At 40.4% G+C, this 72,089-nt stretch overlaps 1 protein-coding gene across 1 annotated transcript; it reads left to right on the top strand.

Moving 5' to 3' along the window:
* The first annotated feature begins 585 nt into the window (after positions 1–585).
* DIRAS2 (DIRAS family GTPase 2) lies at positions 586–35,202 on the top strand. Its single transcript, NM_001192064.3, has 2 exons — positions 586–644; positions 33,019–35,202. The coding sequence occupies exon 2, from the start codon at positions 33,055–33,057 to the stop codon at positions 33,652–33,654; it is 600 nt and encodes a 199-aa protein (NP_001178993.1). The 5' UTR covers positions 586–644; positions 33,019–33,054; the 3' UTR covers positions 33,655–35,202.
* Positions 35,203–72,089: the final 36,887 nt, after the last annotated feature.

Consider the following 72,089-nt stretch of genomic DNA (forward strand, 5'->3'; position numbering starts at 1 on the left):
GTATTAATCTGCAATGTGTGGTTGCCTGTCCATCATGGCCCGATTTTATCTGCTTTATAAATGAGGTTTTTAATTTAGAATCTGGACACTGCAAGAAAGCCTTAGGCACCCAGTAGTAACTACAGTCGGTTATGTGAACAATCTGAAACAAAAGAATCTGGTGCACTTTCAATGAAATTATTTTAATTCATTGAATTCGCTGAGAATTCCAGTATTGACCATCTATTCCAGGAGCATGCAGTAGGTGGCACCTAAACGCTCTTTGGAGGCGAGCAGGCGCCATTTAAGCAGGAGCATCCACCGCTGCAGCAGTTGGCACAGCTGAGAAGTCCGAGATTGAAGAGGGGAGGAGGCGGGGGAGGCTGCAGGATGGTGGAGTGGCAGTGACAGCTCCGGGCCCGCCCGGGCTGGGCGGCGCAGGTGCGCTGGGGGCGCGGGGCACACGAGCCCGGCCGCAGGTGCGCGGGGGCGCGGGGCGCCGGGCGCACGGGCGGGCACACAGCTGACAGCCCGTCACGGCAGCGCAAGGGAGCTCGCGCCCCGCCTACCTGCGGGAGGAGCCCGTATCCGCACAGCCTGCGCTGCCCGGTCCTATTCGAGGCGAGCTCAGAAGCAGCTCTGCGAAGAGTTGTGTTCATCCTCAGGTAACCGAGATTTTTCTTCCTTTGCTGTGGCCTCGCTGCTTCTGCACTGGAGCATTGACGGCTTTGGCATTCTTGTCTGCTAGTCCCTTAAAAGAGCTTAACGCTATCTGGGAGGGCGAGTCAGCAATATAAAGATTGGAGTAGATGAGAGAGTAAAAAAACTGCATTTCTGTATCCTTGTCAGAGAGAGTGAGCATCCTGATACTTTTATAAAAATATCCTTTTAAAAACATTTGAATCTTACACATTATTTGGAATTCCGAAGCAGGAGTTTGTGTTTTAGAAAATTATACGGTGCAGGTGTTTCTATTATGTAGAAGTTGATTTAATGGTTTTACGGGAGTCCTGAAAAGATCTGGTCCAAAGTGAGAGCACGTTAGAGGCTGCTGTTGTGTTTCAGCGTGTTTTCGTACTAGACCGGAGCTCTTCGCGGGCTTAGCTGAGACTTGGCTAAATGTTTTAATTCTCCTTTTAAATAATGCATTTCATGATGTCTACATGTGTTTCTTCCTGTTTTGTTGCTGTAAGAAAAGAAGATGGGAAAGGCGCCGCACCCCATCTTTAGTTGTAAGATTGTGGTTCCCATAAGATGACAATGACTGCTGACGGCTCCCAGGCTCGCCTGCAAAGCATTGTCGGCTTTCCGCCTGGTGGGAACCTGCCTGAGTCTTCTGTCCTGAAAAATGCTGGTTTTCCCCTTTAAAACTCCAGTTCACCTTCGTATGGGGGTTTGGGAGACTTTTGAACTAGAAGCTCTGTGAATCATATTATATCCATTGAATGGTTATCTACATGGCTGTGGTGGAATTCAGTTTCTTCCCACTGTGCAGTGACACAACTTGCCTTCCTTAGGAATTTATTCTACATATTTGCCCACATTATTTTTTGAATGACCCTCTTCCATGTGAGAAGCTAGTCCTAGCATAGGGGACCTTTTCTGTTTTGAACTAAAAACTTGAGGAAAAATTTCTTTTTAAGGAAGATTTTCTAGGTAACAGTAAAAGGTTGGAGCATTTTACATTCCAAATCAGTCCAAATGTGCTTCTTTCCCAGTGACATTTGGATTTGAGGAGGTGGAGTGGGAGGGAGAGAAAAGGGGAGGATAAAATTAGAATAAATTTAACAAATTTGTAAGGGGATAATATTTTTGGGGGGGTCATTGCCTGAAATTGCAAATTATCAACAATTCTATCTTTGGAAATGCAGGAGGAGATCCTATGGGCTGAGATGAAGGAAAATCCATAGTTCATTTTATAGAAACAGAAGACACAAAGCAGGGAAGCATTTTCATCCTATTTAACACATGGCATTTAATTTGGTAATAGGGACTCCAGTGCCCAGTGAACTCAGGAAGGGGGGTGGGGAGAGGTGATTGTCTCCACCATTGCACAGAACTGCTGCTCAGTTATCTCTGCAGATGGCAAATATATATGCACAGCTATTGCAGAAATCTCCAGAATCCTTTTCTTGTTACAGCTTTAGTAGAGTTTTTCCAAAGAAGAGACTCAGAAAACACTCGAATTGAATTCCAAGTTGTGGAAGTCCCTTTTCAGCTTGTGGCTAGCAAGTAACACTCTCAGCAATCAACAGTGCCATCTCACCACGGGAAGAACAGAGAAGACTTTATTCATTTCACGCTGTACATCTCCAAGGAACCACACCTGACTTTATTAGAAATATATTATTTCAGAAGTAAATACTGTCTCTACACTGAAATCTACGTATCTTAGTGAAAAATTAAAACCTTTGAAAACTAACAAGGTTCTCTTATCAAAAAGAGAGTATAGCTGTGAAAACAAAATCATATGTTCACTTTTCTAATTTTGTGGCCATACTTGATATATATTAGTATATTGGAAATTAACCTATTAATTTAGACAAAATCATTATTTTTCCCCAAGATAAAGGCGATCAGTTTTTGCACAGGAGAATTTCTTTGTTACAAAGAGGAATGTTTGGCTATCTGGGTGAGGAGGTTGCCTGCCAGCTGTTTTAAGTTAAAATGGACTCAGTGCTGACCTGTAACTTTCAATTCAGAAGACCATGATGCCCCATTAGTACTTCTATGTTGAATTGAGTTTGTCTGTTTTGTTGGTCTGCCCATTATCTATTTATCATCCAGCTATCAACCATCTATTTATCTACTTGGTATGGATGTTTATAATGGATAGATGTCTCTTTAAAGGCAGACTGATTTCTAGGACACTAATTGGTGTTAGGTATGATTTTTCTAGGAAAATAGCCACTCTTAAAAGGGGAGCTGATGATTTTCATGTCATGATTGCTAATATTCTTTTACACATTAAATTGATGCATGCATGCACATTTAACATTTAACATAAAATTATGTTTTATTTCAATCATTTTGAAATTAGTTTAATTTCAAATTATGTTTTAGTTTTTATTTTTATTATGTGGCTTGCAAGTCTGTGTTTGTTGACCAGGTAAGTATTTTTTAAAATATTTGGAACAAATGCCATCTCATCCTCTCTTCCTTTGCTTTTGTTATGGGCAAATTCAGGAAAGGAAGATTGCTTGTAGCTCTCTCCTTAGTGCAGTTAAGTGTCTTCCCATAAATCAGTACCGTCCAATAGAACTCAAGTGTGTAAGCCACATGCATAGTTTAATATGCCCTAGTAGTCATGTTAGAAAAGTAAAAATAAACAGGTAAAATTAATTTTAATAATATATATTCTTTAACCCAGTATATTAAAAAATGACCATTTAAAGATGTAGTCAATACAAAATACTACTGAGACATTTTGCTGTTTTTTTTTGGCTAAGTCTTATACTTACAGAGTACCTTGATTCAGATTAGCTATGCTTCCAGATGTCGATAGCCTGCATGGCTAGTGGCTGTTGAGTTAACCAGCACAAATATAGAATGTTAACCTTTTGGCAAAGCAATTTAAAAACTGAAATATTAGGAGCTATTAAATTAAACTGGTTAAACACTATCAAAAATAAATATACAAATGATCTTAAATTGCTATAAGACCTGTGTCCTACCCTTCCTTGCCATTAACTAGTTGTGCGGTCTTGAACTTATTTTTACTACTTTATCAGTAAAACAAGAGGATTGGGTCAAACACTTCCCTTGATTTTATGAAAAATAACCAGTAGATATGAATTCAGCCCACATGCAGCTTAGCGAGCTACTGTAGCAGAAACAAAGGGAGCAGACCTTATGCTGGACATTGCTGTTTTGCACGAGTTTGCTTTGGTCCAGTTCCTGATGACAGATGTCAGCATGTGAGGTCCCATGCCTCATATTTAAATTTAAATTACTGGACGAGTCGCAGCAAGCCTATTGGAAAATCAAGAAATAGTAAGCTAGCATTTAGGTCTTTTTATATTATCCTTCACTGGTATACATACCTTCAATGTTGTTATCTATTTGTGTCAACAGCATTAAATAAAGTTTGGTTAATTGTAATACTTTATAATTGACTGATCCATGAGTAGTGACTTCTGGTTTGGGGTAGGGGTGTTGAAAATTTTTAATTAATTTTTATTGGAGTAGAGTTGCTTTAAAATGTTGTATTAGTTCCTGCATATAGCAAAACAAATCAGCTATATGTATACATGTACCTCCTTTTTTTTTGGATTTCCTCCCCATTTAGGTCACCACAGAGCACTGAATAGTTTCCTGAACTATTATATATAGTAGGTTCTCATTAGGTATCTATTTTGTACATAGTATCAACAGTGTATACATGACAATCCCAATCTCCCAATTTATCCCCTCTCCATTTCTCTCCTTGTGTTGTACGTTTGTTCTCTATGTCTATGTCTCTATTTCTGTTTTGCAAATAAAATCATCTTTCATTTTTCTAGACTTCACATATATGCATTAATATATAATATTTGCTTTAGTAGTGACTTCCTGGTAGTTCAGCTGGTAGAGAATCCTCCTGCAATGTAGGAGACCCCAGTTTGATTCCTGGTCAGGAAGTTCCCCTGGAGAAGTGATCGGCTACCCACTCTTTGGCTTCCTTGGTGGCTCAGATGGTAAAGAATCTGCCTGCAGTGTGGGAGACTGGGGTTCGATCCCTGGGTGGGGAAGATCCCCTGGAGGAGGGCATGGCAACCCACTCCAGTATTCCTGCTTATAGAATCCTATGGACAGAGGAGCCTGGTGGGCTACAGTCCATGGGGTCGGATTCCTGCTTATAGAATCCTATGGACAGAGGAGCCTGGTGGGCTACAGTCCATGGGGTCGCAAAGAGTCGGACACGACTGAGTGACTAAGCACAGCATAGCACAGAGACTTCTTGACACATCGATATGAATGTCCTTATGAAAAGATGTCAGTTTCTTCCCCCAGTCTCTGGATAGCTTCTGTGATCAATGAGTGCTGGTGGGGGCCTGGGTACAATTTCTATCATATGACTCTCTGCCTTGGAAAGGATTGTAGGACATTTAAAGAGAACTATGTTTTGTGTGAAAGGAGTTTATATGCTATTTTTCTAAAGCTAATGAATGTCTGGAAAGTAAATGTTTTCTGAAGAAATAAGAGAACAGAGGAACTTTGTATTAGGCCTTTCTATAGTAATGAATTTCTCTGTCTCTTTCTTTCCCCTTGCTCCTACCCCTCTCAGTTTCTGAAGCTGGGCTCCAGAAAGGTCTAGCTACTTACCAGTATTTAGACAGAGAAGCCTTTGCAGGGGTAAACTTTCCTTCCTATGTCCTCTTTACACTCAGATTGTTTTATTGGAGCACCTCTATGATTTTTGAATTTGGACTTTATCTTTGAATGATACTGAGCAAAGAGGAAAAATGATCAGTACCCGGTCTTTGCATCCAGAGCAAAGCCAGTTCTCTCAGGTCTCTGTCACTTTAAAAATCCAGCACAAAGGCATTTTCCTTTTGGTATGAACTTGAATGTACCTCCCCAAACCCCATGCCCAGCTGCCACCCCGTAATTACACGCACACCTATAAGAGCAGTGGATTATCTCATTGCATTATTGAAATAGTCCCCTGAGATTTTAAGAAAGGCCTTTGTGGAATAGTCTCTGACACTTAAAGATTGTGCTTCTCTTTGGAGGCCCCTTTAGACTTTGTGGGTTCCTGACCACAGAATGGTGGTCAAGAGGGCACCACAAAATGTACATCTGACCTTACTTTTTTTTTTAAGTTTTATGTAAGTGTACATCTGTGTAAAGTCTGGGCAAGCTACATGCAAGCAAAATGGGGCTGGGAATGTTGAGTGACAGAAATGACTAGGTGACCTACATTTTTAGAAGAATCTAAATTTTCCAGGATATCATGATAACCATGTGTTTATATATTTTCTATCATTTCAGGTGGACTTACAAATGGCACTCTATGTACCTCCTCTTTGTTCTTTCCTTTTTTAAAAATGATAGTTTAAATTCCTCTAAATATACCATCCGTTTCAAAGTGCTCCATGTTGTTGGAGCCAATATTTAAACATAAAGAATGAAAATGTGGATAGAGAGAATGTTTAGTGATCTCAGAGCAGGGAAGAATTTTCTAAGGATGGTGCCAAACTGGGATCCTAAAGAGGAAAAGTTTCTTAAATTGGGCTTCACAGAAATTTTAAATTTCTCTCTAGGAAGAAGAAACAATAGCAAAGGATGAATGGCAGCTGGGAATAAACATTTGAAAAATATTTCAGATGAGGTCTAATTATCTTAGTATGGTAGGTCTCAAATGTTAAGCACCCAAATCACCTGATGAGATAGTTATACCTGCAGATCCCCAGAGACTGTGATTCAGCGGGGCCAGAGCAGGTGGAACGTGGTCCCAGATGAGCAGGATAGCTCTGGTCTGCTGAGACGAGTTTGAGAATGACCACCTTGAAGTAGGGTAAATACCATCCTTGCAAACGAATAGAAATCTGAGCAGAGGGCAGGAACATGCAGGCCTCAGATACAAATTACTTGGAACATATGAAGAAATCCTCTGCTGCTGCTGCTAAGTCACTTCAGTTGAGTCCGACTCTGTGCGACCCCGTAGATGGCAGCCCACCAGGCTCCCCCGTCCCTGGATTCTCCAGGCAAGAACACTGGAGTGGGTTGCCATTTCCTTCTCCAGTGCATAAAAGTGAAAGTGAAGTCACTCAGTCGTGTCCGACTCCTAGCAACCCCATGGACTGCAGACTACCAGGCTCCTCCGTCCATGGGATTTGCCAGGCAAGAGTACTGGCGTGGGTTGCCATTGCCTTCTCCAAAGAAGTCCGATCCTCAGTCTCACACAAATCAAATACAATTAAATCAATCATGAGAAATAGACTTCTTGTTACATGGGGAGTAGCTACAACTTTGATAATACACCCACACTGGGCTATGCCAGGCCAAGGAACTAGCACCGTCACACATTACTAGGACAATTTGGTAGTAATTTTGGAGAGCAACTGGCAGTCTCTACCAAATTTAAAATGCACATACAGTTTGATACAGTATTTTTATTTATAGGAGGTTAGTCAACTCAAAAATGTGATGAGAGTTTGTTGAAAAAAAAAAAGCAATCAGTGAGAAATATAGTGATAAATGATAGGCCATTTAGTGAGTTCTATGTAGCTGGTATGTAGTTCTAAGTAGCCAGAGTCTAAACTGTTCCTAAGAGGCAGTGGGGGGAAAGGACAGTATATATGTAATTTTGCTAAAGGGGGAATACATGCAATCAAGCACATGTTTTTTAAGAAAGTTTCTATTGGTCTTGTGAAACTTCTGCTAATCATGAGAAACAGTCATCACCATGAAGGATGTTACTGCTTTTCTAGATATGAGGAGATATAGGAATTGGGCTCATAAAATCAGCTCCTGAGAATATCTAACTATCTGAAGACTTGACTTGTCAGTTTTCCCAGAGCAGAGAGTGCCTCATTTCTGCTTTCTGCCCTGAACTCCTTCAGGAGTGTTGGAGGTCAGCAGCTGCAGCAGCACATGGCTTAATCCTTGTAGAGGTAGATGGCAAGCACCCATGGCAAGTACCAATTTGTGGATGACAATGCAATTACTCAATTCTATCTTTTAGGACAATTCCAGGTTCCACTGAAGCTGTTCTACTTCTATTACAGAAATACGAGCCATATTTTGGGCACAGGGATCTTGCTCTACAACCCTGAGACAGCCAAGGTGACGCGAACCTTAATTTTAGGACTGGTACTAATTAGGAACTGTAAATCTTTATTTTAATGCAGCATTGAAAGGTATGTGAGTCCTAAACATTTTGTATCATCCCACTGCTTTCCCTTAAGACCCGTGAAGACCAGGAAGATCAGAGTTCTTACTCTGACTCCAGTCTCCTGTGTCCTGGCCCTTCACTGGTCAGCTGTATCAGGATACTTTTGTCCCTGGCATTAGGGCTTAGTTAAAATATTGATTCAAATATGCATGGTGTAAGTATAACTGATGTTATACAAGCAGGTGCGATATTAACCACTGGTATCATTGCTCAGAGGAGGGCATGGCAACCTATTCCAGTATTCTTGCCTGGAGAATCCCTGTGGACAGAGGAGCCCGATGGGCAACAGTCCATGGGGTCACAAAGAGTAGGATATGACTGAGCAACTAAGCACAGCACAGCACGTGGTTGCTCAGTGCTCAGCTTCTGATAATGCATCTCTAACTTTTTTGATGAATCAGAAAACATACACAGTATCCATTATTCATTGCCTAACATGGTTATTGGGCTTCCCAGGTGGTTCAGTGGTAAAGAATCTGTCTGCTAAGACGTGAGTTTGATCCCTTCCTGGGTCAGGAAGATCCCCTGGAGAAGGAAATGGCAACCAACTCCAGTATTCATGCCTGGGAAGTCCCATGGACAGAGGAACCTGATGGGCTACAGTCCATGGGGTTGCCAAAGAGTCAGACTTAGTGACTAAACGACACCATTATTATTATTTTTAAGTAAATATGAGATGTTCTGAAAGTTGCTTGACAATAACTACATGTTAGTGTAGAAAAACGTCCTCCAGCATTTCATAATGCAGAGCTCCTTGTTCACTTGGTTCTAATTTGAATTGGCCAGAATTCTTTAAGGGTTTGCTAAACTTGAGTTGAAATGCAGGTTCTGCTATTTACTAGCTTCGCATCAGTGCACTGTTACCGTAACCACCTAAGGTCTCAGCTCCTTTCTCTGTAAATGGGGCTGCTGATAACTAAATCAGAGACATTTCAAAGATCAGACTTTCCTGGGACCTCTCAACACTGGCTAGATCGTCAGGACTCCTGGGTTGTGCTGGTGGTCGCTATCTTATCAGCGTCTTAATGATTCTTCTCTCTCATTATCTCACATTTATTCTCTTACACGGCCTGGCCTGAAGCCCATTGTCTCATAGTTGCACTTTGGTTCTGGATGGAATTCTGGCCTTCAGTTTTAGCTTCTCGTAATTTACCTAGTATGTGCACTCTCCAGTTCATCCTAAAATATTGATTTTGTTTCCTTTACAGCTTTGTCTTTAAGCTGGACCTACAGGACTCCCTATTTTGTATCTGGTTAAATCCATGTTTTCTCTTTCTGGAGCACTCTTCTGGTCTTCAACTGAGCTCATTTCCCCACAGACAGTCCTGTAACTGAAGTCACAGTTTTGCAAGAATAGACCTTGCTTGATATTTTGTTATTCTGGTTTTGAGATATTTATCTCGGTAATGATTCCAGTGGTCCTGGCCTTGATTGGAAGCCTGCTGAGGGCAGGTAGTACTACATGTTGTCTGATGTTGATTGTCACTGGATTCTAGACACATCAGTAGCTGTAGCCTTTTACAGCAAATTTTGCCGCCCTGCCTAGTGACCAGAGAACAGACACAAGTATGTATTCATTGATTAATGGTTCTCAGCTCCTGACTGTATGCCCTTGCCTTTTGTCAGTCCATCAACTTCAGACTTCCTGGATATTCCACTCTCACCAAGGGTGTTCCCTCTGGTTTAGTCTTCTCCCTCACCTTATGCTCAAATGTCATCCAAGTGACTTCATGTTTTCCCTCCACCTCGCTTAAATTCAACACCTGCAGCCACAGGGGATCTCATCAATGCAAGAGGCTTTCCCACTTCCAGAGGAACAGTGGAGCATGCACTTCCTGACCACAGCATCCTGATTCTACAGCATCCTTGCTCAATTTCTCCTTGAGCCTCTCCCAGAACTACAATTTATCTTGCTAGTATATTCTGTTTCCTTCCCATTAACATTTAAACATATTCATGTCTCTTTAATCAAAACTGAGTAGCATTCAGCCTTCAATTCACAAGCTTTCCTCCAATTTACGATCAATCTCAGGAAATACTTCAGAGCTGCCTGTATCAATGTCTGTATTTCATGTATTAACGTGTGTGTCTCGTGCTCACTCTGAGTTTCCCTGGTGGCTCAGATGGTAAAGAATCTGCCCGCAATGCAGGAGACCTGGATTCAATCCCTGAATCTGGAAGATCCCCTGGAGAAGGGAATGGTAATCCACTCTAGTATTATTGCCTGAAGAATTTCATGGACGGAGAAGCCTAGTGGGCTAAAGCCCATGGGATCACAAATAGACACAACCGAGCGACTAACGCTTCACTTTTCCATGCTCACTCCTCAACCTACAGCAATCCAGCTTCCACCCAGGGTGCTTTAAGAACATCTCTCACTAAGGTCACTGATGATGTTCATTGCTTCTCAACCAGTGGGTGTTTTCAATTTCTCACTGTACTTCACAGCTCACCGCCAGTTCACGTAGTCAAGCCCTCTCTTTATTTTTGAAGTCCTCCCTTTCCTCGGCTTCCACAACATGCCCTTCAGTGCAGTTGTTTTTATTTCCACAATCTGGTCTCTCCTTCTCATAATTCTTTGCATACCCACTGCCTTTTCAAACAGTACATTTTGCAGTCTCCTGAGGTTCTATCTAGGTCCTATACTATTTTCTCTTTGTTCTTACAAGTCATCTCATCCACAGACTTGGCTTCAGTCCCTACCACAGCACAGATGACTTCCATGTCTGCAATCTGATCCCTGATGCTGCAGCTGCTCTGGATACATCCTCCACCTGTGCTCTATCTGCTGAAAATCAAACACATGACTTCCCCCCTAAAACCTGGCCTTTGATCTCATCCCATCTCTCCAGTTTCACCACTTGGAAACCTTAGGAGTTTTTCTTGACACTTTATTATCTCTTTGTGTCTTAACCCTTTCATCCACTAGCCATCACTCTTTGCTGTTGATGTCACTAACTGATGGGCATGCCACCCTCCTTCCAGTGTTTGGAGGGCTCCAGATATGGAGCATCAAATGTGGAGGGCTCTCTCTCTCCAAGGGGCCTGCAAACAGTCTTGGCCTGACTTTGTCAATACACTCCTGTAGTAGATGGCCATGGATGAGTCCTCTCCAGAGATAGAAATGCCCTGCCATTGACATAATGGTATGGTCCACACTAGTCCTCTGTCACCGTAGCCTCAAAGCCATGTCTGAGATCCCACTTAGCCCACCACCAAAGCAAGGGTAATTGACACAGATAGTGATGGCCAGGTAGAGACGAAGCCAAGGTCTCTGCTCACGTTGCTCTTGCCTGAGGTGCATTTCTTGGCCTGTCCTTTCCAGTCTGTTCATTAGAACTCAATTGCAGATTCATTCACACACTGAACAGATTCTTTTTTTTTTTTTTTTTAATTTTATTTATTTTTTTAAAGTGCTGGCCAACCTACTGGCAAATCTCATTCTTCATTTTATTTTTTTTGTTTCCTTGTTTTTTTTTAATTGTGCACTCTTTATGGGCCAGGCAGTGTTCAAACACTGCAGAGACAGCAGTGTAAGAGACAGAAAAGACCTCTCTTGGAGCTTATAATATAGTGGAAATAAACACAGTTGTAAAAAGGCAAATTGTATTCAGAAAGGGATACATGCTATGGAAGAAAATTAAGCAAGAAGAGGCCTAAGACTGCTGAAATTGAGGCTGTTACTGTAAATCCAGTTGAAGGGTCAAGGAACTTCTCACTGAGAAGGTGACGTGTGAACACAGGCCTGCAGGAGGTGGTGGGTGAAAGAGTGGTCCAGGTAGGGGGACAGCCAGTTCAGAGGCCCTGAGGCAGGACCGTGACAGGTGTGTCCAGGTTGCAATGGGGAGACAAAGATGGCTGGAATGAAGCGAGCAGGGGGCAGAATGGCAGCAACTGAGAGCACAGGTTGGGGCAGAACCCTTTACCTTTCACTCTCAGGGAGACAGGGGGACCAGTGGGCTTCAAGCACAGGAATGATGTAATCTAGTGCCTGGGGGAGGCACTGGTTGGAGTGGCTCAAGGCTTGAAGCAAATGACCGCTTAGGAGGCTGTGGTAGTGATCCAGTTAAGAGGTGATGATTGCCGGGAGATCGTGAGGGCACTGGGGAAGTCTGGATGTGAAGATATCACTGGCACACTTTGCTGATGGAATGGGCAAGAGGTCCAAGAGAACCCGAGGGGTTTGGGAGGATTCCAAGGGGTTTGTCCTGGACACCCAGAAGGAGACTGTAGGCATCGCTTAAGATGATGCAGATTATAAAGGGAGCAGTTTAGGGTGGATTTAGAGGGTTTTTGTGTTTTGCACATACTATATTTGAGACGTCTCCAACACGTCAGAGCAGAGGTGTTCAGGTGAGAGAGGGAGACATATGATTCTGCAGTGTGAGTCTGCAGTTTAAGAAAGAAGCCTAGCCTGTACAGGTTGTTGCTGCTGGCACATGGATGACATCTAAAGACGTGAAACCCAGTGACACTGTTGAGGGGGTGAGCATAGTGGGGGTGAGGGCGGAGGGGAACAAGGGTGGAGGTGTGAGCTTGTCTTGCACGCATGTGTGCTCAGTTGTGTCTGACTCTTTGTAACCCCGTGGACTGTAGCCTGCCAGGCCTCTCTGTCCATGGGAGTTTTCAGGCAAGAATACTGGAGTGAGTTGCTGTTTCTTCTTCCAGGGGATCTTCCTGATCTAGGGATTGAACCACATCTCCTGCGGCTCCTGAATTACAGGTGGATTTTTTACACACTAAGCCATTGGGAGCTTGTCTAACCGGCAAGTTAATTAGGAGTGATGGCACTGACCCACCTCCCCTGCCACCATCCTGGCCCCAGCTGGACCTCACCACAGTAACAGCTGCCTCTACCCACCCACACATTCCCTGCCTATTACCTTGCTGGCTCCATCTACTTCTCTCCACCCCTTCTTCCATTCTAGAATCCTCCCTTTTCCTAGAACATATCATGCTAGCATCTGTGTTTGTCCCTTCCCTCAACCAGGGAAGTTCTTCTCCCAGATATTCAGAATTCACACCATCATTGTTCTCAAATCTTTGTTCCAATAAGAACTTTCCAGGGAGCCTTTCTCTGGCTTCTGGCCACCTCTGATGTCCACTGTACATCCTCAAAGTGTAACTGAAAGATCCTGCATTGACATGCTCTTATCAAATGTACCCATACCCATGGAAACCCTTCATTTGGAAGACTTAAAATGATAAAAACATCTCTCTTCAAGTTTGTAATTGTACAAGTAAGAGAGCTTTTAAGGGACACATTTGCATTGCATTTGGCAAAATCATGTATAAAAATGTTTCCTCTGTTATATCTCTTTTCAAAATGCCCTCTCCATAGGACAGTTGTTTTTCCAAAGTAGGTGCTGATCCCTCTCTTATGTTTTAAAATGTCACCTTTCTATTACAGGGATGGAGAAAATGTGCTTATTTTTCCAAAATACCTGCTGTATGTCATATTGCTAAAAGCTGCCTGCCACCCAGAAAATGGTTATGAATATAGAACAGTAGCTTTTTGTGTAATAGAAAAACACGCAATTTGCCTTTTAGTTCTGCAACACATATATTTGCCTTGCTACAAGATGACTAGTGAACCATGCTGTGGTTAAAAAAAAAATTTCATCGTGGCTCACCATCTTCATATGGAATATTGTAAAGGTCTTATTCTTATATATTAAGAAATAAAGTACCCAGAAGCTCCTTTTTGGCTTCAGCTTCTTTGCTGCAAGAACTGACTGATGAACAGTGCAGTAAATTCGTTCACCTCTGCTTCTGTCTCTATAATGTCATCATACATCCTCATGTAATTTATTTAATTTCTCTTGACATTGCCAGCCTATGAGCAGTTACTCTTACTTAGATTTTTTTCAAAACTTTATTTTGCTTCTTTAAAGAGTTCATTGATCTTCTCTCATACAATTTTCCTTGGTCAGCTCACAAAAATGTATTTCAACAGCAGGTAATCAACATGCGCTAAGTGTTTCTGATGTGTCCAGCATTAGGTTAAATAAAATTACGTGCTGCTGGGTGAATCCCACAGGGATCCTGCCTTTATGATACTGGTATTGGAGGGAGAGGAAGAGAGAGAACACAAAATAATAAATACTGAAAGAAGGATGGTACTGCTGCATGTGAGCTCATACATCCAAGCTTTGCGACCCCCTGGACTGTAGCCCACCGACTCCTCTGTCCATAGGATTCTCCAGGAAAGAATCCTGGAGTGGGTTGCCATTTCCTCTTCCACAGGAGTCTTTCTGACTCAGGGTTCGGACTCGTGTCCCCTGAGTCTCCTGCACTGGCAGGCAGATTCTTTACCATGGCATCACCTGGGTAGCCCTGTGAAAGAACAAGATATGGACTAAAGCATCTTATTATTGAAAGAGAATCATTCTAGTAAATAATAGATGTGCTGAAGTATGTTTGAAATGTTTCTACTTTGCTCTGTTTAGTAAGCATGTCCCCTGTGAAACTTCTAATACTGGTTCTTGATACCTTCGTAATTGTTTTCTAATTATCTTCCTATAGGACTCTGAGAAAGGACTGCATTTTAGTTTGTTATTAAGAGTTTTGGTGTATTATTTTATATATTATAGATGGAAAATAAGTATTTTTCCAATGATTTGTGACATTTTGCCTTTCAATATTAAAAAGATTCTAAGCATTTAAAAAATCAAGTGTAAATTTTGTAACATACTGGTTTAAGTATACTGTGCTAAACTTTGCTTAAAAAGTATAATTTGTTTGAGTGGTGCAGCCCAATAGATAAACACTGTGAGCCAATCTATAATTGTGGATTTTCTAGTAGAGCTTCCCAGGTGGTACTAGTGGTTAAAAAAAAAAAAGAAGAAGAAGAAAAAACAACCCACCTGCCAATGCAAGAGACTTAAGAGACTAAGGTTCAATCCCCGGAGTGGGAAGATCCCCTGGAGATGGGCACGGCAAACTACTCCAATATTCTTGCCTGGAGAATTCCATGGACAAACGAGCTTGGTAGGCTACAGTCCACTGGGTTGAAAAGAGTCAGACACAAGTGAAGTAACTTAGCACACATGCATTTTCTTGTAATCACATCTAAAAAAGTAAAGACCCAATTGAAGTTAATTCAAATAATATATTTTATTTTACCCAATGTATATGAAATATCATTTCAACTTGGAATCAGTGTCAAAATTATGAATGAGATATTTAACACTCTTTTTTATATGTGTTCAAAATCCAGGGCAGGACATCTCAGTTTGGTCTAGCTGAATTTCAAGTGGCAAGTGACTACTATATTGGACAATGCAGTTCTGTGGGCTTAGTTTTAAAAGCAGTGGCTAATAGTGATGTGTAACAGGAGCACTGATACAGTATAAAATCAGGGCCTAGAAGTAGGTGTAGATTTCATCTGGTCTCAAGAAATTAGCTGGAGAAGGAAATGGCAACCCACTCCAGTATTCTTGCCTGGAGAATCCCAGGGACAGAGGAGCCTGGTGGGCTGCCATCTATGGGGTCGCACAGAGTCGGCCACAACTGATGCGACTTAGCAGCAGCAGCAGCAAGAAATTAGGTATTTTTTTGGCCTGGTGAGATCAGAGTAGATTCTTATTGCTCTTAATTTGTAATGTGGATGACAAAGGAGAAGGGCTATCTGCTGTGCCAATGCCAACTGTACTATGGGTGCAATTTTTAATTCATAGTTTTATTTTTGCTGAAAATATTTTTTTTTATAATCATGTATTTTTATCATGGTAAAATATATGTAACATATAATTTACCATTGCAATTGCATTTAGTGGCATTTAATACATGTACATTGTTGTATCACCATCCATCTCCAAAACTATTCATCTTGCAAAACTGAAACTCTATTCCCATTAACGATTACTCCCCATTCTTCCCTCCCCCCAAGCCCTGCTAGACCACCATTCTATTTTCTGTCTCAATAAACTTGACTGTTCTAGGGATGTTTTATGAAAGTGGAGTCATATGATATTTGTTCTTCCATGACTGGCTTATTTCACTTCACATGGTTCATCCATGTTGTGGCATGTACCAGAATTTTTTTCCTTTTAGGCTATATAATGTTCCGTTTAGTATATGTGCTATTTTGTTTATCCATTCATCTGGTGATGGACATTTAGGTTGCTATGGTTGTTGTGAATAATGCTGCTAAAAACTAGAAACATGGGTACACAAATATCTTTTCAACTGTTTGAATAATATATTATAATATATGTTTAAATTATTTTGAGTATATACCCAGAAGCAAATTGCTGGATTACATGGTAACTGTTGAATTTTGCATTATTTTACATTCCTACTAGAAGGATTCTGGAGAAGGCAATAGCACCCCACTCCAGTGCTCTTGCCTGGAAAATCCCATGGATGGAGGAGCCTGGTGGGCTATAGCCCATGGGGTCGCTAAGAGTCGGACATGACTGAGCGAGTTCACTTTCGCTTTTCACTTTCATGCATTAGAGAAGGAAATGGCAACTCACTCCAGTGTTCTTGCCTTGAGAATCCCAGGGACAGAGGAGCCTAGTGGGCTGCTGTCTATGGGGTCGCACAGAGTCGGACACGATAGCAGCGATAGCAGCAGCAGCAGCAGCAACAGCAGCAGCAGCAGCAGGAGGGTTCTAACTTCTCCACATCTTCCTTAACACTTGTTATTTTGTTTTGTTTGTTTTTTTTTGCTTTGATTTTTGATAGTAGACATTCTGGTGGGTGTGAGGTAATTTCTCATTGTGGTTTTGATCTTCATTTCCCTGATACTTTGTGATGTTAAGCATCTTTTCATGTGCTTATTGGCCATTTGTATATTATTTAGAGAATGTTTATTCAAGTTCTTTATCTATTTTAAGTTGTTTTTTCTTTTTGTTATTCCGTTGTGTTTCCTCTGTATTCTGGATATTAGATTCTTACCAGATATATAATATCTGGTGTGATATATGGTATCTGGTACACCAGATACATGATATATGTACATGATATATATATGATATCTGGTACACCAGATACATGATATCTTCCATGGTGTAGGTACTCTTTTAACTTTCCTGACACTGTTATTAGTTGCACAAAAGTTTCTAATTTTGATCAAGTCCAATTTATTTATTCATGTGAAGCCACAATGGGCCCCAAAGAGCCAAAACAATCTTGAGAAAGAACAAAGTTCAAGGCTTCATACTTACAGATTTCAAAATGAGTTGCCAGTCCAGGTTCAATGCACGATACTGGATGCTTGGGGCTAGTGCACTGTGATGACCCAGAGGGATGGTATGGGGAGGGAGGAGGGAGGAGGGTTCAGGATGGGGAACACATGTATACCTGTGGCAGATTCATTTTGATATTTGGCAAAACTAATACAATTTGTAAAGTTTAAAAATAAAAAAAATTAAAAAAAAAAAAGATGCAGTAGACCAATTGTGTGGTACTGGCATGAGAATAGACACATAGACCATGGATTAAAATTGAGAGTCCAGAAATAAACCTAATTTACATTTGTAATTAACTGAATTTTGATAAGGGGTCAAGATCATAACAAATAGTTTCAGGATACTGGATATACATAGATAAAGGAATGAAGTTGGATTCTATCACACTATGTTCAAAAATTAACTCAAAATGGAGCAATGGCCTTAATATAAAAACTAAAGCTACAAAACTCTTAGAAGAAAATGTAGAGGTATGTCTTCATGATGGCAATGGATTCTTAGCTAAAATACCTAAAGCATGAGTAATAAACTAGTTCATGATTGTGTGATGGAATTTTTTTTTATCCACTTGCCAATTTTGTAAACTTTCATTTGACTAAAAATAGAAATCTACCTAAGCAAGTACATATACAAAGAGCCATGTTCCAGTAAGTGGACAGTGAAGGAAGGATGCCAGGCTATACGTAGTAGCACCTTAAGCCATCACTCCTGATATTGAGCACTTTCTTCTCCTTGCTGGCAGAGTTTTTGCCCTCCAGTTGTCTTCATCTTTTGGTGTTAATTTCCCTGCAAGGTTATCATACTGCATTGGTCATTCAGGATCAAATTTGGTAACTGATCCTTTGACCAGGACAATTGTACTATCTCTTATTCACATGGTGTGCTTTTTTATTTCTCTTACCCACATGGAAAAGCTATTAAAGCTGAAAATTCCCCAAACATAGTCAGGCTGAAAAGTGTAACTAAGCGCATTTTATTTGGTTGTTTGGATTCCTAGCCATCATATTTTTCCTGAATGAAATAGTTTTAGACAGACATCATTGAATCTTATTTCTGTGCCTAAGCTGTGGGCTTATTTGGCTCTCAGTAACAAAACTCTTAAAGAATAATTTATTCTATCCTTTCCATTCCAAGAAATGTCCCAACTTTTCTCCACTTATTTCATTGTTGCTGTTATCACAAGTCTTGTGATGAGTGCCTACAGAACCCCCCTCCCCCACAGACCCTGACCCCATATTATGGGATGGGAGCTCCATTACCTGAGTGCAGATGAGTCACCTGCTTTAGCACCTGCAGAAATATTGCCATGGTGGGTGTCTCCACAACACTAGGAAACAAGATTACTCAAAAAGGATTCTACATCTTTGGATAAAGGTGAGCCAGGGATGTTTAACTCTTCTTTATGATCAGGCAGCTATTTCTCACTAACAAATCTTTCATTTTTTATGTTCAGCTAAGAAGGTACATGAAATGAATTCTTAATTAAATTGAAATTCTAAAAATTGTTAAAAGTACACTCTCTTACCTAGAGAATATATGCTCTATTGAGAATAGTTAATTTCTTAAAGATATCCTTATTTATGTTGTAATATCAATAACAATCCTTCAATTCATTCGCTGAGTCGTTTCCGACTCTTTGCAGCCCTATGAACTGCAGCACGCCAGGCCTCCCTGTCCATCACCAACTCCCAGAGTCCACCCAAACTCATGTTCATTGAGTCGGTGATGCCATCCTACCATCTTATACTCTGTCTTTCCCTTCTCCTCCTGCCCTCAATCTTTCCCAGTATCATGGTCTTTTCAAATGAGTTGGCTCTCTGCATCAGGTGGCCAAAGTATTGGAGTTTCAGCTTCAACATCAGTCATTCCAATGAACAACCAGGACTGATCTCCTTTAGGATGGACTGGTTGGATCTCCTTGCAGTCCAAGGGATTCTCAAGAGTCTTCTCCAACACCACAGTTCAAAAGCATCAATTCTTCGGCACTCAGCTTCCTTTAAAGTCTAACTCTCACATCCGTACATGACTACTGGAAAAACCATAGCCTTGACTAGACGGACCTTTGTTGGCAAAGTAATGTCTCTGCTTTTTAATATGCTGTCTAGGTTGGTCATAGCTTTTATTCCATGGAGTAAGTGTCTTTTAATTTCATGGCTGCAATCACCATCTGCAGTGATTTTGGAGCCCCCCAAAATAAAGTCAGCCACTGTTTCCACTGTTTCTCCATCTATTTGCCATAAATTGATGGGACCAGATGCCATGATCTTAGTTTTCTGAATGTTGAGCTCTAAGCCAACTTTTCACTCTCCTCTTTCACTTTCATCAAGAGGCTCTTTAGTTCTCACTTTTTGCCATAAGAGTGGTGTCATCTGCATATCTGAGGTTATTGATATTTCTTCCAGCAATCTTGATTCCAGTCTGTACTTCTTTCAGCCCAGCGCTTCTCATGATGTACTCTGCATAGAAGTTAAATAAGCAGAGTGACAATATATAGCCTTGATGTACTCCTTTTCTTATTTGGAACCAGTTACTTTTACTTAAATGACCCATTTACTTTTTATTACTAGTAGTTTTAAATATAAGCTCTTAAGTACCCACTTTAAATATGAAATTTGCCTAAAGTTAATAAAGTTTAAATATTGTAATAAAGACATATCTACTCAAGGAGAAAGCATTTTGGAAAACCAAGGCAAAAATTGATCTGAGACAGCCTGTATAAACTTTAAGAAATGCCGGTGCCCTTGATCTCAGACTGTTAATGGGACATTTTTGGCAGGATAGTACACTAAATTGTCTGGCTTTTCCAAATACTGACAGCTGAATTCTTGTAATCTATGATTTTTCTCTGGATTCAATTATATGTTTTTTTTGAAGCAGGCTTAATTCAGGGTATAATGTAGATAAAGATTGTGGTTTTACATGAGATATTTCTTCTTTTTTTAACATTTTATTCACGTGAATCTAACATGTCTTCCAAAGGATCCATGAATGGGCACCTCTTGTGACTCAGGGAATCAGTATTTTCCCTACAGTCCTGGACCCTGTAGGCTGTGGATAAGCCTCTGATAATTCTTCACCCAGTTACAGTGTGGAGGAGGTTTCCCCACATGTCCAGTGATTCTCCAGATACCAGGTGGATGTCCTACCATTTGACTCAGTTCTGACACATCCATAGAGAGCATCAGACTCTACAGGATAACCTACAAGACTGACCTCTGTTTCAGATGCCAACTGCAAGTCTAGGTTATTACCTGTGCTTCTGACTAACTTGTTATAAATTAGAGGTTCCCAGTAGTCCCTCCTTAGGTTTGTTTAGTCTGCTAGAGTGGCTCTCAGAACTCAAAAAATGTTTTACGGACTAGGTTACTGGTTTATGATAAAAGGAACAGCCAGATAAAAAAGCTGTCTAGGGAAATATGGGGAAAGGGCACGAAGGTTTCATTTCCTCTCTGGGTTCACAGTTCTCCCCATGGCTCCATGTGTTAACCAACCTGGAAGCTCTCCTAATCCCGTCCTTTTGAGTTTTTGCAGAGCCTTCATTACAGAGGTGTGATTGATTAAATAGTTGGCTATTTGCAATTGATTCAACCTACAGGCTTCCCCTACTCTTTCCTTTCTCCTTCCTAGAGATGTGAGGTGGGGCTGAAATTTCCATCCCTCTGTTCCTGGTTGTTTAATTGTCCTGGCAACCAAACTCTAGTCTTAGGTCTTTTCCAAAAGTCACCTTATTAGCATCAACCCAGTTGATGGAAAGGGGCTTTTTATGAATAATAAAACACTCATTACATCTTTATGGTTCTGAAATGTTTTTAGGAACTAAGGACAATAGGCCAAATACTGTAAAAAAAGATGCCCTCACTGCTCTTACCTCTCAGGAAATTTCAAGAGTTTGGGAAGCTGTGAGCTAAGAACTATAGATAAAGACCAAATATGTATTTCTTATAAACCAAAATTTTGCACCTCTAACTTGACTGTCAGTATTTAAAATGTCCCATTAAAAATTTTTTATTATAAAACACACATGTTTATATTTTATGACACTTTGCAATGGAAAGGATACCCTGTTTTCTTGATTCTTTCCTTCATTTTCTGTTTATGTATAAGCTTTTTAGAAGTATAAGAGACGGTAGAGATAGTTTAGTCTAAAAAAGTTCAAGAAAAGCTGAAGGTTGTCTGTAAAGTCATGCCAGATAGCCTTCCTATTCAGGGACTAGGCTGCTGGTGAACAAATCTGTGCATCAAGAGAACCCAGTCTAGCTGCCTCTCCAGCCAGTATGATTCTTCTGTATATCAATGGCCAACAAGAGACCAATAGACATTTGGTGAAACCAACCATGTGAAAGAGAAGGACCACAGTGAAGAAATGGAACCAGAAGTATCTCAGTTCAGTTCAGTTGCTCAGTCGTGTCTGACTCTTTGTGACCCCATGAACTGCAGCACACCAGGCCTCCCTGTCCATCACAAACTCCCAGAGTCCACCCAAACCCATGTCCATTAAGTCGGAGATGCCATCCAACCATCTCATCCTCTGTCATCCCCTTCTCCTCCTGCCCTCAATCCTTCTCAGCATCAGGGTCTTTTCAAATGAGTCAGCTCTCTGCATCAGGTGGCCAAAATATTGGAATTTTCAGCTTCAACATCAGTCCTTTCAAGGAACACCCAGGACTGATCTCCTTTAGGATGGACTGGTTGGATCTCCTTGCAGTCCAAGGGACTCTCAAGAGTCGTCTCCAATACCACAGTTCAAAAGCATCAATTCTGTGCTCAGCTTTCTTTATAGTCCACCTCTCACATCCATACATGACCACTGGAAAAACCATAGCCTTGACTAGATGGACCTTTGTTGCCACAGTAATGTCTCTGCTTTTTAATATGCTATCTAGGTTGGTCATAACTTTCCTTCCAAGGAGTAAGCATCTTTTAATTTCATGGCTGCAATCTCAGATAAGAACAATAGCAACAAATCTCAATTAATAGTCTTACTGAAATTCTGCCTGGTATCACCTTTCCTGATAACAAAATGCTTCTTTGAGAAAGAAAAAAATCAGAGTACAAGAAAGTTTATTTACAACATAAATGAAAAGATTTTAGAGAAATCAAGAACAGGTATACTTGGTTCATCATCTAACAGAAGTTTCAGAAAGACAAAAAAGATAGAAGGATTAAGATGATGTAATTTTAAAAAGCAAATGAAAAATTTCCCAAGTTGCATAAAGGGTTAAGTTTTTAACCAGCAACATGCTGCACACCAGCCCCCTCCCACCCCCACCACCCCCCGCCCCTGGAAAAAGGCACCACAATTAAGAAGCAGTTCTAGATATATCCTGAAATGTCATAACTCCAAGAATAAAGAGAATACCCTAACCCTGCCAAGAGAAGGGGAAAACACAACTTTCCTACAAAGGAAAGAATATCATACTGGCTTTGAATTTTGTGTCAGTAACCCTGGATGATAAAGTTAAATGATTTTTAAAGTCTGAAAAGAAAAAAGAATTTGAACTTAATTTGGCTGCAGAATTCTATCAATCAAGTGAAAGACTGTGAGCTCAGAAATTTTAATGTCATCTAAAAGAAATTATCAGTAATGTTTATACTGAAGTATAAAATAAATCCTAAGATGATCAATTGAAATACAAAAATTATATTATTAATATTTAGGCAAAAACCAGACAAAAAGCTGGAAAAGTAAGACCCCAGTGTTTCTGACACAGAAAATTATGCAATCAGCAGTTTGGTGAAAATGACCTTTCTCTCTTAGTGGGTCCAATTTTGTCTACTTCCTCAGTAAAAAATCTTTACAAAGTCCTTTTAATGCTGTTTATTAATAGCATTTAGAAACAACCTGCAGAAGAACCACAGAAGACAATATAAGTTTTGGAACAAATTATAAATATTATAACTGGAAAATTTAAATACTGATATTTGCTTTAAAAATAGAGCGTAAGTGATACAATTAGGCAATGGAGGAAGATAATAGTGCTAATTTTACAGAGAGAGAGAGAGAGATGGTCCAAAAATCAGTAACTCAGGACATTAAGATGTATTATTCAAGCAATGAATGCATTATTTAAAATTTAAAGGTGAACACCAGGAAATAATTGAGCTTCCATTCTTAGAGACTAGAGCTGCTGAAGGAAGGGGTCTAGGAGTAGATAAGAGTATTTTATAATATTTTAATTTTTCTTTAACCAATTACATGCATTATATTATTTTTCATTTGTTTGTTTTTAAAGTTTTTAAGCTGAGATAACAGGAGCAGTTGGGAATGGCCTGGTCAGGTTTAATTGGGGCTTCCTCTGCCGTCACCTGCCCTTCTTTCTCTCCTTGAAGAATAACTTGCTGTGTGTGCATTCTGAATCCCATTGGCTCCTGTTTTCTTTCAGATTTGTTCCATCGGACACCCAGAAGCAGACCTATGTAGATATTCTTCCGCACTTGTCTAACCCTTACCTTAGCCTTTGCCAATTATCCCTCTCCTTTCCTTAATTCCTGAATTTCCTTAAATAGAATCTGTACTTCTTTTCTTTCCAACCAGCTCATCAATTCCCATCACTCTCCTGCCCACTGCAGAGTGACTTTCGCTCCCCTACACCACTTACCTGAAACTTTGCTGGTCTTCATCTCTTTCTGTGTGGCTGAACCACACTGAGTCCTTGTTGGCAGCTCCATCATAGTTCTCAGTCCTACCCCTTTCCTTCTCTGTATAACTGAAAGTGAAAGTGCGAGCTGCTCAGTCGTGTCCGACTCTGTGACCCCGTGGACTGTAGCCTACCAGGCTCCTCTGTTCATGGGATTCTCCAGGCAAGAATCTTGCAGTGGGTAGCCATGCCCTTCTCCAGGTAATCTTCCTGACCCTTCTGCCTAACTCACAAGGAATACTCACAAGTTGAATATGTTTTCTATCAACTTTTACACTAGCCTTCACCTGACATGAAAAGTGGAATGAATGCCTTTGCTGGCACAGATGGTCATGAGACACCCCCACCCCCAACCCCCTACAGACACACCAACCAACCTCCAGGAGGAAAAACCATTGGTTCCCAATGGGTGCATACATGCTTCTCACTTGGTCATCAGAATCTATATTTCACATTGGCCCCTTTAAACTCCCCTGTAGCCCTTTCAACAGGGTGGAGTGCTGCTATGAATGCTTCTGGATTGCCATCTGCCTCATCCAACCCATATGTAAGTTACCTTCAATAAACTTCGTAATTGTACTTCATGGAGTTGCCTGCTTCATTTCTTAATCTCAAAGTTTCTTCTCAGTTTGAGGAATATTATTCAATATCCACATCTTTTGGCTTTCTGGCCATGAGGCATGTAGGATCTTAACTTCCTGACCAAGGATCAAACCTGCACCCCCTCCATTAGAAGGCAAAGTCATAACCACTGAACCACCAAGGAACTCCCGCTGTGATAAATTTAAAAGAATGAAATCATTCAGAATAATCATATAACCATCTTATAAATGGTGTTAACACCTTTGTAACCACTGCCCAATGAAAATATGCAACATCTCTAGTGCTCAGCAGGCTGCTTAGCAGAGCTCAACTGTCAGATTCGACTGTGTTGTTGCATGTATTATTCTTTGTTCTTTTCATAGCTTTTTCTTATTGTATGGATAAAGTAATTCAGTATATTGCTTTTTATGGTATGAATATTCCATTCTTTGATTGTCATTTCTACTGTGAAGATGTGTGTTGTTTCCATCATCTGGCTGTTACAAATAAAGCTGAGCCTATTAACTTTAGAATGTTCACTGAATCAGTAGACAATATCATCATATACAGTGGAGTGTTATCCTATGCAGTCTTTTTTAAAATGATAGCATTGTTGAGATATAATTCATCCAACTGAAGTATGCAACTTAGTAGTTTTTAGTATATTCACAGGGTTGTCCAATCATTGCTACAGTAAGTTTTAGAACACTTCATCACTGAAAAGGAAACTCTGTCCAGTCACTTCCCAGTTTTCCCCAATATCCACTTTACTCCATCCCTAGGCAATTACAAATATCCTTTCTGTGTCTATAGATCTGCAATTCTGCATATTTCATATAAATAGACAATATGTGTGGTCTTTTGTCATTGGCTTCTTTCATTTAGCATCATGTTTTCAAGGTTCATCCTTGCTAGATCACCTTTCAATACTTCATATCATTTTATTGCTAAATAATACTTCATTGTATGGATATACCATATTTTTACTTATGCTTTAATTAGATGGTGACCATTTGGATATTCTCCTGCTTTTTGACTACTATGAGTAGTGTTGCTAAGAACATTCACATACAATTATTTGTGTGGCTGTGTTTTCATTTCTCATGGGTGTAGGATTAGGGAAATCACTGGGTCTTATGGTAATTCTGTTTACTTTTTTAAGGAAGTGATGGATTGCTTTCCAAAGCAGCTATACTACTTTACATTCAGATCAGCAAAGCACAGTGGTTCCAGTTTCCCTACAGCATTGTCAACATTTGCTATTTTCTGTTTTGTTTTGTTTTTAATTTTGAATTTTGTTAAAGTCTTCCAAGTGTCTGTGAACTGCTTTACCTTGTGGTTTTGATTTGCATTTCCCATCACTTCATGGCAAACAGAAGGGGCAAATGTGGAAGCAGTGACAGATTTTATTTTCTTGGGCTCCAAAATCACTGTGGATTTGACTGAAGACATGAAATTAAAAGACACTTGGTCCTTGGAAGGTAAGCTGTGACAAACCTAGATAGTGTATTAAAAAGCAGAGACAATCACTTTACCATCAAAGGTCCAGATAGTCAAAGCTATAGTTTTTCCAGTAGTCATGTACAGATGTGAGAGTTGGACCATAAAGAAGGCTGAGTGCTGAAGAATTGATGCTTTCAAACTGGTTCTGGAGAAGACTCTTGAGAGGCCTCTTGGACAGCAAGGAGATCAAAGCAGTCAATCCTAAAGGAAATCAACCCTGAATATTCATGGGAAGGACTGATGCTGAAGCTGAAGCCATCTGAATACTTCAGCCATCTGATGCAAAGAGTCAGAGCCAACTCAATGGTAAAGACCCTGATGCTGGGAAAAATTGAAGAGAAGAGGATGAGAGAGGGTGAGGTGTTTAGGTATATCACTGACTCAGTGGACAGGCATTTGAGCAAACTCAGGGAGATAGTGAAGGACAAGGAATCCTAGCATGCTGCAGTCCATGGGGTCACAAAGAGTCGGACACTACTGAGCGACTGATCTGATCTGTTGTTATTGAATGCCAGGAATCTATTATATATTCTGGAATTAATCACTTGTCAGGTATATGATTTGTAGAAATTTTCTCCCTTTCTGTGTGTTGCCTTACACTTTCTTAATAGTGTTATTTAATAAACAGACTTTTTGATTTTGATGAAATAAAATTGACCTATTTTTTAATCTTGTTCATGTTTTTGGGATCACTACTAAGAAATCAATGCCAAATCAAAGATCATAAACTTATGCCTGTATTTTCTTTTAGGATATTTTTTAGTTTTGGGGCTTACATTTAGGTCTTCAATCCATTTTGAGTTAATTTTTGTATATGGTATAAGGGAGGCTTCTTTCTTTTTCATATGAATATCAGTTGTACCAGCACCATTTGTTGAAAAGATATTCTTTCTTGAATTATCTTGATATCCTTGTCAAAAATAATTTGACTGTAAAAGTCAGAATTTATTTCTTGACTCTGAAGTTTTTCATTCATCTATTTGCTGCCCTGTGCAATATCACACTGTCTTGATTATTGTAGCTTTGTAATAAGTTTGAAATCAAACAGTGTGTGTCCTCCAACTTCTTTTTTTCTTCAGTTACCATTGGTTCAGTATTCTGGGTCTCTTCAATTTTCCTGTGGATACTGGGATCAGCTTGTCAATTTATGTCGTCAGTTGGGATTTTCTAAAGGATTGCACTGAATTTGTAGATGATTCAAGGGACTATTGCTGTTTTAACAACATTGTCCTCTGATACATAAACGTGTGTATCTTTCCAAAAATGTAGGTCTTCAGTTCCTTTCAACAGTATTTTATAATTTTCAGAGGTGTACTTTTACTTCTCTGTTAAAGGTATTCCCAAGTATCTTATACTTGTTGATGATATTGTAAATGGAATTGGTTTCTTCATTTTAGATTGTTCAAGTATGTGGAAATAGTTTATTTTTAAATGGTGTTGTATTCTGAAAACGTTGATCTAATTTATTAGTTCTAACAGTTTTTAGTGGATTCCCTAGGATTTCCTATCTATTGATACAAAGTTACGGAGAAGGCAATGGCACCCCACTCCAGTACTCTTGCCTGGAAAATCCCATGGATGGAGGAGCCTAATAGGCTGCAGTCCATGGGGTTGCTAGGAGTCGGACACAACTGAGCGACTTCCCTTTCACTTTTCACTTTCATGCATTGGAGAAGGAAATGGCAACCCACTCCAGTGTTCTTGCCTGGAGAATCCGAGGGACAGGGGAGCCTGGTGGGCTGCTGTCTCTGGGGTCACACAGAGTCGAACACGACTGAATCGACTTAGCAGCAATACCAAGTTATGCCACCCGCAATAGAGATAGTTTTGCTTCATTCCTTCCCAGTCTGAATGCCTTTTATTTCATTTTCTTGCCTAATTATCATGGTTAAAACCTCTAGTAACATGTTGAGTAGAAACTATAAAAGTGAATACTCTTTTTCTGGATCTTAGTGAGAAGTCATTCAGTCTTTTACCATGAAGTATTGTGTTAGTTTGGTATTGTTCATTATATGCCCATTATCTGGTTGAGGAAGTTCACTTTTATTGCTGGCTTAAGGTAAAGAATCTGCTTGCAATGGGCGAGACCCAGATTCCACCCCTGAGTCAGGAAGATCCCCTGGAGAAGGAAATGGCAATCCACTCCAGTATTCTTGCCTAAAGAATTCCATGGACAGAGACTATAGTCCATGGGGTCACAGAGTCAGACACGATTCAGTGACTATACTTTTTCTTTCAACTGTTTTTATTTTAACATAATTGAGTGCTGAATGTTGTCAGTTTTTTGTATCTACTGAGGTATTGTGGATTTTGTCTTTCATTGATATATTGTGTTATGTTATATATACATATATATTACACACATATGTACACATATATATGTTTACGTATATATGTGTATGTACTCAGATGCTCAGTCATGTTGGACTCTTTGCAACGCTATGGACTGTAGCCCACCAGGCTCCTTTGTCCGTAAGATTCTCTCAGCAGGAATACTGAAGTGGGGTGCCATTTCCTCCTCCAGGGGATCTTCCCTGGAATTCACCAGTGAAGCTATCTGGACCTGGGCATTTTCTTTGTAAATAATATTTTGATTATTATCCCATTACAGTTCTATTCAGATTTGGTATTTCTTCTTGAGTCAGCTTGAGTAGTTTGCATCTGTTTCATCGTAGTTATCTAACATGTCATCTTGGAGTTGGTCATGCCCTTATAACCTTTATTTCTATAAGATCTGTAGTGTTTTTTCTTTCATTCATGATTTCAATAATTTGAGTCTTTTTTTCTTCAATCTAATGCAAATATTATTATTGTTGATATTTTCAAAAAACCAAATTTTGGTTCCATTAATTATTTTCTATTAGTTTTCTATTCTTTATTAATTTCTACTCTAATCTTTCTTTTTTCTTTCTCTGGGTTCACTTTCTTCTTTTCTTAAAAAGTTGTAACAATGTAACTAACCATGTAACATGTAACCATGTAACTCGAAGTACAGTTAATTTACAATGCTGTGTTAGTTTCAGGTGTACAGCAAAGAGATTCAGTTGTTTGTGTGCACATATATGTATATAAATGCTTCTTCAAGTTTCTCGATAGGTTGCTGCTGCTGCTGCTAAGTCGCTTCAGTCGTGTCCGACTCTGTGCGACCCCATAGACCACAGCCCACCAGGCTCCCCCGTCCCTGGGATTCTCCAGGCAAGAACACTGGAGTGGGTTGCCATTTCCTCCTCCAATGCATGAAACTGAAAAGTGAAAGTGAAGTTTCTCAGTCGTCTCCGACTCTTCACGACCCCATGGACTGCAGCCCACCAGGCTCCTCCATCCATGGGATTCTCCAGGCAAGAGTACTGGAGTGGGGTGCCATTGCCTTCTCGATAGGTTAGGGGTTCCAAAGCGCATACGAGAACAGCTGAGTATTTAATTGAGCATATTTGCAGGCCAGTGTACATAGTGAACTCAGAAAGAAATCATGAGATGAGATATCACTGTCCTGGGCTTTGACCTGATTTGTCTGCCAGTAGACATTCGCTGCACATACCCATTTTCTTCCATGGCTAATTATATCTAATTTTTACTGGTCTCTGAAAATGATTTTGAGGAGTGCCTTTTATTATTGTCCCTCAGTTACTCCAAAAAAAGTGAAAGTGAAAAGTGAAAGCAAATGTTGCCTAGAGAAAATGGGTTCCATATTCCACATTACCATATTACTTGTCTACTTCATTTTAAAAATGTTGGATATTGCTTGATTCTCTATTTTTTGGATGTTTTTGTATCCTTTCTTACCAAAAAAGGGGCAGTATGAAAGATATTTAATAATCTATATGTCAGGAAAGAGGTGGTATTTGTATTGAAGGGAAACCCCATTCTACTCCATTTTATGACCATTAATAGTGGTTTATACTATTATCTTAGTAACACTTCTTATCATTCTTAAAAATAAAGCATCTATAATCATTTTAATTGTGATGAATGAAAGGACCGCTCCAAGCTTCTTAGTTAATTGTCAATCAGATCAGATCAGATCAGTCGATCAGTCGTGTCCGACTCTTTGCAACGCCATGAATCACAGCACGACAGGCCTCCCTGTCCATCAACAACTCCCGGAGTTCACCCAAACTCATGTCCATCGAGTCAGTGAGGCCATCCAGCCATCTCATCCTCTGTCGTCCTCTTCTCCTCCTGCCCCAATCCCTCCCAGCATCAGAGTCTTTTCCAATGAGTCAACTCTTTGCATGAGGTGGCCAAAGTACTGGAGTTTCAGCTTTAGCATCATTCCTTCCAAAGAAATCCCAGGGCTGATCTCCTTCAGAATGGACTGGTTGGATCTCCTTGCAGTCCAAGGGACTCTCAAGAGTCTTCTCCAACACCCCAGTTCAAAAGCATCAATTCTTCCGAGCTCAGCCTTCTTCACAGTCCAACTCTCACATCCATACATGACCACTGGAAAAACCATAGCCTTGACTAGATGAACCTTTGTTGGCAAAGTAATGTCTCTGCTTTTCAATATGCTATCTAGGTTGGTCATAACTTTCCTTCCAAGGAGGAAGCGTCTTTTAATTTCATGGCTGCACTCAACATCTGCAGTGATTTTGGAGCCCAGAAAAATAAAGTCTGACCCTGTTTCCACTGTTTCCCCATCTATTTCCCATGAAGTGGTGGGACTGGATGCCATGATCTTCGTTTTCTGAATGTTGAGCTTTAAGCCAACTTTTTCACTCTCCACTTTCACTTTCATCAAGAGGCTTTTTAGTTCCTCTTCACTTTCTGCCATAAGGGTGGTGTCATCTGCATATCTGAGGTTATTGATATTTCTCCCGGCAAACTTGATTCCAGTTTGTGTTTCTTCCAGTCCAGAGTTTCTCATGATGTACTCTGCATATAAGTTAAATAAACAGGGTGACAATATACAGCCTTGACAATCTCCTTTTCCTATTTGGAACCAGTCTGTTGTTCCATGTCCAGTTCTAACTGTTGCTTCCTGACCTGCATACAGGTGTCTCAAGAGGCAGATCAGGTGTTCTGGTATTCCCCTCTCTTTCAGAATTTTCCACAGTTTATTGTGATCCACACAGTAAAAGGCTTTGGCATAGTCAGTAAAGCAGAAATAGATGTTTTTCTGGAACTCTCTTGCTTTTTCTATGATCCAGTGGATGTTGGCAATTTGATCTCTGGTTCCTCTGCCTTTTCTAAAACCACCTTGAACATCAGGAAGTTCACGGTTCACATATTGCTGAAGCCTGGCTTGGAGAATTTTGAGCATTACCTTACTAGAGTGTGCGATGAGTGCAATTGTGCAGTAGTTTGAGCATTCTTTGGCATTGCCTTTCTTTGGGATTGGAATTGTCAATACTTGGTGCTTAATGAGAGTTCACACTCAGGCCCTCTGTGACTCCAGCAGCCTGTGGGACAGAGACACATCAGTTTGCATCCCGGTCTCACTTCACTTAGAAAAGACCCTGATGCTGGGAAAGATTGAGGGCAGGAAGAGAAGGGGGTGGTAGAGGATGAGATGGATAGATGACATCACTGACTCAATGGATATGAGTGTGAGCAAGCTCTGGGAGGTGAAGGACAAGGAAGCCTGGCGTGCTGCAGTCCATGGTGTCACAAAGAGTTGGACACAACTGAGCAATTGAGCAACAGCTCATCTCACTGGCTGTGTGAAGTCAGGGACATTCAGTTCAGTTCAGTCACTCGGTTGTGTCCGACTCTCTGCAACCCCATGAATCACAGCACGCTAGGCTTCCCTATCCATCACCAACTCCCGGAGTTCACCCAAACTCATGTCCATCAAGTTGGTGATGCCATCCAGCCATCTCATCCTCTGTCATCCCCTTCTTCTCCTGCCCCCAATCCCTCCCAGTATCAGAGTCTTTTCCAATGAGTCAACGCTTCGTATGAGGTAGCCAAAGTATTGGAGTTTCAGCTTTAGCATCAGTCCTTCCAATGAACACCCAAGACTGATCTCCTTTAGAATGGACTGGTTGGATCTCCTTGCAGTTCAAGGGACTCTCAAGAGTCTTCTCCAACACCCCAGTTCAAAAACATCCATTCTTTGGTGCTCAGCTTTCTTCACAGTCCAACTCTTACATCCATACATGACCACTGGAAAAACCATAACCTTTACTAGATGGACCTTTGTTGGCAAAGTAATGTCTCTGCTTTTGAATATGCGATCTAGATTGGTCATAACTTTCCTTGCAAGGAATGAGCATCTTTTAATTTCATGGCTGCAGTCACCATCTGCAGTGATTTTGGAGCCCCCCAAAATAAAGTCTGACACTGTTTCCACTGTTTCCCCATCTATTTGCCATGAAGTGATGGGACCAGATGCCATGATCCTATTCTTTTTGTGTTTTCAGGTTCTTCATTTTGCAGGGGATAATGACACCAGTTCTGCAGGGTGGTGAGGATTTCATGAGTTAATATAAACATTGTGTAAATATTAATTGCATTCTGCTCCCCTTTAACTCCCTCTCTGTACTTGTAAAAATTATGTATTATGACCGGTATATTGAATGTTCATAGCACTTTAGGTTGGAGAAGGCAATGGCACCCCACTCCAATACTCTTGCCTGGAAAATCCCATGGATGGAGGAGCCTGGAAGGCTGCAGTCCATGGGGTCGCTGAGGGTCAGACACGACTGAGCGACTTCACTTTCACTTTTCACTTTCCTGCATTGGAGAAGGAAATGGCAACCCACTCCAGTGTTCTTGCCTGGAGAATCCCAGGGACAGGGGAGCCTGGTGGGCTGCCGTCTATGGGGTCGCACAGAGTTGGACACAACTGAATCGACTTAGCAGCAGCAGCATTTTAGGTTAAACAGTAAAGATCTGCTGTGATTGTGTGTGTGTGTGTGTGTGTTGAGGACTGACTAGTTTCCAACTCCCCATTACCTTTCCTGGATTCTTTCTCCCTTGGACTGACTTTGCATCTTTTCCCTGGGTGCTGGGTGATTTGAGAGCAAAGCTGCTCCGAACCATGGTCCAATAAGGAGGAACAGACTGACTTCAGGTAGCCACTCAGTAGATCAACAGCCCTGTTGAAAACTGAGGGTTATCTATAATTGGATTTAGAATTAGAGAATTTTAAAATGAAATTTGAATTGTTATGTAGGAAAAGTGAAAGCAAATAATACCACTTAATTTTTTTTTTCTTTAAGCTATCAAGAAACGGTAAAGCAGTCTTTTCCTAGGTTTTCTTTTACTAATTCTCTCAAACATCTGGTTCCTTTGGTAGGTGCTTCCTAGTTAATCGTTGGAGCCTGCAAACAACATGCCGGAGCAAAGCAATGATTACCGGGTGGCCGTGTTCGGCGCAGGTGGTGTTGGCAAGAGCTCTCTTGTCTTGCGGTTTGTGAAAGGCACGTTTCGGGAGAGCTACATCCCCACTGTGGAAGACACGTACCGGCAGGTCATCAGCTGTGACAAGAGCATCTGCACCCTGCAGATCACGGACACCACGGGCAGTCACCAGTTCCCGGCCATGCAGCGGCTTTCCATCTCCAAAGGGCATGCTTTCATCCTGGTTTACTCCATCACCAGCCGGCAGTCTCTGGAGGAGCTCAAGCCCATCTATGAGCAAATCTGCGAGATCAAAGGGGACGTGGAGAGCATCCCCATCATGCTGGTGGGGAACAAGTGTGACGAGAGCCCAAACCGCGAAGTGGAGAGCAGTGAGGCCGAGGTGCTGGCTCGCAAGTGGAAGTGCGCCTTCATGGAGACCTCGGCCAAGCTCAACCTCAACGTGAAGGAGCTCTTCCAGGAGCTGCTCAACCTGGAGAAGCGCAGGACCGTGAGCCTCCAGATCGACGGGAAAAAGAGCAAGCAGCAGAAAAGGAAAGAGAAGCTCAAGGGCAAGTGCGTGGTCATGTGAACCGCCCTCCCGTGGGAGCAACGGTTGTGTGTCCCCCCTCTTTGCCCCTCCCCCTCCCACGTGACACCTGCAGTCGTCAGGGTAGCATGTCAGATGCCCACATGTTAAATATTGCATTTTGACTGAGATGTGCCCAACTGTCCTCAGAGGGCATTTCACACCACCACCGATAAGCACCCCCTCTCCAGAATCAGGGAATCTGACAGATGCTTAAAATGAAAACCAACACGCTTGGCATCGCAGGAAACCCAAGGGACATCAGCCATTTTTGGAGGCATCCTTGGCCCTCAGGAGGCAGGAAGGCTCGTGCTGGCAGAAGGAGAATGTGCTTTGCTGATAGCAGGAGGTACCATCTGGATACATATGAGAGCATTTATACACATTAACCCAGAGCTGCAGGCACCAACCCCCAAGACCAGGCGTCCCCTCTGCTCCGAAGCCAGTGACATCCCTGGGGGATGGGAGGGGCAGGAGGAGGTGAGAAGACCAGGCCAAAGCTGTTCCCTTCTATGGTTCTTTAACTGAATTAAATGTAATAGAGCTGACCTGTGAGCCTTGCCAATCTGAGGGGATGTCCTCACTAGCCTAGTTATTAGCAGGTATCATTTTAACCTTTTAGAGTATTTCTTTTCACATACAGTGGTGAATTCACTAAGAGTATGCCACTCTGTCAAAAATTCAATTTCCATTTGAAACGTTTGTGTGAGGATATTGTGACAATACTGAAACATCACAATAATATTTTTGTGTGTTATATTTTGAGAGTTTTAGAAACGTGAAGTTTCCTTCCTTTGACCCATGAGGGGTATAACTCTTACAGCCCTTAGATTTTAAATAAAAGCAATCAAAGTAGCTATTTTTTAGACATTTTTTGTCCTCCAACATGATCTTTTTTTTCAATAACTCGCTCTATCTCCAACTGAGTAACAGCCAATAAAGGCCCTCTGAAGACCAGAAGCACATCCATTTTCTAACAGACGTAGACACATCTGTGCCATATTTTGCACCTTAATGAAATACTTTGAGACAGAAGTTGTTTGCTGTGTTTTTGATTATTATCTCTAACAAGTATATTCCTGGAAAATCAGTTCAAGTAATCAATTATGGTGCACGTTCCTTTAGAAATGTCTTCTAAGAGCTGGCCTATGCTGGGTTCACTCTGGAATAAATCTCATGTGCATCCTCCAACCACTGCTGGTTGCTGCATGCTGGCTGGAGACAGGTCGGGCAGGCCTCTGTCATGGGCAGAGCACAGACTACTCAGCTAATTCTTCTGCTAGCATCAAGGCTGCTTTGGAGCTGCTTCCTGAAAGTTCCCACTGACAGAGCCTATAAGTTTTCCTCTTGGTTCCAGTCTGCATCCCACTCTGGCTTCCTCTGGAATGTTCCCTTGCAGAACACCTTCCTGTTGCCTGCCTGGCAGGCAGAGTACAGGGATGCTTCCAGGCTGCTGGGCAGCAGTGCTAGCTGGTACTGAGTGGTCAAGTTCAGGACCTTTATGGACACCACTCTCTCCTGTACTTTCTGTGTTTTCCCTGCCCCTCCTGATGTGGCCACTTCTGGGCAGCTCTATGCTCTCAACAGATCCTAAATTCCCCCTTTTGGTTTGATTTTCTTGCCTTCCCCTCATCCCTTCTGCTCTGCTAATAACTCATCTCTGTGATGTATTTTGTGTGTGGGAGGCACTTTGCAAGCCATTGGCTTGATAGTCTGCCCACCACTCTGGCCTCCTAGAATAGAACTTGGGCAGGGAGGGTAGAGATGGCTGGCCTGGCCACCAGTGGGGATCAGGGAAACCCAGAACTCCTGGTCCAGAACCAAGTCCCTCTCCAAGTCCTAACAGCCACACCCTCTGCTGGGCTCCTTCTGTTCCAAGTGAGTGTTGCACAGCCTTCACAGTGAGATCTCATTGCTGAATTTTCTAGAACATTTGCTTTTCAACTTATCCCTATATATATATTTTTTGTTCTATTTCCATTCTCAGAGAGATGCCATCCATTTGTAATTTAGATTTGGGTTAAGTGGAAGAAGAAATGGGACTTCATGGCCAAAATGAACTGTAGAGATCTTAGGTGGGTTAAGCTAATGGTCAAATGTGATGTCTGCCATGAGCTGTCCACAAGGCTCCCAGTTTGCAGGCTCCCCATGACTGCCACATTACTCCTGATCCAAGTTAGAAATTCATTTAGTCCCTCTCAAGGCAATGTCTACATTTTTCAGTGTTTACAATTTTATCAATGTGAGAAGCTTGTAATTATTGAAAATCTGATGTCATTCAGGACACATTTTGTTCCTTTGTATTTTGCCTGTGAGTTTACTGGAAGGCTATTGATGCCTCAATCATGGGTCTTTGTTCTGAGATCATTTTTTATGAACTGCACTGAGGGTATAGATGATTATCTCAAAATAATCTTTTCAAAGCTCTCCAACTGACACTCAGGGCTCGAGGAGTTAGTTCCACTGAATCAGATGTTTTTAGCATTTATGTGGCCCCATCCTCGAATAAGTAGTTGTGATTCTTGAGGACACATCCTACCTTGTGTATGGACACAACAGATTTTGACCTCGCCTCAGTAAGTTACAAAACTCAAAGTATTGCTTAAAAGATGGCTCTCTGGGAATAAGCTTGGGGCTCCATGGGTCCCATTCTGTCCCTGCCAATCCCTCTTCCATCTGGTGACAAGCCATGGGCGTGCCCTAGGCATGCATGCAATACAGCAAGACCAACTCAAGAGCAATATTGAATTGTTCATTCGATCTAAAATTATATATATATATAAATATATATATATAATTTCTCTTCCTGCATTTTTGAAGTATAAATTAGTACATTGTATATATCTGTAAGCTAGTATATTTGTTTCACCATTTGTAATATTTAAGAAATACTCTTTATAGAACAAAAGTATTAAATATTCAAAAAATGCTCTGTGATACTTAATTTTTTTTTCAAAATTTGTAATGTGTTGCTCCTACATAAGATCTCTGGAAGTATCTATAACTAATGGGACACATGTAAACCCTCGAAGATCCATCCTGAAATTCAGTGTCCCACAAAGATAGTGTGTGGACAGAGCATTTACAAAGCATGACTTTTATACGTGTGGGATGGCAATGTGTATATTTATATTTAAGGTGTATTTACTGTTACAATTCCATTATCTATTTTATCTACAGTTATAAAAATCACTCTTGCATATGAGTTTCTAGTTGCCAGTGATGTTCTGAAAACAATAAGCATATTAAAATAAAGCTTTGGTTCTGACACACAGCTGGAAGGTGGTGATATTTCTTACTCTTCATGACATTGCGCGTCTGTGATGATCTTGACCTAGTTCTTCAACAGTTGCTTTCTTGCACCTGATGACCACATGGGAGACTGTCAGGCCCTGCAGGTCTGGGCTTGGCAGCAGCAGCTGCCCCGCGGTGTGCTGAGGAAGTTTCCCCACTGGTTCCTGTCACTGGGCTGATGTGATGCTCTGGGCTGAGTGAGGTGAGAGGAAAGAAGTTGAGGCAGGACCCTCCTTGGCTTTGAATAGGCCTAGTGAAGTGAAGAAAAGCTCCTCTTTAATTTTGTTTCCCCCAAACTCTTGCCTCCTCTCAAAGGCCAGGCTATTAAGTGGAGTTGATATAAAAAGCCCAGTGCTGTTCCTGGGCACAATTTCTGTCTGACATCCTTGGTCCTTACTACTTCTTCGCAATATTGACTATGAAATAAACCTTACTTTTGATTTTGAAAGACAATAGCTGTCAACACAACAGAACCATCATTTAGCCAGTGAATAGCTAGATGACTGGGGGCAGGCTCTTAACCACTCTGTGCTTCTGCAAACTGGGAATCATTAACATCCGCAGCCTGAGTGGCCCTGAGAATTATATTAACAATAAGCACAAAGCACTTGGAGCTGTCTTGTCACACACCGAGCTTTCAAGCGAAATGAAATCCCTGGACGATGTATGACTGTTTGGAAGGTCTGTAAGCATTGTGAAAATTAATCCATGCAGATACAACAATCAACCAGAACCTTTCAGTTTCTTTAAGCGTCTATAACAGCATTCTCCAGTCTGACTCTCAGAGTACTGCCGTCTGCTTCCCTCTCAAAGTCATTAATGCTACATTATTCAGGGATTTTTCCATTTACAGAAATAATTACAACTGGCAGGCCCCATTACGCCCCATTAAAGGGCATCCCATTGAGTGCTTATCAAGCTTTCATGTGCAAATAAAGCACTTGAGACGTGCTTCTGCAGAGTCTGAGTCAGCAGGCTGGGGTGGGGGCCTAAGAATCTGCATTTCTAACAGGCTCTCAGGTGATATGGATGCTTCTGGTCACTGAGTAGCAAGGCTGTAACCTACTTATACTCCAATTTTGCTGCACACTGGAATTGTGTGGAGGAGTCTTGAAACTTACTGTTGGAGAAGAAAATTTTCTTCTACACTTCTAGGTTCTTCTGGCTGGCCTAATAATTAAATGGACATGAGAACAACAGAAAAACAAAATTTAATTATGGGATTGCCTAGTGGTTCAGACGGTAAAGAGTCTACCTGCAATGCAGGAGACCCGGGGTTTGATCAAAAAGATAAAAAAGTAAGTGGTCCAATTCCTGGAAATCCTCACCTCTTCTTCCAAATTGCTAGATTATTCCTCCCATTTGTTAGCATATATCATTATCCAGCCCATAAAATGGAGAAGGCAATGGCACCCCACTCCAGTACTCTTGCCTGGAAAATCCCATGGATGGAGGAGCCTGGTAGGCTGCAGACCATGGGGTCGCACAGAGTCGGACACGACTGAAGTGACTTAGCAGCCCATAAAAACTAACCACCCCCATACCCCAGGGCCACTCTCACTTGAGATGGCCCACATCCACATCTGTCTGTGGAATGTGTTTATATGTCTAAATTCGCTTCCACTTTACTATAGCTTGCTCTGGAGTTCTTTCTTCATTTGGCAGCCCACACCAGAAACTCACTCAACTCTTACAAGAGCTGCGACATGACTATTCTCATGTGCTCCTTTTTTCCTGCAACAGAATCTAATACCCACAAAAGAGTATTACTGAAACATAATTTTTCTCTCTAAACATCACCCTCATTTTTCCAAACATAGACACATTAGTTTATTTGAAAAATTTAGCTTCATTACACTTGGCTTGGTTATTTACATGAGTGCAGCAAGAATAGTGATTGACCATATAGAATCTTTTAAAATCTGCTTTGCTGGATTTTTTTCATAAGGAATCTCAGATTGAACTTCTAAATGCTTCTCAAGGCTAGGAGGCTAGCCAAGGACTTGTTTGTCTTCAGATTTCCCCTGTAAGATCTAAAGATTTGGATTAATTCCTTTGATTTTGAAGTTTCCTTCATATTCTGAGGTCCCTATACTTGCCAGAAAGTGACTTTTTTTTACCTGATTAGTTTGCCAGGAAAGGTGTAAGCAACCTATATAAAGCTCTATGCCAATGTCACAGGAGTGGGAGTCTTATACCAAGATCACAGGACTTTTATCTCTGGAATTAACCAAGCCCCATAGCAACTGCTGCCATAAGCCTCCTGATCTAAACAGGCCAGCTCCCTGACCTCATATTAAGTACAATACCCACCCTGTTACCCATCCTATAGCTTTCTAATCAATTACCTAATGCCACCCTTCCCATAGGAATTTTCTCTGTCTTGAGGCTATAAAATTTGGCCTCCAGCCTCAGAAAGGCTGGAGAAAGGCAATGGCAACCCACTCCAGTACTCTTGCCTGGAAAATCCCAGGGACAGAGGAGCCTGGTAGGCTGCAGTCTATGGGGTCGCACAGAATTGGACACAACTGAAGCGACTTAGCAGCAGCAGCAGCAGCAGCAGCAGCTGTGAAAGGCATCAGCTCTCCCTGGTCTGCCAGGAAGTCAACCTGCTGCATTTTTGGCACCTTCATTATTGTCCCTTCAGTTGTCTCTTCCTTCAGCCAGCCCACTGTTCCAGCAGCGTCTCCTGCTCTAATAAACTTTATTCTTCCCTAATCCTGCTCATGTCTGAAACTTCTTTTCTAACCTGTGAAAATCCCATGGACCGAGGAGCCTGGTGGGCTACAATCCATGGGGTCGCAAAGAGTCGGACACGACTGAGTGACTTGTGTGTGTGTGTGTGTGCACAGACCATGACACAAAGTATCAGATTTTTTTCAAGGGGTTTTATTAGCTGTATTCAGTCAACTTTAATTTCTTAAGGGCTTCCCTCATAGCTCAGTTGGTAAAAAAATCCACCGCAATTCAAGAGACCCAGTTTGATTCCTAGGTCAGGAAGATCCCCTGGAGAAGGGATAGGCTACCAACTCCATTCTTGGGCTTCCCCTGTGGTTCAGCTGGTAAAGAATCTGCCTGCAATGCAGGAGACCTGGGTTCAATCCCTGGGTTGGGAAGATCCCCTGGAGAAGGGAAAGGCTACCCACTCCAGTATTCTGGCCTGGAGAATTCCACGGACTGTATAGTCCAAGGGGTCGGAAAGAGTTGGACATGACTGAGCGACTTTCACTTAGTTTCTTAAATCTGTTTAATCATATCTGAGTTTATGCATGCCTCTCTGAAACATGACATTCTAGTCAAAGCCTTGGTCATATAGCCATTGCTTCCAATTGTGTCCTGGCATAAGAACAGATTCTTAGTGAACTTATGCGAATAACTATATTGCCATAAAGAGTACTCAATGAGTTTTCAGTTCTAGGGGAATCAGGTAGGGAGAAAAAGATAAGCGTTTCAATTTCCTTACAAAGGGAATAATTTACCGAATCTCTGTAAGTCATAGTTTAAGAGGAAAGGTTTCCTTATATCTGGAAAACAAAACATTAACAAAAATTAGCAATGTTTCAAACAAAAAAGTCATAAAAGTTAAAATCATCCTGTTCATTCAATCCCATGTGATTAATTCTTGTTGATCTTTAGCTAGCAGTTTTACAATGCCATCGGCTTCTCTATTATAACTTCATACCTAGTTTAGTGGTATGATCTGAAAGTTATCAGACCGTATTTTAGAAAACTTTAGAGTCATTTCCATGAATTTTTCTGAAGATGAAACATAGTTGCAAGAGCAAAAAGACTTAAAAATGACCATGATTAAGGATCAAATGAAAATTCATTGATGTAATTGACATCACATTATTTCTGTGACATACACTTTAAAAATAGCAATTAGAATCACAAACAATAACACTATACTTGGAAACATCAGATTTTTAGGAATTTTATATAATTTCTAGAGCACTTACATTAATAACATTTACCCATGCAATATAACCTAAGAAGGTTTATTATCACTTATTTGATAATGTTTCCCATGTAATTTAACATATCAAATATACCTAATTAGTTTAATCTCTCTCTTTTTGTAAGGACAAACAGTAAATCCTTTCAGGGGAGCCAGAAGCCCTCTAGAAATTCTCAAAGTTAGTTTTTGATCTAAAATGCTTCATTTAGAATTTGAATTTGGGGGAAGTTTATCAAAAATATCAAAGAGATTATAGAACATTTGATTAAATAGGATCATAGCTTGCAGGCAAGCATGCTAAGCTGCTTCAGTCCTGTCTGATTTTTTGCAACCCTGTGGATTGTAGCCCGCCAGGCTCTGTCCATAGGATTCTCCAGGCAAGAATACTGGAGAGGGTTGCCATGCCCTCTTCCAGAGGATCATCTCAACCCAGAGATCAAGCCCATGTCTCTTATGTCTCTTGCATTGGCGGGCGGGTTCTTTACCACTAGTGCCACCTGGGAAGCCCTAGGATCTTAGGTTATTGTGAAACAATACTTCTTCATTTAACAATGGCAACAATTAAAAATTTCATAGGCAAATACAGAAAGGTAAACAGTTGTAAAAAGTCATTTTAATATAGGAAAGATTTAACTTTTAAAAGTAATCAAAACCTGATAAAGGCAAAACAGAGAACCTTTGTTTTTCCAGGCAAATTACATTAAAGATACAGGGAAATCTTTCATGAGAACAGATGAAGGAAAATTAAGTTTTAGTTTTATCTAAGTACACTATTGATAGAAAAACTTGTTTTTTAAGATTTTTATAACAAACTCATTTAAAAATTTTTATAACAAACTCACTGATCTTTCCTAAGATTCCTTTTTTATAAACCTTCTTCAATTTTCTACATCCATTTTAATTTATTCCTTTTTTTTTCCCATTCAGCTTTATTTTAGGACAAAACTATTTTATTTTTCCTCAACAGAAATACATCTTCACATCCTATCCATTTTCTAACTGAAACTACATCCCACTTTCCTTGCAAATAAAATTGTTTCCCTTATAATTTCCAGTAGTTTTAATTATATGTATTAATTAGAATTTTCAACCCCTAGAAACTTTAATTTCTAGTGAAAATTAAGAAGTAAACAATTGTGAACTATTACACAGTGGTTTTTAGATTGGCGAATTTATGGAATGTGTTTCATAATTTCTAGATATATGCGTTTTTGCACAGCACAAGTTTTCAAAGTGGCATATGCCATATTTATTAATAGACTCAAATATCTTTAGATTCTATAATAAGAAATCAAAAGTAGATAACTTGTCTAACAATTAATGTCTCAGTGTTTTATCTTATCTGGAAATTATCAAACATTTAAGAAATGTACCTTATTTCAATCAGCAAAATTCTAAGGGTGGAAGCCAAAGAGATTTGGGTAAGTGAATATATCATAAAACAATCAACTTAAAAAGTTCATCTAAAAACTCTTATCTTATTTACATCTCTTTAATTCATTTTTAAAACAATCGTATATAGATCACTCCTGAAGAGTGAAGATTTAATGAGACATTAAAGCAACTAACCATCATCTTAAGTTATTTTTATTGTTAACAATTTTGTAACAGAGATAAGCTTATTTGAGTTTTAGTAAATCTAAGTAGAAAAAAAAATATTACGCTTAATGATAACTCTAAAGATATGTCTGTATTAATTAAACCAACAAACTGGCTTTTATTTACCAAAAATTATCCTAGATCACATAGAAAAACATATGGGTTATTTTCTATTCATGAGATTTAGAAATACTTTAATGATAACTTCCAGATGTTCAAGTTAGAGTTACAATAGGCAGAGGAACCATAGATCAAATTGACAACATCCATTGAATCATAGACAAAGCAAGAGAATTCCAGAAAAACATCTACTTCTGCTTCACTGAACTACTTTAAAGTCCTTGATTGTGTGGATCACAAGAAATCGTGGAAAATTCTTCAAGAGATGGGAATACCTGACCACCTTACCTGCCTCCTGAGAAACCTGTATTTGAAAAAAGTCAAGAAGCAACAGTTAGAACTGGACATGGAATAATGGACTGGTTCAAAACTGGTGAAGGAGTGCATCAAGGCTGTATATTGTCACCCTGCTTATTTAACTTATATGCAGGGCACATCAAGTGAAATGCCAGACTGGATGAAGCACAGCTGGAATCAAGATTGCTGGGAGAAATATCAATAAACTCAGATATGCAGATGATACCACCCTTATGGCAGAAATCAAAGAGGAATTAAAGAGCCCCTTGATGAAAGTGAAAGAGGAGAGTGAGTGAAAAAGTTGGTTTAAAGTTCAACATTCAGAAAACTAAGATCATGGCATCTGGTCCCATCATTTCATGGCTAATAGATGGGAAAATAATGGAAATAGTGACAGATTTTAGTTTCTTGGGTTCCATAATCACTGCAGGTAGTGACTTCAGCCATGAAATTAAAAGACACTTGCTCCTTGGAAGACAAACTATGAAAAACCTAGACAGCATATTAAAAAGCAGAGACATTACTTTGTTGACAAAAAGTCTGTTTAGTCAAAACTATGGTTTTTCCAGTAATCATGCATGAATGTGAGAGTTGAACCGTAAAGAAGGCTAAGCACCTAAGAACTGGTACTTTTGAACTGAGGTGTTGGAGAAGACTCTTTTTTTTTTTTTTTTTTAGAGAATACTTTATTAGTTTCTGTAATCAAACCCATGTAGATAAGACCTTACATATTTAATACAGTGTGTTACCCCTGTACAAACGGAAAAAATTGTTTAAAGTTTCTAGACCAATACGGCTGTTAATTTCTGTACAATGCCAACCCAACACGGTACAAGTGGGATACTTTTTCCAAAGTTGACAGCACAGCTAAAGTTTCCAAAAATTCAAATTATATATATATATGTATATATATAGATTTATTTGTTTATATAAAAAGACCAATAGCAGTATGTTATGCATCAATAGCAGCAACAGCTTTTCCAAGTTCTGCAGTCATCTGAACAAAATTATAGAGATAGCCAGCACACTCCATTAAAAAAAAAAAGTAAAAAAACAAAACCTCAGAAAACAGCAAAGTTCTGTTACTGTTGTGGTACCTGGCACCATTTTTTAATCACGTTTCTCAATCATCATCTGGAAAGAAAACATTCTAGAATAACGTCATTAAAAACAGATTTGATAAAGCACGGTCACTACTACATATCATAAAGCAGGTACAAGATATTTTACACTCACAGAGGTATGATTGAAGAAGACTCTTGAGAGTCCCTTGGACTGCAAGGAGATCAAACCAGTCAATCCTAAAGGAAATCAGTCCTGAATATTCATTGGAAGGGCTGATACTGCAGCTGAACCTCCAATACATTGGCCACCAGATGCAAAGAGCTGACTCGTTTAGAAAAGACCTTGATGATGGCAAAGAAGGCAGGAGAAGGATATGACATGAGTCTGATCAAGCTCCAGGAGATCGTGAATGACAAGGAAGCCTGGCGTGCTGCAGTCCATGGTGTCTCAAGGAATCAGAAACAACTGAGACACTGAACAACAACTTAATTTTGAGCCAACTAAATAGAGCTCTTTTTCAAATTAATTTGGTAATTGTATCTGAAGGTATCTGTATGTATATCTATTGTATACATATATAAACATACATGTAAACATAAACAGAGATCTTATAGTTTTCATCTTAAAATTTCAGTCATGAATTAGATATAATGATATAAAACTCACTAGTTTATACATAACAGTTGGAATAAATTAAGTTTATATGTCCAGATGGCTAAAGCTTTGTACTCTTTTAAGATTTCCATCTGTCTTTGACATGTAATTTTAAGAAGGTTATAAACTAGATTTTGGACAAGAGAGGATTTTCAGCGGTGTGTTTTTTTTTTTTTTTTTTTAAATCAACATCCCACTCCATCCCCTTTTCCTTCAGTCTGGGCAAAGTTTTAATTACCTTCCAGGATGTTTACATTTCAAAGCCCCAGGGAATTTTATAACTTCAAAAGACAGAGAAAGAATGCAAGTTTTCTCTTAGGAGTTTGGGGTGTATTTAACTATTAATAGAAGTCTATGGTAATTACTATTTCAACTTTTTCTTTGTTTTGTAAGTACAGAGCAATTGTATCTCCAGTGTTCTGGTGTTTGGAATATCTGAAAATGTACGAAGGTAAATAGGAAAATGTCTGAGTGGATTTTGAGACATTTCAGAATTATGCTTTTGTTTTTATAAAGACTGGAGTAGTGAGTTAAGTATTGCTGATTTTAACTTCTTTGTTTGCATTTCTGTAAGCTATCTTCATCAGGCACTCTATCTATCAGATCTAGTCCCTTAAATCTATGTCTCACTTGCACTGTATAATCATAAGGGATTTGATTTAGGTCATACCTGAATGGTCTAGTGGTTTTCCCTACTTTCTTCAATTTAAGTCTGAATTTGGCAATAAGGAGTTCATGATCTGAGCCACAGTCAGCTCCTGGTCTCGTTTTTGCTGACTGTAAGAGCTTCTCCATCTTTGGCTGCAAAGAATATAATCAATCTGATTTCGATGTTGACCATCTAGTGATGTCCATGTGTAGAGTCTTCTCGTGTTGTTGGAAGAGGGTGTTTGCTATGACCAGTTGTGTTCTCTAGGCAAAACTCTATTCGTCTTTGCCCTGCTTCATTCCGTATTCCAAGGCCAAATTTGCCTGTTACTCCAGGTGTTCCCTGACTTCCTACTTTTGCATTCCAGTCCCCTATAATGAAAAGGACATCTTTTTTGGATGTTAGTTCTAAAAGGTCTTGTAGGTCTTCATAGAGCTGTTCAACTTCAGCTTCTTCAGCATTACTGGTTGGGGCATAGACTTGGATTACTGTGATATTGAATGGTTTGCCTTGGAAATGAACAGAGATCATTCTGTCGTTTTTGAGATTGCATCCAAGTACTGCATTTTGGACTCTTTTGTTGACCATGATGGCTACTCCATTTCTTCTAAGGGATTCCTGCCCACCATAGTAGATATAATGGTCATCTGAGTTCGATTCACCTGTTCCAGTCCATTTTAGTTCGCTGATTCCTAGAATGTCCATGTTCACTCTTGCCATCTCCTGTTTGACCACTTCCAATTTGCCTTGATTCATGGACCTAACATTCCAGGTTCCTATGCAATATTCCTCTTTACAGCATCGGTCCTTGCTTCTATCACCAGTCACACCCACAACTGGGTATTGTTTTTGCTTTGGCTCCATCCCTTCATTCTTTCTGGAGTTATTTCTCCACTGATCTCCAGTAGCATATTGGGCACCTACTGACCTGGGGAATACCTCTTTCAGTATCCTATCATTTTGCCTTTTCATACTGTTCATGGGGTTCTCAAGGCAAGAATACTGAAGTGGTTTGCCATTCCCTTCTCCAGTGGACCACATTCTGTCAGATCTCTCCACCATGACCTGCCTATCTTGGGTGGCTTAGCTTCATTGAGTTAGACAAGGCTCTGGTTCTAGTGTGATTAGATTGACTAGTTTTCTGTGAGTATGGTTTTGGTGTGTCTGCCTTCTGATGCCCTCTTGCAACACCTACCATCTTACTTGGGTTTCTCTTACCCTGGATGTGGGATATCTCTTCACATCTCTTCTTCTACTTATTTAACTTATATGCAGAGTACATCATGAGAAACGCTGGGCTGGAAGAAACACAAGCTGGAATCAAGATTGCCGGGAGAAATATCAATAACCTCAGATATGCAGATGACACCACCCTTATGGCAGAAAGTGAAGAGGAACTAAAAAGCTTCTTGATGAAAGTGAAAGAGGAGAGTGAAAAAGTTGGCTTAAAGCTCAACGTTCAGAAAACAAAGATCATGGCATCTGGTCCAATCACTTCATGGGAAATAGATGGGGAAACAGTGGAAACAGTGTCAGACTTCATTTTTCTGGGCTCCAAAATCACTACAGATGGTGACTGTAGCCATGAAATTAAAAGATGCTTACTCCTTGGAAGGAAAGTTATGACCAACCTAGATAACACATTCAAAAGCAGAGACATTACTTTGCCAAGAGAGGCCCGTTTAGTCAAGGCTATGGTTTTTCCAGTGGTCATGTATGGAGGCCAGAGTTGGACTGTGAAGAAAGCTGAGTGCCGAAGAATTGAAGCTTTTGAACTGTGGTGTTGGAAAAGACTCTTGAGAGTCCCTTGGAGATCCAACCAGTCCATTCTAAAGGAGATCAGCCCTGGGTGTTCTTTGGAAGGAATCATGCTAAAGCTGAAACTGCAATCCTTTGGCCACCTCATGCGAACAATTGACTCATTGGAAAAGACTCTGATGCTGGGAGGGATTAGGGGCAGGAAGAAAAGGGGATGACAGAGGATGAGATGGCTGGATGGCATCACTGACTTGATGGACGTGAGTTTGAGTGAACTCCGGGAGATGGTGATGGACAGAGGCCTGGCGTGCTGTGATTCATGGGGTCGCAAAGAGTCGGACACGACTGAGCGACTGAACTGAACTGAACTGAACTGAAGCTATCTTCAAGGACCTGGGCAGGCTTTTTCATCATAATGTTTAGAGGTTGATTGCTCACTCAATCACAGTATTTTGAATTTGATTTTTTATATCAGAGAACAAATTTCCAGCTAAGATGGGGATCAAAATATTTCTATGCTTTTTATGTTCTGCTGTCTAGAGGATGTTACTTATTTGGATGGGCAGTCTAGGATATATCTGCAAAGGACATTGTGTAAGGAAGGCTTGAAACTGATTATAGGGCCCAGCTAAATAGCCTTATTTCCCATGGTGTTGCTTAATTTATTTCCTGGTTAGAGTCTTAACATGAGTAACCTGTAGACCCTGGCCCTAGAAATTAGGCTGGAGTGCCTCTATAAATCTTGTAGAGAAAGGGAAGTAGAAAATAAGCAGCTGAGAGTTTAAGGGCTTTTCTGGGAAAGGTGAAAGAATGTAGGCCTCACAAGATTCAGCAAGTTCATTCTCAAAGATGGCCTAAGAAAGCAAAGATTTTAATTGCACAAGTGGTTAAGTTAGGATGATGTGGTGAAAATGGTGTATTCAAGAAACCTCTAGTTACAAACCTGATGATGTATGACACAAAACAGGTGGTAACGGAGTGGTATTTCTCAGCACTAGAAAAGCAACAGGGCCCTTCCCAGGTGGTGCAGTGGTAAAGACTCCACTTGCTGTCCAAAAATGGAGATATGAGTTCAATCCCTGGGTCAGGAGGATCCCCTGGAGAAGGCAATGGCAACCCACTCCAGTATTCTTGCCTGGAGAATTCCATGGACAGAGGAGCCTGGTGGGCTACAGTCCATAGGGTTGCAAAGAGTCAGACACGACTGAGCAACTGAGCATGCACACATGAGCAGAGGAACAACAAAGGCCCTGCTGGATTGTGACCCTTTGTGACAAATTTCCCTGGGAGCTGGCACAGCCAAAGAGAGGGATGCTTGTGACCTCCTGTCTCAGAATCCCAGTCTATTTACTCAACTGGCGACCAGATGCACTCTAGTAAGTACACCTTCCAAATGGCAGAAACCAGAGAAAATATTGTTGCTGGTCACTAAGACAAGCTCTCATAACATAAAGCAAAAATAAAAGGAAAAACCTCATCTAGGTTTTACCTAGGAGACCCACAGTAAAGTTTATCTAAACAGATGTGGGTCTGATGAGACCCCTGAATTCACCAGAGATAAGCCTGAACAGGAGCCTTAAAGGGTGCATGCCACCATTCTGCCCTACATTTGCTTGTTTGTTTTCCTCCTTTTGATGAAAAACACAACAGAACAAAGAAAAACCATGACCATCTCTAGAAAAAGTTTTAAAAAAGGATCAATACAAGTCAAGAGTACTCATTACTAAATTTTTACCAGAGTTATTATCCCCAAGGAACAAATTCCACAACTAATTTCTGCTAATCTATATATTTGCTTTTCTCTTTCTGATTTACTTCACTCTTTATGACAGACTCTAGTTTCATCCACGTCACTACAAATGACCCAATTACGTTCCTTTTCATGGTTGAGTAATATTCCATTTATATACGCACTATGCCTTCTCTACCCATTCATCTGTCTATGGATATTTAGAAAAAGGACTCTCACTACTTTTGCTTCCATTGGATCTTGCAAACAGAGATTCAGGATGTTGATGTGATATGGATTCCTGCCTTCTTTGGCTTTTTGTCAGAGTTCCCAGAATCTCTTTATCTGCTCCAGTCCTGAGAGAAAGCAGTTTCCATCCACTGAGGATCCTGCCAACTAAGCCAATAATTGGAAAGGAGGAACTTTCCTCTACATTTCCTTTATAGGTTCTTCTGGCCTAATAATTAAATTGATATGAGCTTAACAGGGGGCAAACCAAATGTAATTCTGTATGTATGGGGGCTCCATAAGACTATGAGGCCCGGAGAAGTCCCCGAAGCAGACAGCTCTTACACCTTTTAGACAAAGAAACTTCATTTTTGGAGAATGGACATGACAAAGAAATATATTTGGGTACTAATTAGTGAAGAATATAAGCAGAGTTTCTTTATATACTGGGCCCTAAGTTCCCTTTTCTGGTGATAAAGATCTCTCTGTGAAAGGAAGGGTACTTTCACATGGAAGATTTATTTCCTACTTTCAGGGGAACAAGGGAGGGTCAAAGCATCCTTCTTGCACAGGCAGTTTGTTAAGAAAATTTAATTTAAAGTAATTAATGTGCCACTTTGACATATTTTATCACAGCCTACCTTGAACCCCATCAATATCCATGCCCCACCCAGAAATCATGATTTAGTAGGTCTGGAATGTGGCTTTGATTTTAGGATGTTTAAAAGTTCTTGTAATTGGAATAGAGAATAAAGTTTGAGAACCAGTGCTATTAGACAGGTTTAATTGGGAAGGTCTGCCAGCTTCATAAATTTCCTGGGGTAGGGGAGATGCTTATTAAATTAAGTTCCCATTCAGTAAATATTTTTCGGGGAGCAAACTGGTGAAATTGGCGTGAGGGTCATGATCTCCTTCTTATACGTGCAGCCCCTCCCGATTGGCCTGAAGAGGAAACTATGATCCGGGGTAGCACTCCCACCCACCATACCACCTAGAGAAATTTGGTCAGCTCTAAGTGTGAAGTGATCTCTCTGGTCTTAAGTTGGAACCTCAGCAATGGCCTGGAGTGTCCCATCCTTGCCTGGCCCAACCCCAGCTTGGAATCTTCACAGCTCCTCATGTTTCCTCAGTGCCTGCAAATACCAAGTCCCCTGGCCACCTTATCAATCCTGCCTTAACTTCATTGATTTGCTGTTGTCCTGGTTCTGGTACCACAGATGTGATCAGTGCTCGGTGCTTCTTACATTCAACATTAGGTAGCTATGTTCCTTTGACCTAAGACAATGGCTCTGCCCCACAGCTGTCCTGCTGCAGACTGAGACATGACCACATATGTCGTCTTATTTTCACATTTTTGGGTTTCTCTCATTTGCTTTCTCGTTCCATTACTTTTGCATAACTGAAAGAAGTCTTTCCCCATGCTAGTATATCACTAGTTATTGGTGGACCCAGAAAGGAAGACATTGTGACTCAGATATTTTGATGTAACTTCTATTGTCATAATAATAATATCATTATTAATTTTGTTTTTATTGGTTTACTCTTATAACTCCTCACACTCCCTTTACCCTAAGCAACACTTAGGTTTAGGGAGTTTATGTAAACTACCAACTTCCAGCCGAATTTCTATAAAAAGAGAGATTTAGGGATCAGAAAAAAAGCTAAGTGCATATGAAACCACTCATAATGCATTTATGATGAAAGTTCTGCAGTTTATTAGGGATAACAGGGGATATAAAGTAGATGTGAAATTTTTATTACCCTCTTGTCAAAAGTCAAGGTTACATTCTTTGTGGTTCATCTCATAATAAAGACACATAGCTTTCAGGAAGTATTAATACCACTCCAAGTGCCCAAGGGCTTCCCTGGTAGCTCAGACAGTAAAGAATCTGCCTATAATGCAGGAGACCTGGGTTCCACCCCTGGGTTGGGGAGATCCCTTAGAGAAGGGAATGGCTACCCACTCCAATATTCTTTGTTGGGAGGAGAGAGAGGAGCCTGGCGGGCTACAGTCCATGGGGTTGCAAAGAGTTGGACACAATTCAGCGACTAAAAGAAAGAAAAGAAGTGCCGAATAGCCCACAGTCAACCATAGTAATAAAACAGCCTTCAGAATAGATGCTATAAAGTATACCTAATACCTAAGTAAGATGACCATAAGGTAAATATCAGGAACTCCATGGAGGGTGAGGAATTGAACTCTGTTTAAGATATCCTTGTCTAGATCCTGTATGCCACAGCTAAGATCCAGTGCAGCCAAATAAAAAATAAGTAAATATTAAAAAAGAAAGATATCCTTGCCACTGTAAGTCTGACAACACACTGTTATAAAGTGGGTATGTCAAAATGTGATACTTAGACCATGATATTTTTCCTGCTCAGAAATCCCTTCTTTCTGTCTCTTGGTCCCATCCAGTCATATTAAAATTTTTCCTGTATTAAAGCTGCCATCCAGTGAATTCTGTGAAGACTTCCCTGGTCATTTAAATCAAAAAAGGATATTTACCCACTTCAGAATTCCTCTTGATTCATGCTTTCTTATCCTTTCTGACTCTTATGACATGTTTGTTACTCTAAAATGACTTTTGCATCTCTCCTTATTTGTTCTATACTATTTAGCCTGAGGTGGCTCATAAAGAATTGGCCTGCAATGTGAGGGATCTGGCTTTGATCCCTGGGTCGGGAAGATCCCCTGGAGAAGGAAATGGCAACCCACTACAGTATTCTTGCCTGGAGAATTCCATGGGCAGAGGAGCTTGGCAGTCTACAGTCTACATGGTCGCAGAGTCAGACACGACTAACACTTTCACTTTCATTTAGCCTGAAGTGTTTGTTGAACTCTCTTGGCAATCTGAACTGTACTTTGCAACTGGAATGCCCTGTAAATGCTTGTTAGAAGGAGCAGCCAACCCCACCTAATTGCTCATGGTGGGATTCTGTGCAGTTCTCCAAATATCCCCATCCTCCCACTCTGGATAAAGGTAAGATTACATTTCCTGGTGCCCTTATTGTCAGGTTGGATCTGATTACTTCTGGCCAAGGTGTGTGCATGGAAGAAATACTTGTCATATCTAGACTGGGACATTTATTCCTCAATAAGAAGCCCTCTGAGTCTGCTTCACTTCTCCTATGGGATGGTAATGGTCCAAACAGTGGTTGACCCACTGGCCTGCCTCTCAGAGTGAGGACAAGGATGAGATGGGAGCAAAGCCACCTGATAACCTGCAGTATATATGTAGCCCAGCAGAGAAATAAACCTTTGTTGTTCGGTACTGTTGAGATTTTGGGGGCTGTTTCTTACAGCAGTATAATCCACTCTCTCTTAACTAGTTCCTTGACTAATTCCTGGTCTACTAGCTCAAAATTTAGTGTTTCCTTCTCATCAAACTTTTCCTTTTAAAATAATAGTGAATAAATAAACCTATGCAATACAAATAAATACAATACTATAAAGGATGAAATTCTTAGAGTATGTCAGAGTCACATTTGTAAAGGGTTTTTTTTATTTTTATTTTCCTTGGACAATTAAAAAAATTCTCAAATTTAGGCTGAAAAATGTCAATCAAAAATGATTTACTTTACAGAAATGATGCAAAAAGCTGGTCAATCAGACTCTTCAGGCATTCTAGAATGCCTTGCTTTTGCTCCATAAGCCAGTAAAATTCAAAATATGGTCAACTGAATGGCCTATAGGCAGTTTCATTGTTTTCAAGGGAAAGGCACTTTTGTTCAGTCTATAAATTTTACTAATGTGAGCTATAAAATGAATTGATTTTCACAGAAATCGCATTGAGTTCCTAATAGCTGTGTTCTCAGCAGCTGTTCCTAAGCCACTGGGGCTAGTCCTTTGGGCTAGTATTATGCATTTCACCTTGGCCTCTGTGCTTTTATACTTTTTACATGGACTTTCTTGGCTTGTTGAATTATATTTTTTAGTGTCTAATTCATGATTCAATGAAGCATAATGGCAAGATATAATAATAAACATATAATGTCATAAAGGTCTTTCCAGGTGGTGCTCATGGTAAAGAACCTGACTGCCAATGCAATAGACTTAAGAGACATATGTTTGATCCCTGGGTGGGGAAGATCCCCTGGAGGAGGGCATGGTGACCCACTGAAGTATTCTTGCCTGGAGAATCCCACAGACAGAGGAGCCTGGCAGGCTCCATAGAGTCACAAAGAGTCGGACACAAATGAAGCAACTGAGCGTGCGTGCAGTGTCATAAAGCACTGGAAATCTGTGCAGACAGTGAACCTGTTAATCTGTGAGCTTGATCATTTTCTAAGCCAGAAATCTCCTCCCCTGATCTTCTATACAAAGGTGTTTACAAAATGAGAAGAAAATATCTGACAAGTTAATATTATGTGTCTGGACGCCTCATGTCAATGAGTTGTTCGTTCAGAAAGGTTATCAGTTCCTCAAAGTTTTACCATCATGAGAAAAGCAATTATGATCTCATTTTCAACAGAATCAATACAAAATAATATTTTAAAGTGTGAAGTTAGTGAATTGTTGATAAAGAAAATTAATAAATCACAAGTAATATTTTGCTATAGAAACACAAGCCATACTATCACAGAAAGTCCTACAAGACCAGACTCTATGTTTATCACAGATGCTCTGAGAGAAAAACCGAAACTGTTTTTCTCTGTTAAAATTCCTTTATTCACTGTTAGATATCATATAATATTAATGGCATACCATGTGGAAAAGCAGTGACCAAAGTGTTAGTGTTTTTGCTGATTCTGTTCCACACTTGAATCAGTCCATGGTGTACCAGTGGAACACATGAGAGGTCAACAGAGAATTCCTACTATAAAAGAAGGTGTTTGTCATTGTTATTTGTTACATTTGTGATTATTTTGTAGGAGGAAACACGTCGGGACAAGATACACTGTGGTCAGTATGAGTAGGTAAAGGCTTTACTTGAATGCCAGATCAAACACTTCTTTATTCTCCAAAGCAGTTGGTGGTTAATGATTCGCCTCCTGCTCCTAATTTATTGTTCAAAGGAAAAGTGAAATTTGGGGATGTGATCAAATCATGGTCACCAGCACCTTGGCAGTCTTCTACATTTAGGAAAAGTGGAGCAGGCAGGGCATATATTGTAGTATGCTGCTTTGCAGCACTGAGTATATTGACAGCTGAAAGAAAAGGCACTCGCAGGGTTTTTGACATTAAAAATGAGTTAAACTATTTTCATTTTGATACTGATAATGTCAGTAGCAGGATCAAGTCATTTATTTTTGGAACATATTGAGTACCTTGAGTTACTCCAGGTCAAGATATTATGATTATTTACATTAAAAAGAATATTTTATATGACCTTATATGGATGAATGTAAGAGCAAAATCTCAAGTGATAGTTACTGAAGCAAGATAGATTTTTATTTTTTGTCACTGAAAGGAGTCCAATAGCTTCATGAAATCACGAGGGATCTAGATTTATCAAATGAGTCAGTTCCCCTTTCTCTGGGATATGCGACACATACTAATGGCTGCTGGAGCTCCAGCCATCAGAGTCCCTGCAGGCTGACAGCAAGAGGATGAACATAAAGGAAAGCATGCCGAGTACACAGCACCTCTTTCCCCTCACTGAGTAGAACTTATTCATATAGCCACTGCTAGTGGCCAGGGATACTCAAAAATGACTGTCTTTTTATCTGGGAGGCAGCGTGCTTATCTAGAAGTTCAGGATCTGTTATCAAGAAGGGAAAAATTGCAAGACAATTGGTTGTTTTAAAATGTAAACTTTATTGTTTTTCAGGTATGGTTAGACCATCAGATCGGGAAACAATTGTCACTAAAAAGATAGTTTGTTATACTCATAGATCCTAAGATGTGGGGCATGACATGCTATGCGGTGAGTAGGGGAACATGTGGGGAAGTAACATGAGGCAGACGGAGAGGGGAAATGTGGAAAATAATCTTTATTATGGTTTCTCTGGGAAAGAATGAGCAAGACAGAGTAATAGGCTAGTTTGAATACTTCCAGCAGACTCTGGGGCAAAAGTGCTGTCTTTGATTGTCTGGTGCCTAGTTCTAGGGTGATTAGGGAAAAGCATGAATGTGACAGCCCCAGAAAGAAGGTGGTTGGGATGTGAGCTCTGCATTGGTTGACTTGCACAAAAAAGGTGTGCTCATAGGTGAGTAGTTTACTATCTCTGGGAGCTGGCTAACTCTGGGATGCACAGTCCTTCCAGGGTCAGGAAGGCCCCAGATGTCAAAGCATCAGAAATACAGAAAATAAAAGGCAAGGTAGATACACTGGCAATCTCTGTCATGGATAGGAATCCAGGATTTTGTGAGATGGCTCAATCATCAACATTTCTCCAGTATTTTATGCTTTTTTTTTTTCTAATTTTTCTGGAGAAATAAAGCAATGAATATTTCAAAACCATATCCAAATGCTAAAAAAATGAAGAAGCACTTCCTAAAGTCAAATGAAATAAGTGACTAGATTAAGAATCCATTTGCTATGATCACTCTGCTGAAACTTCTAACCTCTGTCTTTAGAGTGTTACATGCTTTGCAGCCAAAATTAGATAAAGCACTGAAAATAGGGCCCACTGAGAAATATCTTCTCTTTTCTGGGTCCATTTTTAATCTTGATACTTAGCCATAATCAAGCACTTACTGTCACTTATAATGAGCTATTTTTGTGTTGTTAGTTTTTTCTAATTTGGTAGAAATAGATGACCAGTAAGAGATATTGCCTATGCAATGAAGTCTGATGCATTATTCAAGACATCTGTTGTCTCATTAGACTGAAAACTATCACATGAAAAGATTAGGGGACATGATGGTTGCTAGGGGACACCCATCTCACACACAGGAAATTTCCTGTGGGTTTCAGCTGTGCCAGGGTTAAGGGGTGTGACTTTTTCCTGACCACACAGAGCATCCAGCCCTCAGCCCTCTGTTTAGAGGTCCCTGTAAGTGTCCAGAAATTTGGGCAGAGAGTGTGGAGGATGTGGTGATAGATCCACACCCGAAGATCCTTATCCTCACTACCCCTTCTAATCGTCCCCTTGTTCCCTTGTAGTCAGTGGTGTGATGGTGCCAGCTCCTGCAGGATCACAAGATTCAACTGAGCCCATTTTTTCCTAACTCTGAGCTAAGTGATTTGAGAACAACCACAAGAGAAATGTGTACATCATAACAAACACTGTAAATCAGGGCTTTCCTTTCCTTCTCTCCCTTTTCTGAAGCATGCATGTGTGGCCTAAGTGGGCTAAATCACTTCAGTCGTGTCCAATCCTGCGACCGTCTGAACTGTAGCCTGCCAGGCTCCTCTGTCCATGGGATTCTCCAGGCAAGAATACCGGACTGGGCTGCCATGCCCTTCTCCAGGGGATCTTCCTGACCCAGGGATCGGACCCACATTCTTATGTCTCCTGCATTGGCAGCAGGTTTTTTACCACTAGTGCCACCTGGGAAGAGCACTGGTTGTGAAACAATCATCAGGACACTGTTGCTTGCAATTTAGGAAAGTGTGTTACCACTTTTCCCCTCTGAGACTTTGTTCTCCAGGCATTTTCTTCCTTTCTGGTTGCTATCCATCTTCATGCTACTTTCATGAGAATCTTCAGTGATCTTTCAACTCATCAGTTACCAATTTACAGTCAAATTCATTGCAAACAATTACTTTCTAACATTTTTTTTTTTTGTAATTATAATACTGCGGGCTGATGGTGAAAACTATTGTAGGCTTTGGAAACATTTTTGGAAGCATTAAAAATAGCTGAAATATCTAACCCAGTGACCTAACATTGCACTTTAGGCGTATCTGAAACTAATTTGAAATATAAAAGAAATAATCTTCCACTCATAGATGTCCTTGTCAGCCTTAATTAGTAGAAGATTGAAAAAAAAAAAAAACACCTAAAAACATCTCTACAACACCAAGCAGACTGTGTGCTATTGGATGGTAAGAACAGTCAGCCTGAGGCACCATCAGTGACTTAGTTATCTAAAAAAAATTAAATTGGGTTCACTAAGTCAAGAAAATGTGTCTTACATACTTTGGAAAAACATTTGGAAAAGTTTTTCTGGTTAGTGCTCAATTAAACCAGGAAATTAAGTTACCCGGAACACTCGATTAATTGAAGACTTTCTTAATTGAGATTTTTTGCAATCACATTTAAAACAAGAAGTTCTGCAGAGTCTGTTAGCGTAGGGCTGTTTCTGCTGTTAGACAGAAAATAACAGTGTCAAAGCCTGACCCACTGCTTTGTACTGTGATTGGGGGCAAATGGACACCTTCATTTCCTCAGCTGAAGCTGGAAGCAATATCTTTTAGGACTAAATGAAATCTGAGGGGCAAAAGACTTGGAATAATGTTCTCACATAGTAAACACTCAAAATGTCACAGCAGTGATTGTCTCAATCAATGAGAGCTGTTCCCAGGCAGGGTACATGAGATAGCATCTCATTTCTTATCTTGAACTCTACCTTCAATCTTGAATTATTTTCCTCTGTCTTCCTCTTTCTTTCATTAATTGTAAGACCATGCTTTCCACGAATCAACTAGAATTGGACCAAAATATGTGGTGCTCTGAATTCGTCTTCTTCTAGGTTAAATATATACTGCTTCCTTTCACAGGATCTCTCTCTCTCCCCTCTTTTAAAGTCCTCTGTTGCTTTCATTCACACACAACTCAAAATAGCTGCTTTCAGGAAGTGCTAAATATAGGTACTCTGAAAGAGCTAGTTTTATCCTTCCTTTCAAGATCCTATTCCCTTCGAGTTCTCTGAGAGGAAGTTTTCCTGGGGAATTGGGGAGGAATTTGCTTCCATTTCCTGATATAAACCCCAGAGTCCCCTCTTGATGTCCTGGGGCCTCCTTCTCCAGCTTCCAGGCCAATTGGGGTCAGTGGACACCTTGCTGAGGGTCAGCGTCTTTGTGATAGGTCGCCACCCTCCCCACACAGCATTAGTAGAGGACTGCGAGGAGCTCGGCTGTCCTTCTTCTGAAGGCCTATACTTAGTTGTGTATAAGGGAAACCTTAATGACAATGACTAGAACTTCCTCAATACTGGCTTGATTACTAAGATCTTCCTCTTGGTAACCAGGAAGCTTGAAGGGACGCATTGCAGAGGTCCTCAGATTTCTCTAGATGCCTTCATCTTGGTTCCACGAAAGATAGCTGCTTCATCACCAAGAACAGGGCCACATCCCACCCAGCAAGCAAGAGGAAGGGCAAAGGGGAAGCAAGGGTGCCATGGCAGCCACACTTTAATGGAGCTTTCTGGAATCCCTACCTCATAGCCTTAGCTAGAATTTCACAGCCAGCAATGTCTTCCATGGCCACTCTTCCACAAAGGAAGCAAGAGTGTTACTGGTAAACCTGGCCACTCACAGTGAAGTTGGTATTCTGGTAGGAAAGGAGAGAAGACACACCTGCCCTGTCCTTTTATTATTTATACTGTCACCTCGCACAACTGTATTTGTCAGTTAGACACTCTGAACAGTAGGATTAAAGGTGACTGAATCATAGAAAACAACATAATCCCTAGCCTGGCTTTGTTACCATTCTTGTCAAAATGTCTCTACCAAAAAATTTGAAGACACACCATCCACACCCACCCAACACACACACACACACACATACACACACAAATGGACACACACAGAAGGGAGCGGTAATGCTATCCCATTACACTCATCCTCAGCAGTTACCCAAAGTCTCAGTTCAGTTCAGTTCAGTTCAATTCAGTCACTCAGTCGTGTCCGACTCTTTGCAACCCCATAGACTGCAGCACGTCAGGCTTCCCTGTCCATCACCAACTACCGGAGGTTCCTCAAACTCATGTCCATCGAACTGGTGATGCCATCCAATCATCTCGTAATCTGTTGTTCCCTTCTCCTCCTTCCTTCAATCTTCCCAGCTTCAGGGTCTCTTCAAATGAGTTAGTTCGTTGCATCAGGTGGCCAAAGCATTGGAGTTTCAGCTTCAGCATCAGTCCTTCCAATGAATATTCAAGATTGATTTCCTTTAGGATTGACTGATTTGATCTCCTTGCAGTCCAAGGGACTCTCAAGAGTCTTTTCCAACACCACAGTCCAAAAGCACCAATTCTTTGGTGCTCAGCTTTCTTTATAGTTTAACTCTCACATTCATATATGACTACCAGAAAAACCATAGCTTTGACTAAATGGACCTTTATTGGCAAAGTAACATCTTTGATTTTTAATAGTCATGTATGGATGTGAGAGTTGGACTATAAAGAAAGCTGAGCACTGAAGAATTGATACTTTTGGACTGTGGTGTTGGAGAAGACTCTTGAGAGTCCCTTGAACTGCAAGGAGATCCAACCAGTGCATCCTAAAGGAAATCAGACCTGAATATTCATTGGAAGGACTGATGCTGAAGCTGAAATTCCAATACTTTGGCCACCTGAGGCAAAGAACTGACTCATTTGAAAAGACCCTGATGCTGGGAAAGATTGAAGGAGGAGAAGGGGATGACGGAGGATGAGATGGTTGGATGGCATCACCGACTTGATGGACATGAGTTTGAGTAAACTCTGGGAGCTGGTGATGGACAAGGAGGCCTGGTGTGCTGCAGTCCATGGGGTTACAAAGAGTTGGACACCACTAAGCGACTGAACTGAACTGAGCTGAACTAGGTTGGTCATAGCTTTTCTTCCAAGGAGCAAGAATCTTTTAATTTCATGGCTGCAGTCACCATCTACAGTGATTTCGGAGTCTCCCCAAAATAAAGGCTCTCAGTGTTTCCATTTTTTCCCCCCATCTATTTGCCATGAAATGATGGGACCGATGCCATGATCTTAGTTTTCTGAATGTTGAGTTTTAAGCCAACTTTTTCACTTTTCTCTTTCACCTTCATCAAGAGGCTCTTTAGTTATTCTTCATTTTCTGCCATAAGGGTGGTGTCATCTGCATATCTGAGGTGATTTATATTTCTCTCAGCCATCTTGATTCCAGCTTGCACTTCATCCAGCCCAGCGTTTCTCATGATGTACTCTGCATAGAAGTTAAATAAGCAGAGTGACAATATACAGCCTTGACATACTCCTTTTCCTATTTGGAACCAGTCTGTTGTTCCATGTCCAGTTCTAACTGTTGCTTCTTGATCTACATACAGATTTCTCAGGAGGCAGGTAAGGTGGTCTGGTATTTTCATCTCTTGAAGAATTTTCCACAGTTTGTTGTGATTCATACAGTCAAAGGCTTTGGCATAGTCAATAAAGCAGAAATAGATGTTTTTCTTGAACTCTCTTGCTTTTTTGATGATCCAGTGGATGTTGGCAATTTGGTCTCTGGTTCCTCTGCCTTTTCTAAATCCAACTGGAACATCTGGAAATTCACTGTTCATGTACTGTTGAAGCCTGGCTTGGAGAATTTTGAGCATTACTTTGCTCGCATGTGAGATGAATGCAATTGTTGAAAAATCTCAATTATTCACTCCAAAACAGTGCTTTTCTAACTTGAACAGTGAATGAATAACTTTGAAAAAAAAAAAAAAAAAAAGAGGTTGGTGAGCCTCTGGGTAATCTACACTATTTGTATTTTAATGTTACTTAACATGTGAAATGGGACTTCCCAGGTGGCATTAGTGATAAAGAACCCACCTGCCAATGCAGGAGACATAAGAGACACGGATTAGATCCCTGGGTCTGGAAGATCCCCCAGAGGCAGGGCAATCCTTTCTAGTATTCTTGCCTGGAGAATCCTGTAGCCTGGTGAGCTACAATCCATAGGATTACAAAGAAATAGACATGGCTGAAGTGACTGAGCACGGATGCACACATGCAATTTGGAAAGCACACAATCTGGTTGAACTTCTTAAGTTTTTCTCTTTTACAAAAGCAAAATTTCAGTGCAATTTCAAGTAAAACTATCAACTTTTGCAATCAATTAAAATCATATTAGCATAATCGTAATGGGACATGGGTGTTTTCCTCAGTGGCTGCTCACAGATGCATGCGGCAGCCATGGCTCTGTTTCTGCAGTGGGAAAGCCTGCAGCAGACCGTGCTAGATGCTGGCTCAGGTCTCCCATCATTCTTTTCTTTTCAAGTCATTGCAAAATTTTTATTTCATGCTGCCCTGGATGTCATTTGGCCTCCATTTCTTTTCTGCCAATGATAAAGTTAATTTCCCTTGGTACTGAAGGTATCATAGATAAATGTGGAGTTTCAAGGCAGGATGACATCTCAGGTGATCTTCCTATTGTTGCTGATCATGGCAACAATTAACTCCTTCTACTTCCCTCTCTACTTTCTCATCAATTTTTGCCTCTGGGTACTTCCTGAAATAAGAAATTTCCTAAGAATATGAAAAGCAGAAAAAGCAAAACTTCTTGTAATGGTTTGATTAGTATCTCAGGCAAGTCCTATTATCTACCTAGAATAGGGGTGAAGTGGATGAAGGGGAAGATTGGGTTCCTTTAGTGGCATATAAATGTTTCTCATATTTTTAAGAGAATTAAACAGCTTAATCAGGTGTTCCCATGCTTTTGGCCTTGGGCTTTAGTCTGTCATCATTACTGAGTATGAAATCTGTTTAGAGCACTGCAGTAAGAGGGATGGGAAAAGGAAAAGTTGGTTCTCTCATCAACAGCAAAGACTAGGGAGAAATTGGCACGTTGGAAAACCTGGAGCAAGGTAATGCAGAAATGACTTTACCATCTCTTGATGGAAGTACATTTTTGTGATTTTGCTATATAATTTAACATCAGAATTTCTTCACACAATTTCTTAAGAAATGAATGACCACACACTATCCCAGCATTCTACTTTGGTAGAGAGTCTGCACTAAAATACAGTGGAGATCAGAGTTTTGTCTAATATCCAGAGAAGAAAAGGAATCAGCTTCACAGATAACATATATTTGAAGGGACAGTTTAGGATTTGAGGGATGTGTTTATCAATCATTTTCTTAGGAATGATCAGATCAGATCAGATTAGTCACTCAGTTGTGTCTGACTCTTTGCATCCCCATGAATCGCAGCACGCCAGGCCCTCCCTATCCGTCACCAACTCCCGGAGTTCACTCAGACTCTTGTCCATCGAATCAGTGATGCCATCCAGCCATCTCATCCTCTGTCGTCCCCTTCTTCTCCTGTCCCCAATTCCTCCCAGCATCAGAGACTTTTCCAATGAGTCAACTCTTCGCATGAGGTGGCCAAAGTACTGGAGTTTCAGCTTTAGCATCATTCCTTCCAAAGAAATCCCAGAGCTGATCTCCTTCAGAATGGACTGGTTGGATCTCCTTGCAGTCCAAGGGACTCTCAAGAGTCTTCTCCAACACCCCAGTTCAAAAGCATCAATTCTTCAGCACTCAGCCTTCTTCACAGTCCAACTCTCACATCCATACATGATCACAGGAAAAACCATAGCCTTGACTAGACGAACCTTTGTTGGCAAAGTAATGTCTCTGCTTTTGAATATGCTATCTAGGTTGGTCATAACTTTCCTTCCAAGGAGTAAGCGTCTTTTAATTTCATGGCTGCAGTCACCATCTGTAGTGATTTTGGAGCCCAGAAAAATAAAGTCTGACACTGTTTCCACTGTTTCCCCATCTATTTCCCATGAAGTGGTGGGACTGGATGCCATGATCTTCGTTTTCTCAATGTTGAGCTTTAAGCCAACTTTTCACTCACCACTCTCACTTTCATCAAGAGGCTTTTTAGTTCCTCTTCACTTTCTGCCATAAAGGTGGTGTCATCTGCATATCTGAGGTTATTGATATTTCTCCCGGCAATCTTGATTCCAGCTTGTGCTTCTTCCAGTCCAGCGTTTCTCATGATGTACTCTGCATATAAGTTAAATAAACAGGGTGACAATACACAGCCTTGACGAACTCCTTTTCCTATTTGGAACCAGTCTGTTGTTCCATGTCCAGTTCTAACTGTTGCTTCCTGACCTGCATACAGGTTTCTCAAGAGGCAGATCAGGTGTTCTGGTATTCCCCTCTCTTTCAGAATTTTCCACAGTTTATTGTGATCCACACAGTCAAAGGCTTTGGCATAGTCAATAAAGCAGAAATAGATGTTTTTCTGGAACTCTCTTGCTTTTTCCATGATCCAGCGGATGTTGGCAATTTGATCTCTGGTTCCTCTGCCTTTTCTAAAACCAGCTTGAACATCAGGAAGTTCACGGTTCACATATTGCTAAAGCCTGGCTTGGAGAATTTTGAGCATTACTTTACTAGCATGTGAGATGAGTGTGATTGTGCCGTACTTTGAGCATTCTTTGGCATTGCCTGTCTTTGGGATTGGAATGAAAACTGACCTTTTCCAGTCCTGTGGCCACTGCTGAGTTTTCCAAATTTGCTGGCATATTGAGTGCAGCACTTTCACAGCATCATCTTTCAGGATTTGGAATAGCTCAACTGGAATTCCATCACCTCCACTAGCTTTGTTCGTAGTGATGCTTTCCAAGGCCCACTTGACTTTACATTCCAGGATGTCTGGCTCTAGGTCAGTGATCACACCATTGTGATTATCTGGGTCGTGAAGATCTTTTTTGTACAGTTCTTCTGTGTATTCTTGCCATCTCTTCTTAATATCTTCTGCTTCTGTTAGGTCCATACCATTTCTATCCTTTACCCAGCTACAAACAAAACTCTGATCCATAAAATTGCTACACTGTTAGTGATAACAGCTGGAAGCTAGATCAAATCCTGTTTTTTCTTGACATAGACTGATTAAAAATTAAAGAGAAAAAAAAAAAAAAAAACAATGGAGAAAGGTAGGGGAAATGTGGGCAGTATTTCAGAATCACTTGCATGCAATGTAGGCTATCCTGACTAATACTGTTGGAAAGTTCAATTCTTCACAACTTCTGAGGAAGGAGCAACGCCAGTTACCCAGGGCAATTTCACTGCTTTTTAGAGGAGACCCTCTACCCAGCCAGAATAGTGGATTGGTGGGTAGTTCCATTTCCCAGCTATTTTCTTCCTTGCTGGCTTCTTTCCTCTTGGTATGGGGAAAAACTATATTTCCTAGCCCCTTTAAAGTTTGGTAAAACAGATGACTAACTCTGCCCCATGGGTTGTAAATAGAAATAATGTGTGTTACTTTTATTCCAGAGATCCTAATTGCCTGTCTCAAACCCCCCAGAGCTCTAATTTATGGCTGCTTTAACATCCTAGACCCTGTCAGAAGACATGCCCAAGCTAAGAGACAGAAGATATGCAGCAGGATGAGAAATAAACCTTTGTTGCTTCAAGGCACTGAGATTAGGGAGCAGTGAAATTTCCCTGGGTAACCGGCACTGCTCCTTCTGTTGGTAGATCTACAGTTTGTCCTGAGATTATGCACTTACAAAGGAGGATGCAAAACCCTCTATACTGGTGTTTGGAAATGATATCACGTGCCACATGGGGAAATGGTGTCTGCCTACCCTAATCTCGTCTATCATTTTGGTTTACATTTACCTATTATTTTGTTCAAGTTATTTTCAATTTCATGCACTATCCATATGACTGTGGATTTAGACAAAGGCCACTGTCTCAGAGGAGCTTGCTGAAGATGGTCTCCTGGGCAAGATTTTGGAGGCAGGAATAGCTCTTTCAAGATTCAGGAACGGTATCTAAATTTCCCATAAATAAAAGTACTAGCTACAGTGGGAAAGGTGAAGCAAATGGTTTTAATGAGGCTTCAAGGAGCAGCCAATGTTGGAGCAGCATTTAAGACCTCTTACTACCAGTTGACAGTGAATTTTAGATATTCGAAGTTGTTTCCATGACAATTAGTTGTAGGAATGTGGGATCATTTTTCAAAAGAGATTCTAGATCATATAAAAGAATAGAGACATACTTAGCCTCCAAGTTCTCTAATTCTACAGGAGAACATAATTTTAGATGGCATTTGAAATTATTTACATAATACATGCTTTATTATGCGCTATGAAGAAAAAACATGAATGTCATTGGCAACCATGGAAACACTGGCAAAATCTGACAATAGTAGTATTTCTGTCTCTTCCTCTCTCCATAGCATAAAGAAGTTAAAAAAAAGGAAATGGAAACTGAACAGATATAAACTACAGAGAAATGGAAATCTTTATCTAAAATAAGATAATTGTATTTGTGATGCATTATGTTTGTATACAGTCTTTTTCTGTACAAGCCCCTGAAATACAATGAACCATGGAAATCATGCTCATATGCTTGGTAAACATAAATCCCGCCTATACTGAAAGAACAAATAAATACCTTGATACACTGAAGTACCAAAATAATCTGCTCACCTTGAAAGAGAATAGAATGAACTGACATCATCATCAACTTCTGATGAAAATTTCTAAATTCATCATAGCTCCTATGGAATGTAGCTCACATTGTATGTGGTAGAATTTGATTAGTTCCTTGAAAAATGTTGATATTGTGGGTAATTAATCAAGTGCATTTCACCTGCCTTTACCAGTCAAGGTCATTTGAAGACTTGCATGCCCTCTAAGCTGCACAGAGCCTAAATAATAAGATATTTGCCTGAGTTGTTTTCAGTGGAGTCCAGTTTGAGCTGAACTGGTTGACACTTGATAGGCTACCAGCGCTGTTCTCCTGGGCACACGTGAGTGTCTACTGGCTCCGTGACCTTGTGAACATACAGAGGCCTGAGCTTAGTTAATGCCTGCACAAAAAGATAGTTATTTGCACCTTTTTCCAATCACCATGCCCCATGTTCCCTATGCCTTAGACCACTCTTTTTCTTTATTCCTTATCCCGTAAATACCCTGAACCCCTTGTGTTAGGGGAAGCAGACTTGAGACTCATTCTCCTGTCTCCTTGCTTGACTGCCTTGCAAATGAACCCTGTTTTTGCTGCAAATCTAGGCATCTCAGAGTTTGGCTTGCTTCCTGTTGGGCAAAGCAAACCTGGTTTGGTAACCATGTGATATGTATGATAAAGTTTGGATTATAATCTGTAGCACATGGCTGCAAAGGTGGAAAGCAAACTCAAGCTATAGTAGTTAGGAATTTTCTATGGCAAGTGAAAAATCACCTTTAGACTTTATAGGTAAAAAGCTTTTCTTTTATAGCACTCATCATGAATGTCTATGTTTTCTGTTGGAGAAGTTGGTGGTAAATTAAAAAAGAGGAACAGCAACACATTGCAAAAATAGGCCCCTCAAAAAAAGGAAGAGTGGTTGTTTGTGAGCTTTGAATCTTCTCCAAATTCTGTGGATCTGAAACAGGAGGCAAGGGAGCAGGGCACAGCCTTTAAAAGAATGACAGCCATAGGATGTGATGAAAACTGGTTAAAACCTAATGGATCCAAGATGGAGGATGAGTTGACTTCCTCTAGACCTTGAACCTCAGTATACATTCACTGTAACACATCATCATGCTAAATGACACACCCACAGACACCATGACAGTCCCAAGGGGAGGGTGTTTCTGTCTAAATAAACCCACTTCTTCTCACTTTGTCACTCATTGAATTCTTTCTGTGATAAGACTTTAAGAGCCTGAGCTTCAGTGAGTCCTGAAACTGTGTGTCATCTCAGTTAGAAGACTGTGGGTTCAAGTCCCTATCTGAGTTACACGCTTCTAGATCTAATAGACAACCAATCGCTTCTGCCCCATTCTAGACCACGTTTGAGTGGAGAAACCCAAGGGTTAGCACAGATGATGTAAGCATTACAAAGAAAAAAAAAAAGATGTGTGGGTCTGGGATCCTGTGATCACAAAGGAGAGTCAGAAGTTGTGCAGGGGAGGTGACTGTCACCCTGAGGCCTAAACAGAGACAGAAGACTGAGAAGATTCTTGCAGTTCTGGACAATAGCACCTGTAAACACAGTTCCCCCGTGAGACTGATTAGGACCAGCTTAAAAAGGTGGATGGGGCTTCCCAGGTGGAGCTAGTGATAAAGAACCTGCCTGCCAATACAGGAGACACAAAAAATGTGGGTTCAACACCTGGGTCATAAAGATCCCCTGGAGTAGGAAGTGCCACTCCATTCCAGTATTCTTGCCTGGAGAATTCCTTGGACAGAGAAGCCTGGCAGGCTACAGTCCATGGGGCCACAAAGAATCAGATGCAACTGAGCACACACAAAAAAGGTGGATACCATGTAAGTAAAATGTTTTTCTTTTATATTTTAAATCCTATTGTTTATGTTATATATATTAATATTTAATCCCATGTTCCTAGTTTATTCCCCAGCCCCTTCCCCTTTGGTAAACATAAGTTCTTTTATTTATTTTTTCCTAAACCTATGAGTCTGTTTCTGTTTAGTAAATAAATCCATTTGTATTATTTTTTAGATTCCATGTATAAGTAATATCATGTATCTGTCTTTATCTGACTTACTTTACTTAATATGATAATTTCTAGGTCCATCTACGTTGCTGCAAATGGCATTATTCCATTCTTTTTTTATAGTTAAGCAAAATTCCATTATATATACCTTACCTTCTTTATCCATTCATCTTTCATGGGTATTTAGGTTCCTTCCACGTCTTGTCCACTGTAATTAGTGCTACTATGAACACTGAAGTGCATGTATCTTTTTGAATTAGAGTTTTCTCCAGATATATGCCCAGGAGTAGAATTGCAAGATCATATGGTAGTTCTGTTTTTAGTATTTTTAATGAATCTCCACACTGTTTTCCATAGTGACTGTACCAATTTACATTCCCTTGACAGTATAGGAGGGTTCCCTTTTCTCTACTCTCTCTAGTATTTATTATCTGTAGACATTTTGATGATAGCCATTCTGACTGGTTTGAGGTGTTACCTCATTGCAGTTTTGATTTGCATTTATCTAAACTCCAGTACTCTGGCCACCTCATGCGAAGAGTTGACTCATTGGAAAAGACTCTGATGCTGGGAGGGATTGGGGGCAGGAGGAAAAGGGGATGACAGAGGATGAGATGGCTGGATGGCATCACCGACTCGATGGATGTGAGTTTGAGTGAACTCCGGGAGTTGGTGATGGACAGGGAGGCTTGGCGTGCTGTGATTCCTGGGGTCACAAAGAGTCGGACATGACTGAGCGACTGAACTGAACTGAACTGAATAATTTATTTAGTCATATATGCAGAACATATCATGCAAAATGCTGGGCTGGATGAATCACAAGCTAGAATCAAGATTCTTGGGAGAAATATCAACAACCTCAGATAAGCAGATGATATCACTCTCATGGCAGAAAATGAAGAGGAACTGAAGAGTCTCTTGATGAGAGTGAAAGAGGAGAGTGAAAAACCTGGCCTAAAACTCAGTATTCAAAAAACTAAGATCATGGCATCTTGTCCCATCACTTCATGGCAATTAGATGGGGAAAAAGTGGAATCAATGACAGATTTTATTTTCTTAGGCTCCAATATCTTTGCTTATGGTGACTGAAGCCATGAAATTAAAAGACACTTACTCCTTGGAAGAAAAGCTATGACAAACCTAGACAACATATTAAAAAGCAGAGGCATTACTTTACTGACAAAATACGTCTAGTCAAATCTATGGTTTCTCCAGTAGCCATGTGTGGATGTGAGAGTTGGACCATAAAGAAGACTGAATGCCGAAGAATTGATGCTTTCAAGTTGTGGTGCTGGAGAAAACTCTCAAGAGTCTCTTGGACTGCAGGGAGGTCAAACCAGTCAATCCTAATTGAAACATGTAGAATATCATGTAGGAAACGAGTTGCCAGTCCAGATTCGATGCGAGATACTGGATGCTTGGGGCTGGTGTACTGGGACGACCCGGAGGGATGGTGTGGGGAGGGAGGAGGGAGGAGGGTTCAGGATGGGGAACACATGTATGCCTGTGGCGGATTCATTTTGATATTTAGCAAAACTAATACAATTATGTAAAGTTTAAAAATAAAATAAAATTAAAAAAAAAAAAGAAGTCAACCCTGAATATTCATTGGAAGGACTGATGTTGAAACTGAAACTTCAATAGTTTGGCCACCTGATGCAACGAATCAACTCAATGGGAAAGACCCTGATGCTGGAAAAGACTGAAAGCAGAAGGAGAAGGGGGTGATAGAGGATGAGATGGCTGGATGGCATCACTGACTCAATGGACATGAGTTTGAGAAAACTCCAGGAGATAAGGAAGGACAGGAAGGCCTGGTGTGCTACAATCCAAGGGGTTGCAAAGAGTCATAAATGACTTAGCAACTGAACAACAGCAATAATCAGCAATGTTGAGCAAATTTTAATATGCCTGTTGATCATCTGTATGTCTTCTTTGGAGAAATGTCTACTTAGGTCTTCTGCCTTTTTTAAAGAAAACAGGACGTGAGCTTTTTTTAATAGAAAAAAACATTGTCTTTAATCTTTCATCTTCTTTCATTTTCTAAGAACAAGATGTCCCCCACCCCAATCCACGTATTGGTCGTGTTCTTGGAGCCAGGATCCACTTGAGTAGAAGGTCCTTCACAGACCTAGGATCAGTCACCTGCAGAATAAAAGGCTAGCCAGGAACACAAAATCCACTGAAATTTTATTCATGTCAAACTGTACAGGTCTGATGAGCTTTTCAGCCTCATTTCTGAGATGGCAGTCTCAATATTCCTTATTTCAGAAGCAAGGAAGTCTTTTCTCTGTTTGCATTCTTTCCTATCTCCCCTTCAGTAAAAGATCTTGTTAAAAGGGAGTCAAGAATCCTCTCAGGAGAGACTGTGGGCACAGGTGATAACCTCTATTTTTCAGCACAGGTGCCAACTTCCAAGCTTTCTTCACATCTCCTTGGGTTTACGTGGCTATATGGAAATTATTTTGTGAAGAGTTGGTTCCAGCCCTTTATAAAGAGCATATTTTTAACACAGAAAAGAATATGAAATGAATTTGTTCAGTGAACCATCAACTGCACTCTTGGGCATTTCTCCCAGAGAGATGAAAACTTATTTTTATGCTGAAATTTGTACCCAAAGGTTTGTAGCAGCTTTATTTGTAGTAACTCAAAACAGGAAATTACCCAAATGTCCTTCAGTGCATGAGTGGCTGAACAAACCCTGGTCCATCTATGGCGAAGCATCAGTTCAGTTCAGTTCAGTCGCTCAGTCGTGTCCGGCTCTTTGAGACCCCATGAATCACAGCACGCCAGGCCTCCCTGTCCATCACCAACTCCCAGAGTTTACCCAAACTCATGTCCATCGAGTCAGTGATGCCATCCAGCCATCTCATCCTCTGTCATCCCCTTCTCCTCCTGCTCCCAATCCCTCCCATCATCAGGGTCTTTTCCAATGAGTAAACTCTTCGTGTGAGGTGGCTAAAGTATTGGAGTTTCAGCCTCAGCATCAGTCCTTCCAATGAACACCCATCCTCATCAATCAAATTAGACAGAATATTGATGTACTCAACAGCTTGAGTGAATCTCAAGGAAATTATACTGAGTGAAGAAAGCCAACATAGCCAATTTCAAAACCTATATATTGGATGATTCCTTTTTCATAGCATTCATGAAATAACCTAATTAAAGAGATGGAAAACAGATTGGTTGTTACCAAGTGTTAGGAATAGGGGAGGAAAGTTGGGGTGCCACTAAGTTTTTGACAGTTTGTTATAGCACTCATGGGAAATTAATGCAACCAATTTTTATTTTGAAAAAATTTAAACTTCTGATTCATTGCAAAAATAGTATGAAGCACACCCATCTGCTTTTCACCTGGATTAACTTGCCACATTCAATTCTCTTCTATATGTTCATGCATTTTGCTGACTCATTTCAAAATGAGTTGTAAGCATCATGTCACATTTCCCTTAAATATTTCAGCATGAATTGAAGGACAATGACACTCTCCTGTGTAGATAATAGAATTGTCACGTTCTGCTACTTTAACATTGATGCAATACTTTTATGTAATCGAGTTCATACTCAAATTTATCCAATTATCTCAATAATATCACTTATTCTTGTGCTTTTTTTCTCCTAATGCAAGACCTAACCAAGGATTCCACATCACATCTAGTTGTCATGTCTCTATTTAGTCTTTTAAGTCTGAGAAGTTTCCAGTGTTTTTGATGTTCTCTCTTATGATATTGATAACCTTGCAGAATCTGAGCCAGTTGTTTGGTAGAATGTCTCTCAATTTGGAACAAAAAATAGATTGTTTTCTCATGTTCAAGTTCAAGATAAACATTTCAGAAGGAGTATTATGTAACATTAGTTTGAATTTTTCAGGGCATATATACATATATGACTTCAAATTTTATTTTTAAAAAGTATCATAGAGTAAAAGAGACATTGGCTTCTCTTGTGGCTCAGATTGTTAAGAATTTGCCTACAACGCAGGAGACCTGGGTTAAATCCCTGGGTCAGGGAGATCTCCTGGAGAAGGAAATGGCAACCCACTCAAGGATTCTTGCCTGGAGAATTACAGGGACAGAGGAGCCTTGTAGGCTACAGTCAATGGGGTGGCAAAGACTCGGACACAACCGACTGACTAATACACTTTTTATGAATATGAAGATGTATCAATTCATGTAATTCCCAAGTTCTATGAATTTGAAAACATGAATAGATTCATGCAATTCCCATCAGAATTGATACATAATATAGTTCCATTCCCACAAAAACTCTGAGCTCCTACCCCAATCCTAAAGAATCAGAACATAGCATTTTAGAAAAAGCTTCAGAGACGTTAAAATTGAGAAGAACTGGTTTAGAGAATTTAAATAATATCTGAAAACTTCTTGGCACACAGAAGATCATCAATAAACTATGCCATCTTAAATCTCTCTCTCCATTATTATTAATAGAAGGTTTTCCAAGTGAATATATTTCTGTTGAATTATGTGAGCAAGATTCATTGATTTGTAGTTTCAATAAAACAAATTACACATTGGTCAAAGACATGTTCTTGCTGTAATCACCACTGCTACATCACTTCACTGGTCATTAAACCATCATCTCTCTATTTTGGTAACTTAAGGAAGCATTTGTTAGCTGAGATTATTGACACCTACCCTCTGTGTATATATGCTTACACAAACCCATGCACTCTTGCAAACACTCCAAATAGCTTTTTGTTTTTTCTTATGTAAGATGCTGGTATTATAACTAATTCCCTAAGTGAGCCTTCTACTAAAGAAAGCATTCTAATAATACTGAGGAAGCCGAATGGGGTTTCTGGGTCTTCTGCCCTTTATCCTCATTCT

The sequence above is a fragment of the Bos taurus genome, chromosome 8 (genome assembly GCF_002263795.3).
Source record: "Bos taurus isolate L1 Dominette 01449 registration number 42190680 breed Hereford chromosome 8, ARS-UCD2.0, whole genome shotgun sequence".
In the NCBI taxonomy this organism is placed as follows: Eukaryota; Metazoa; Chordata; class Mammalia; order Artiodactyla; family Bovidae; genus Bos; species Bos taurus.

What these genes read in the sequence shown, in the direction of transcription:
- DIRAS2 (NM_001192064.3), top strand. Translation starts at nt 33,055, where the DNA reads ATGCCGGAGCAAAGCAATGATTACCGGGTGGCCGTGTTCGGCGCAGGT.